Here is a 72089-nt window from a genome sequence, read left to right on the forward strand (position 1 = left end):
CCAATTCTAACCTAATTTTTGGTGGTACACGGCTATACTAATTCAATTGCATACCATCTCAGCCTGTGAATATTTTTACATAATAAATAGATACCGCAAGAAGTCAAAGTAATCCCCATAGAATATACATGCTTATGCCACGAAACACCATAGAATAAATATTTATACATACACGGCAGAAAGCAATTGTTCACATCTACCGTCGCAGAATTTGGAAAAGTTTTGAAACATGCATTCATAATTTATTTCAAAAATTCGTTTGATTTATCGAGATAAGATACATAACGTGCAAGTGGTTTATTTTCGTATATTTTTTATGTATTCAATAATATATGCATGAATTATCAGTGAACCTTCGAGTTTGACCAAATGAAATGTGAATTCTTTTGGATTCTTCATAACGATATGTAAAATTTATTCAGAATTTAGAATGACTAATGATGAATGTCTTGCTTGATCATCGATATACTCCATAATAGAAGAATCTACTGTTAACAATGAATAGTGACCGTTTTTAAATGCGTGTGCATAAAATGATAAAAAAAAATGATTATCATTAAGGACCGCAACCAGGGAGTTATGTGGGCCCTCTATTGGGGGAGAAATTATCAAACGTATAGCATTCCCTCACGGTTGGTGTCAAAAAGGTGCCTGCGGTTCCTTATCATTAATTCCATATTATAAGGAAAAGGTATCTGATTACGTATTTTTATGAGGGAATTAATTTTCAAATATATTCTGCACTTCATCTGTACATATACTAACACCCCTAGTCTTCGTACTATTGTAGTCTAGCTACTTTTTCGAATGAAATAGCTTTTACAAGAAAGAATCGGACTTCATTAATAATTCAACCTATTATGATTGTAAATTCTTGGGTTAAACAGTTTTAAATTAATTTCAAATTATTATAGTTTTAGATAGATTTTAAATGACAGTTTAGATTTAGCCCCTGTTTGATTACATTAAATTAAATTATATTACATTCCATTTTTCTCTCTCCTATTTTCAACCACACAATTTTTCATAAAATAATATTACACGTAAATAGAAAAATTTTCATTCTTTTTCAACCACTCATTTTTCTAAAAAATACTATTCCCCCCATTTTCATTTTCAGGTAATTGGGATGAAACAGGGACTTAAATTGTTATTGTTCACTACTCATGTTGTAGATTGTTTACATGTTTAGCTCTAGCTTAGGGGGTGATTTTTATTTTATTTTAAAGAACTATATAATACTAATCTGCGTCTCGTGCGTTGCAAGAATTTTGTACTTATTTTGGTTTTATTAGTGTAAAATTTATAGATTGTACAAAAAGTATTTGAAAATAAGAAATGTTTATTTGATTCTTATCTTTTGGTCGACTATATTTTTATGTCACGATAATTTATTTTTATTCTTATAAATAAGTATAATGAATGTTGTAATTGTATATATGTCAACGATAATTTATTTTTAATTATTTATTGTATTTTTTTGTTTAATGTGGATGAAAATATTTTTTTTATCTGATATTGCAAATAAGCTGTAGATTGAATTTTACAAAATGCTTTTCTTTAGCAACTTCGATTCGAGAGGCTATACTTGTGGTTCAAAAATAACACATGTAGTTGTAAATTGAAAGATAATATTCACATACACAAACATTTAAATAACAAACTCGGGTTCGCACGTAAAATAACTTGAATTGGCACTTATTGAATGACCAACTCCCTTGTTTGTGTAAGAATTAGAATTCTAATAGCAGTTTTATTCTTCGGACGATACAACAGTCACTCCAAGGTTGGTAGGGCAAAAGAATTTGAAAAAAAAAATTTAAATAAATTTTATTTGAAAAAGAAAAGAATTAAAAAGAAATTTAAATAAATTGATAAAAAAACCAATTATTTATAAAGTAAATTTTTTAATTTTAATTAAATAATATTTATATATTCTTCATTTAATTTTCATAACTTTATTTTATTTTTTACTTCTAAATAATTTTAAACGAATTTTTTTACTTATATAAGTAATTTTTACATATATAGAAATATTTTTTGTTAATATGTTTATTTTTAAATTTTTTTTTACTAAAAGTGATTTTTGAAAAATTAAGTGTTATTTGGAAGAGAAAAGAATTAAAAAGAAAAAAATAATTGATTTTTTTTTAACAAGAAAACGCATTTGTTAACACATACGTTTAATTTCCGTTTAACTATTTTCGATATTTATTTAGATCATTCGATATCTCTATGATATAGTTCTCAAAATGAGTTTCGAGAGAATATAAAATATTTATCAATTCGACTACCGTGCAATCGTTAATTAATTTTTAAAGTTAGCTTGTTATCGAAAATTTCAAAATAGTAATAAAATAATTGATTTTTTTTAAGAAAAACGACTTATGCATATTTTTTAACACATACGTTTAATGTCCGTTTCACTATTTTTGATATCTATTTAGATCATTCGATATCTCTACGATATAATTCTCAAAATGAGTTTCGAGAAAATGTAAAACATTTATCGATTCGACTATAGTACAATCGTCGATGAATTTTTTAAGTTAGCTTGTTATCGAAAATTTCGAAATATAGTTTGAAAATGCCTACTTTGACGTCCCATAACATTTGCTATGATTGACCGTTTCACGCACCGTTAACGACGTGCATGCCGCGAGTACTTCAAAACGATATTAAGAATGTAATATTTCGACTTCGTTTGATATCCCGTAATGAGCCTGAAAATGAACACAAAAATATAAGTAAAAAATAAAATAAAATTTCTCTTTGTGTGGTCTCCATGCACGGACACAAAGTCCTCTTTTTTTTCTTCTTTTTAAAATAAAAGCTAATACCTCTTTATACTATATAAACTAACTAAAATGATATATATATATATATATATTATTTTTTTTTAATTTTTATATTTTTTAATTTTTTACAACCTGAAGCAAACTTTTTATTATGTAAAGAAATATACTTAAAACTTTGAGTTAATATTTAATTTTGTGGTAATAAAATATATAAAAAAAATTTACTTTAAAATATTTTATTATACTGTAAGAAACTACTGCAACACGTAATTTCCATACCTCCCACCACTCCATGCTCAACCACTCTTATATAGATATATATACTAGGGATATAAGAAAAAAAATTACTCTTATATAAAAAAAAATAAAAAAATATTTTACAAAAAATTACTTTTAAGTAAAAAATTGAAGAAAAAAGAATTAAAAAGAATTTTAATTTTTGTTGTTCACATTATAATTTTTTTTTCAATTTATAATTCTTTTCTCTTAATAATTCCAAACAGAAACTTAGATTTGAGAAAAAAAATTCTGTGCAGTTTTACGTTATAAATAATAGTTTTTTCAATTTAGAATTCTTTTCAAATTTTTTCTTCAAATTTTTTGTTATTAATCAGTATTTTTTAATAGTTTGAGATAAAATTTAATTTTCTAGTAATAATTCAATATATAAAATGATTAAAAAAATATTCACTCCAAAAAAAAATTTCCGTTATACCACATAATTTTTTTGAGCAAAATGATGCATTGAGAAAATTGTTGCAAAAAAAGAATAAATAGTAATAAAATAATTAATTTTTTTAAGAAAAAAATGATGTATAAGCATTTTTAACACATACGTTTAATTTCCGTTTAACTATTTTCGATATTTATTTAGATCATCTGATATCTTTACGATATAGTTCTCAAAATGAGTTTAGAGAGTGTAAAACAATTATCAATTCGACTATCGTACAATCGTCGACGAATTTTTAAAGTTAGCTTGTTATCGAAAATTTCGAAATAGTAATAAAATAATTGATTTTTTTAAGAAAAAACGACTTATGCGTATTTTTTAACACATACATTTAATGTCTGTTTAACTATTTTCGATATCTATTTAGATCATTCGATATCTCTATGATATAGTTCTCAAAATGAGTTTTGAGAGAATGTAAAACATTTATCGATTCGACTATCGTACAATCGTCGATGAATTTTTGAAGTTGGCTTGTTATCGAAAATTTCGAAATATAGTTTGAAAATGCCTACTTTGACGTCCCATAACGTTTGCTACGATTGACCGTTTCACGCACCGTTAACGACGTGCAATACCATGCCGCGAGTACTTCAAAACGACATTAAGAATGTAATATTTCGATTTCGTTTGATATCCCGCAATGAGCCTGAGAATGAACACAAAAACATAAGTAAAAAATAATAAAAATAAAATAAAATAAAATTTCATTTCTCTCTGTGTGGTCTCGGTGCACGGAGACCTTGGTCTCCTCCGTGCACGGAGACTTCATGTCTCCGTGCATGGAGTCCTCTTTTTTTTTTCTTTTTTAAATAAAGAAATATACTTAAAATTTTGAGTTAATATTTAATTTTATAGTAATAAAATATAAAAAAATTTAATTTAAAATATTTTAATATACTGTAAGAAACTGTTACAACACGTAATTTTCATACCTCCACCACTCTATGCTCAACCACTCTTATATAGATATATATAGTAGGGATATAAGAAAAAAAATTACTTTTATATAAAAAAAGAAAAAAATATTTTACAAAAAGTTACTTTTAAGTAAAAAATTTGAAGAAAAAAATTAAAAAGAGTTTTAATTTTTGTTGTTCACATTATAATTTTTTTTTCAATTTATAATTCTTTTCTCTTAATAATTCCAAAAAGAAACTTAGATTTGAAATTTTTTTCTGTGTAGTTTTACTTTATAAATGATAGTTTTTTCAATTTAGAATTTTTTTTAAAAATTTTTTCTTCAATTTTTTTTTATTAATCAGTATTTTTTAATAGTTTGAGATAAAATTTAATTTTCTAGTAATAATTCAATATATAAAATGATGAAAAAAAATTCACTCCGTGCATGGAGAAAAATTTTTCGTCATACCACATAATTTTTGTGAGCAAAATGATGCACTGAGAAAATTGTTGCAAAAAAAGAATAAATAGTAATAAAATAATTAATTTTTTAAAGAAAAATGACGTATATGCATTTTTAACACATATGTTTAATCTCCGTTTAACTATTTTCGATATTTATTTAGATCATCTGATATCTCTACGATATAGTTCTCAAAATGAGTTTCGAGAGAATGTAAAACATTTATCAATTCGACTATCGTACAATCGTCGAAGAATTTTTAAAGTTAGCTTGTTATCGAAAATTTTGAAATAGTAATAAAATAATTGATTTTTTTAAGAAAAATGACTTATGCGTATTTTTTAACATATACGTTTAATGTCTGTTTCACTATTTTCGATATCTATTTAGATCATTCGATATCTCTACGATATAGTTCTCAAAATGAGTTTCAAGAGAATGTAAAACATTCATCGATTTGACTATCGTACAATCGTCGATGAATTTTTAAAGTTAGCTTGTTATCGAAAATTTCGAAATATAGTTTGAAAGTGCCTACTTTGACGTCCTCTAACATTTGCTACGATTGACCATTTCACGCACCGTTAACGACATGCAATACTATGCCGCGAGTATTTCAAAACGATATTAAGAATGTAATATTTCGATTTCGTTTGATATCCCGTAAGGAGCTTGAAAATGAACACAAAAACATCAGTAAAAAAAAAAAAAACTTATTTCAGATCATGGCTCTCCGTGCACGGAGTCTTCCTAATTTTAATTTTTTTTTCGTTCGTGCACGGAGACACGTGGAGACCAATGTCTCCGTGCACGGAGGCTTTTGCTTCGTGCACGAAGAGATTACTTTTTTTTTTTGCTGTGTAGTTTTATGTTATAATTTTTTTTTCAATTTAAAATTCTATTTAATTCTTTTTTCTTCAAATTTTTTACCTACAAGTAATATGTTGTAAAAAAATTTCTGTCGCATATTATCTCTATCTTTTTTTTTTTTTTATATATACAAAAGTGATTTTTTTCTTATATCCCTACTATATATATCTATATCGGAGTGGTGGAGGAATGGAAATTGCGTGTTGTAGTAAATTTGGAGGTAGTGTATAATAAAATAATATATATATCAAGCAAACGGAGTCGTTTTTGGCCCCCAATTGAAACAAAACAAAACAAAAATGCTACAGTAAAGATGGATCAAGACACTGTTGCTTTCTACGATACCCTCACATTCCCCTTTTTTATATAGTAGGGAAATAAAGGACATTGTAAACTTTTGCAAAGTTTTAGGAAAATTGTAGCAGCGGTTCCTGACATTTTTAATTTTTGCAGACCTTACCCAACATTCAATTTTTGCCAACAAACGTCCCTAATCTTTCAAAAATATGCAGTTGGTGTCCAAAGTGATGGAAATCATCCATTTGACCGTTAGTTAACCAAAAAAACTAATTTTGTCCAAATTTGATAAAGGTAAAATGATAACTCCATAAATTTAACATAAAATAATTAAAAAAGAAAAAAGAAACCCATCCACCTGCTTCGGTCCACCCCCATGAAAAACCTAGAAGCCGGTTCATCTACCTTCCACTTCTTCCCCACTCCCACTCACAGTGGCGGATCCAGGTACTTGCGAGCTAGGGCGTGTGGATGGCGGATCAACTGCCCTAGCTGGGTCCGTCGGAATGTTCATTATTGCAGTCATTAGTAGGCTTGTCCGTCGGTCCACCAGGAAGAAACTCAGAAAGCAGAGCTGCAGAGGCTAAAGAAAGCGAATATGAAGAAGACGATGCTGGGAAATTGGGCCTACTTTCCCCCCTCTCAATTTTGGGCCTCTTTTTAAAAAAATAAGGCCCAAATCCAATGGCCCAATACCTTGAAATTAATGGACGGCTGGAGTGGATATATTTCCATTGCATTCACCAATTTGAAGAGTCCAAACCCCAAAATTGAAACCAATTAACCAAGGGCTGAACGGAACTGCTGAAGGCGAAGGGCGATTGCGAAGATAGTGGACTGGTGCCTGGCAGAGTGGTGCGAGTTGAGTGGATGGTGAGTCGGTGACCGGTGAGCCATGAGCGGCAAGGAGGTGGACGATGGTGTGGTGCGATCGTACGAGTTGAGTGGACGCCGATGGCTACGAGTGCGACTTCTTGCCTTGGTAAGCTATTCTGGCTTTTCTTTTAATTTTTTTCTTTTTGATTTTGATGATTTAATTCGATTGTTATGTTAAATGTGATGATTATGATTTATGAAAATTGAGGAATTTGTAAATTTTGTAAATACGTGAATTGGGAATTTTATGATTTATGAGAGATGTTCAATTTGTGTTGGAAATTAGAAATTGGAAATTGATGATAGCTTAAGTCTTTAAGATTAAGTTTAATTTATTTTTAATTTTCATACAGATTATGTTAACTGGTAAAATTACTGTCGATCTTGATTCTTGAGGTTAATCGACACTTTTGTCTTTATTTTAATTTTTTTGGGCTTTGAGGTGAGGTCCCTGTATGATGAATAAATGAGAATTGTGATTTGTGATAAATAATTTATGTTGTATGAGTTATGAGTTATAATTTATTATCCATGATATTCGATTTGTGATTTAGGAAATTATGAGATCCCGTAGAATGTTGTTGTCTAAGTTTATAGTATTGTACATTTTTTTTTAGTACTTTGGGTTGTATTGAATTATATTTTCATATGAATTGAATTATATTTACTATCGTTGATTGTCAACGGTCACGGGTCAGCGGTCAATCCTTCCACCCAAGCTGAACTACAATATTGGATTCGCCTCTGCCCATCCACATATTTTTTCGGGGTTTTGAGCATAGGTTTGTCTTTGTTACTGTTATCTTATCTCTTTTACACTTCAATATTGCTTATTTTCTGTGTTTCTTGCTTGGAATTTAATATATTTCTTTGGGTTCTTTTTTCTTCGTTTTCATAACAAAAAACTTTGTGGGTTTTCATTACCTATTTTTTGTTTTGCTTCTTGCAAAATTTTGACATTTCTTGGCCTCTATATGCTCGAGGAAACAAAGAGGCTGAGAAACGAGGATAAAGTTGGAGTCTTTTTGTGCAGTATTTTAAAATATTAAATGAGCAAAAACAGTGCTGAACTTAACCCATAGTCCTAGAGTTTTGTTTTCTATTTCTCTCTGTGAAATGTGAGAATTTAGTTAGAGAAAAGATGGGAAAATTTGTGTCTTTATGGCCTTCTTTTCCTTCCAAGTTTTAAGCTACAATGTCGTCACATTTGTTACTATCCGACATCGATTTCCAAGACGAATTAGAATTTGAAGTACCTAACGGTTACCTAGCTATCCCTTTTCCTTTCAATTGTCTCTCTACCTTCATGACCACATGCAACATATCTTCTAACTCCACATAGTGGTGTAATTCCACTACATTAGCAATTTCCCTATTTAACCCATTCAAGAACCATGTCATAGTGGCTTCCCGATCCTCCACCACATTCGCCCTAATCATGATTATCTCCATTTCCTCGTGGTAATCCTCTACGCTCTTCGAGCCTTGATATAAGCTTTACAAATTTTGATGGATCTCCATATAATAGTGACTAGGAACAAATCGTTTTCTCATTAATGTCTTCAACTCATCCCAAGTACTAATTGGTCTTCCCCTACACCTACATTGTGATGTAACCACCCGATCCCACCATGTTATTGCATAGTCAATGAATTCTAGAACCCCAAAGTTCATCTTCTTCACCTCCGAGTAGTTATAACATTCGAAAATCAATTCAACATTTCTTTCCTACTCTAAATACGCCTCTGGGTCACTTCTTCCCTTAAATTATGGAGTGGTCATTTTGATATTACCCTTGTTTCCATCCATCTCATCTCCGTGATTATTCGTACCCTGTCTGTCGAATCTATTACCTCTATTCCTCATCCGTCTCATTTCGTCACCATTAAATTCATCTTCATCCACATCACTACCGTAGTCAGATTCCTCTTGTCTTTCCCTCCTAGGCTCCCATCTACCCAGTCCCCTAGCATTAGATACCTCAACTCGTTGCCCCTACTAAGATTAGTCACCGATGTATTTAATCTTGTCATTCAAGTCTTCTATCTTACCCTACAAGCTTCCTGTTTATCCAACCTATCTCTCACATCCCAAAACGCACTTTTAAACTGCTATATCAATTCATCTAACGCACTGTTATGATTGCCCTGTCGGCTTGAATTGGAATCTTCTCGTTCAGACATCCTAAAATTATAAATTTTATCTGCCTCACCGGTATTCACTCGGAAAATCACACAATATGACTTTTTTCCTCTATTAATCTCATCACTTTACCTTTTACCACTCGATGCTTTTTTCTAAGCGCTTCAAAGAACAAAGTTAACCAATGAATATTAACACATGGAATTTTTAACCGAATGTGAATCAAAGATTATGAAACAAAAGGACTCAAAGATTTTTTTTTAATAAAATTGACCTGACTTTGATTGAATGAAGAAACCAATGTGACTCGACAACAATTTAGAAAAGAAAGATTGTTGGTAGAAAATTGAACAATAAAATAACAGCAATAATAATTTTGTTTGAACAGTACCGTGAACAGTAACTCCTTTTTTTATACTCTTTGAACAATATGTGAACAATAATTGCTTTTTTTGAATAAAAACAACAAATTAAACTACCAGCAAATTAAATAATGTGGTTTTGGATGCTATAATAGCCCAAAACAACTTTGACAAATTTTGACGATAATTTGACGGATTAAAAAACTCGAACAACGAAGAAATGAAGAACACCAGAAAAAGGGAATAACAAAACGCGGAGAAACAAAAAACAAAGACTCAATGAAGAAAAAACAAGGATATAACCTGTTAATTTGGAGCCTGTGCTTTAGTACCAATTGATGTGAACCCCGTAAAAATGTTGACTACGAAACCCACAACTAGATTGTTAGAACCTCAAAAAAAGCTAATTAAAAGGTTTGAGAGTTTTAAGCCAAATCAATGAACCAAAAAACCAAAAAAGATCAAAGCTTAAAAGGCCCCTTGGTTACACGATTAAGACCCGCACTCGGATTGTAGAACACCACAAGATTGTAATTTTTGATAAGTTCCAATTATTCAATGAATAACGATATGAAGAAAGCAAACTACCTCTCTATTAGAAATTCTCAAAATAATGTAAGGTAATGTTTTACAATGAAAATAAACCTATTTATATGTAGAAAATCTAGAAACTAGTTTTGATAGGAAGAAAGTACTAATCCTAGCTCGCTTAAAAATGGAATTACAGATTACAAGAATATTGTCTATAATTAAATTTTAATGAAATAAGGAAAGTTCGCGTAAAAGAAAAATTCTCGCCACCGAAATACACTATGCGGCCACATAAAGTAATTCAATGTGGTCACATAGAAGAAACTTGAATTGCCTCTGAAATCTGTGCAAGGTTTGATGCGATGCATGCTGTGTAGAACTATGTGGTCGCATAGTTCTTCTTCTCAATCTCAACTTCATCCACTCGTATCACGTTGATCCAAATCACTTCGGCTCTCGACATAAACATGAAAGTTTGCCTCGTTTTGCATTCCGAATATCGTCCCATCAATGGTTGATTGAGCAAGTATCCCATCGTTTGTTTCACTCGCTTTGCCCTCGATTGTGTCATCGGTCCGCCTTCAATTATCAACGGCTCTTTCAAACTAACCATCTTTGCGCTTGACTCTGGAATCACATCACCGAATCTATTTTGTTCAGATCCTATTGAATCGATCCTGAAAAAATGCCCAATTCTACGAACTGTCAAGGGCCTCAAATTGAAATGACAAAACATGGCCAAATTCTTAACTTGAATGAATAATGCTGCTCAACCCGAGATTGTATCTTGAGTTTTGAGCCTTGGCCTCCCAATGTGAATCGCGTGAGCCCCACGTGATTGAAGATTAAGGGCCTTGGATTGAAACTCGGGATTTAATCCCGGGTTCTGAAGCACTACTGAACCTAAATTAATCATGACACCTCGCCCTTTGATTGAAACCCAAGATTTAATCACAGGTACTGAAGCACTATTGAACTTGAATTAATCAGATCTTTTATGAGTTGCACAACTTTTCAATCATACATTTCAAAAATGATTATCAAAATTTACTAAAAATCTAATTTTAATCAATCCCGAGTTCTAAAGCACTGCTCAACCTGAATTAATAAGATCTTTTATGAACTGCACAACTTTTCAATATAAATTTCAAAAATGCTATTCAAAATTTTCAAAAAATCTAATTTTAACAACCCACGCCACCCTCCCCCTCTCCGAGGAACTCCCTTGTAACTTTCCAATTTTTCAGTCGTGGACTTCCTACTCTTCCCCTCCGACTCCGACTCCGAAGACGACGACGACGTCTTTATTACCTTCGATCACTCATCCTCCCCCTCCAGCAACCTTCTTTGTCCAACTTCACCGACCCTCTCTTTTTAGTCCATTTCATGTAAAGTGCTCTGTGTTCTGTAAACGACGCCATTTTAACTCCTCTTACACCCGAGAAATTAATTTGAGGGTGGGTGTCGTTTTGATAACCTTTTTGACTTTTTCGTTTGTATAGGTGGTGCAAGGAGGCGAGAGAGTTCGTTTGCAGTGGTGGTGCGGGGGAGTACGTGGCGGCGGCGTTTTGTATAATGGGACAGCACGGTTGACTGATGCTTGTGAGGATGAGAAAGAGGAGGCTATGGCGGTGGGGCGAAGCCATTCCGAAATTCTGATGAGTATGTGGAAAGAGGAAGGTATATTAGTGAAGACGAAAGAGTTTCAAGCGAGGGGGGTTTCTCATTGGTGTCGGAGTGGATGTTCTTGACAGCTCTCAAATGGTGAGCGCTAGTTATCTTTCAAGTTTGTTGATTTCGAACTTCGTTTGCTTGTGTAGTTTTGTAGGAATAGTTACTTCTTGTGCAATTATTTTTTGTTAGTTTGATAGTTGGAAAAAAAGTGATAGATTAGTTTATCAAGTTATAAACTTTATTTTTAACATTTTATTGTAGATGGTTAACCCTGTTGGTCATAGCATCTTCTCTTGTATGCAATTGACAGAAGAGTTGAAACAATCCAATCTGGTTAAATGATAAAGTCTGAAAGTGTTTTTAATTGTCAAGTTGTTTGTGGCTCTAACAACAAGAACCAAGTTGTGGTAATTTTTACCATGCCTGAACAACCAATACTCGACTTCACAACTTGACTAGAACTTATTTACAATCCTATTGCTATAGTAGTTAGAAAACTGAAAAAAATTGTATTAGCAAGAGGTTATTAGGAAAGATATGTTTTGTGAATCTGTGGGAAATGAAGTTCAAACTGGAAGTATTACTTTCATAGCTGTGATTATCATCAAAGTCGACTCTATTCCTGTATATATTATTGCCTACACAGACTTGCTTAACCTGCCATTGTTCAACTACATTACACAAATCACTGAAAAGTGATGATTGCTTCCTTAGTTCCATTCCACCTTTGGTAATGTTCCCTATACCATTTTTCTAAATTATGATTACATCCAATAGAGTCCTTGCCATTCCCTGAGTCAGTCATTAGACAATTGAACAAGGTTCCTTTGCAGTTGTGGATGCTGCATTTATGGAACCCATGATCTGATATTTGATTTATTCTTCCTTGTAGGCATAATTACATGACGGGTGTGGAAAGATTTTTTACCTGAAGAAGATAGCACGCACGACTTGTTCTCTTTACATATCAGACTTCTGTGTGTGTTGGAAACAAATTCATTTGATATGAAGATTAGCCAAAAGGTTCATTACGAATTGCTGCCCTTTTTGTTTTAATTATCCTAAGCATTAGCTATAGTTTGGATCTTTTGATTTATTGATCATGGGTGCTTTTATTCAGAGTTGGTAAAAGTAAATCTTCTATAAAGCAACTAATACTTGACTTCTATTGTGTGAGCATTAGATTTTTGAAATGCTGGATTTCAAACTACAATCTTTGCAAAATTCAGAAGATAGCCCAATAGGGAAGAGAAGTTTCTAAATTTTGAATACATGCACATATAATACAATTAGATATCCAATGATTTCCATTCTGTTAAAGGAAGTAGATATGGCTTGAAGAGTAAAACATGAATGTATATCTTTGGTTGTTCAGGGGCATATAAAAGGTGAAAAGTTGGTAGGGCTGGCCTTGTCCTTTGTTAAATATTATAAAGATAGACTTTGTTAGTGACGGTTGTTGACTTGCTGCTATGTATGTAACTTACACAGATTGCTTGTGGTACCTCCTTTACTGGAAAAAAGCTGTTTACTTCAATTGTTTATGTGCTTGTTAAAAATGTTATATTTGCAACTTCTGCCTTGCATTGATAGTATTATTTTTCTTAGTCATCAAGTCAGGATACAACAGCTCTCTTTTGGTTGAATTCACAATCGACTGAAAAGGTAAATGCAAAATTCAGTGCTCAAGAAGTTGGCAGTGATGTGGTGTAAAGGAAAGCAAAGGAAAAAAAAAATTCATTCAGCCTAATCTTCAGCTTTTACTTTCATTTTGTTGATTTGAGCACTGCTGGATAAGACTACTGTTACAAAAACTCATAAAATTGACTGGTTATTATGGAAAGAAAAACAATGGTTTTACAATTTTTTCAGCAGAATGCCACTTGTTCATATAACGGCTAGGTATAAGCTACCTGGTAGAGTGTCTATAAGGATAAATGGTTGGTATGAGATAATTGTTGGCTTTTTAAGAGTTTATTTTATCAATGATCTGACGCTTTGTTTGCATTCCGAAGAATAATCAGTTTGGAGCTTTCAACACAGCCTACAATATATTTTTTACTGAGTCTCTCTTGGTGAGCTAAGTAATTCATTACTAATGTTTTACCATCGATTCTTTTTCTTGAAGGTTGTGATAGAGCCCCAATCAATTACACCTATTCTAGAAGGTTCAAGAAGGCTGTGGGAAGTAACAAATTATGTTGACTAAAGATGACATGGCTAGAGTTAGTTACAAATAGGGTTTATAAATAGAATAGAGGAATGGAGTCGGGGGATAGGAAAAAAAGATTGTGAGTGAAGTTATATTAGGAGAGTAAGGCCCTCTCGAGTGGCCACTGTTCGTTTCTATTTTTGAGTTTTAATACCCGTTCCATCAATATAAAAGAACTTTTTCCTGCATTTTCTCCTGTTCGTTCTTGTTGCTACAGGTTGGAACCTATCAATTGGTATCAGAGCACACCAATCATCCACCACAGCCGTGACTCTTACTAATCGAGTTGCAGAGTTAGAACAAAAAGTGGAGAGCCATTACCATGACATACAGACGGGGATTGAAGCACTATGTTCGGAATTTCAATTGATGCACTCAGGGATGATGGACAAGTTCGAATTGCTGTTGCGAACTTGGAAAAATCAAGAAAAGGGGAGAAAGGAAAAGGGCCCTGCTATTGGAGAATCACTGGTGATCTCTACTGATTCTGGGTTAACTGAAATCCGACCAAGTCCTAACCAAAACAGTGGAGGAGGTTTATGGGCTGAAGGGAGGATAGAATCTCGAATCAGACGGCTAGAGATGCCGGTGTTCGAAGGGACTGATCCAGATGGTTGGATTTTTTGGGTGGAGCGATATTTCCTCATTAATAGGCTGGTTGAGGAAGAGAAAGTGAAAGTAGCTACTGTTTGTTTCAATGGCAAGGCACTAGCTTGGTACAAATGGGAAGAAAAACGGCGGCCAATGAGAAACTGGGAGGAGTTGAAAGTACAGTTGCTGCGACGGTTTCGGCCATCACAAGAAGGGTCTCTTTATGCCCAGTTTTTGTCCCTCAGGAAGAGCTCTATCGTTTGAAAATATTGCTGGCGGCTTGAAACCTTGGCTTCGCCATTAACAGAGGTCTCTGAGGAGATTTTGGAGTGCAATTTTTTGAATGGGTTAAACCCAACAATATGGGCTGAAGTTAACTTATTCTGACCCGTGGGCCTAGAGCAAATAATGGAAGTAGCCCAAATGATTGAAACTCGGAATCTAATAACCCAAAAGGGCCCATGGCAGGATGACCCAATTAAACCCAAAAGTATCCCCTTTCACAACCCAAATCCACCCCCCTTCACTCAACTCAAATCTAACCCAGCTTCCCAGCCCTGTTAACAAGCAATCAGTACCCTTAAACCTTATCCCGACTCGTCCAAACCACTACAAACAACTCACAGACGCAGAAATTCAGACAAAGAGAGAACAAGGCTTATGCTATCGTTGTGATAAGAAATATACAACTGCACACAAGTTTAAAAATAAGGAGTTGCAAGTTCTTGTAATTAGAGAGCTGGAAGAGGTGATGGACAGCAAAGTCATGACCAACGGTAGTGAGAGGGAGGAACTTGTTTCGGGCAAGCAAGAGCTGAACGGGTTAGGATGCTGGGCCAGCAACAATCAAGTATGCTTTCCACCTTGAGGACAAGGTGACTGAAATGGGAGGGGTATTGATAGAGCTCCAATCAATTACACCTATTCTAGAAGGTTCAAGAAGGCTATGGGCAGTAACAAATTATGTTGAGTAAAGATGACATGGCTAGAGTTAGTTACGAATAGGATTTATAAATAGAATAGAGGAATGGAGTCGGGGGATAGGAAAAAAAGATTGTGAGTGAAGTTATATTAGGAGAGTAAGGCCCTCTCGAATGGCCACCGTTCGTTTCTATTTTTGAGTTTTATACCCGTTCCATCAATATAAAAGAACTTTTTCCTGCATTTTCTCCTGTTCTTTCTTGTTGCAACAGGTTGGAACCTATCAGGTTGATCAGTCTTAATGTTTGACAGCGAATCTGGGACTTCTCAGAGCAGACAAAACAGTTATTCATGAAAAATAGATAGTTATTTAGGGAGTCAGGCCACTCAGATGAAGAGGTACTTAAATATGTTACTGTTGTTGAATGTTTATGTTTGCTATGATCAGAGGCTGTTGAGATATGTGCGGAAGTTTGCAAACCTGTGATAAACATAATGCTTACCTAGCCCATGTTTGGCCTCCATTCTTATCTCATTCTCATTCTTTTTTCTCTCTCTTATTTTCAACGACACAATCTTCCATAAAATAATATTACACACAAATAAAAAAAATTTCATTCTTTTTCGACCACACATTTTTCAAAAAAACACTATTCCATCCATTAAAATTAGCTAAGAATGGGGGCCAAACACCCGCCTAGTCTCTATGGGAAAACAGATGTGACATGAAGTTTATCTTATTTGATTAAAATAAATGTTTCATTTAAGTCAAGGGCAAAGTAGAATTTGTAACAAAAAATATTCACAATAGAAGGAAAATGCATTTGTTTTACAACTGTGAATTATGTGTATTACTGTCGTGCATTTGCAATAGAGCAGAAATGATGTCTGGGATGTATGTATCAAAAGCACATGTACTGGTAGGCATCTGTTAGCTGCTCAAAAATTATGCTTGCTAAGTACTAGCTATTTTCTATTTTTCTTAGTTACTGCATTTGTAGATGGATGTATCAGTTTCTAAAAATTGATTTGTTTTATTGCTTCATTTCTTCTCTTTTACTGAGTAATTTCATGCACGAGTACACTGCGTGTTATTGCCTATGCAATTGACCTGTGCTTTTCTGTATGTGATGTTGTATTATAATCAGCATTTGGACTTGTGCTTTTAGCATAAAGCGTTCATGGTTTTGGCCTGGGAATTCTGACTCTTGATGAACTTCTGGTTTCTGTCTTTCTGAAAATGAATTATCATTGATGTTCTGGTTTTTGTCTTGCTCAGTCTTCTAATTTTGGTTGGAATACTTTTAGGATGGATATCTATAATCAATATTCTCATTTTGATTATAAAACATCATCTGGGTCATGATGCCCTCGAACTTTTATGCTTTGGATTTGGATATATTTCCTTATCTTGTTTGATATCTAATTGCTCTCTATGTTCTTGTTTGGCATTTTTGTAAGTATATTGTTTTGGAGTTGCAAGTCTATGGGTTTCCCTTATTCTAAGGCTAGAGAAAAGGGAAAAGAGGATATGATGGTGGAACAGCCCAGGATTGATGTTCCCAAGCCAAATTTTGAGACCAGGGGGTAAGGATCATTGTTTTACTATCAAAAGAGAAAAAATAATAATAATAATAAATAAATAAAGCTAGTTTGTATTCTAGAAATGAGCACAATCCACCACTTGGTAGGGTCTTTTACTCTTAGGACAGCTATTAACGAGGGAAATGCTTTTCTTAATATGAAATTTAGCCTAAACTGTCTCCGGAGCCAATAAAGTACATAACCAGGCGCACGATAACATGAAGTTTGAAGTGGCACATAAGATATATAATTGTCTATCTTTATGCTTTAGTTTCTATTTAAGAAAGTTGGCTAAGTTTTTTCTTTTAGACTTTCATTAATCAGGTGTCACGTCACGCGTCCCCCTCTAAAAGTTTGTATTTTGTTTTTGTTTTTAGCATCAATAAAACTCTACCTTTATGGATATATACTTGGATGTACGATGAAGCGAAATACAAAGTTGGTACATGAGATACCGTACGATGAAGTCAAGTAGTTCCCTTCCCCTCCCTTAAACGTAAAGAATCCACGTTTGATTTTATTTACAAATTCTGAGTGTCCAATGTATTTATAAAGTTTAATTACTAGAACTTGCTAATGAAATGCTATTATTGGTAACATAATTGTAAGGAACTTTCTGTACTTATAAATAAATGTCAAATACTTGTGTGGTTGGATAATCTGCTACACTGGACATTGAACAAATCCTAAGTAATAACAAGCAAATAATCAGTGCAATAATTTATAAATTATAATCATTGTGGGGTGTGAAATCTAAGCTTATTGGATCTGTCAACCTAATTTATACTTGAATTTGGCCTTTATCTTTTGTAATCAATAATTTGTCAAACTCTCATGACAAAGTTGGGTCCATTCCCAGTAATTAACGTAATATAATTGCATTCAGAAAAAAAATTCCTCTACGTATTTCCTACTATTACGAGTTAGTCTTCAAGCTCTCCTAAAATAAGAAAGAGCAAATGACCTCTCGACTTTTTATTTAAGTTGCACTTTCGACAGTTTTTGATAACGAAAAAATTTATACATCTGTTAAATTGTCATGTGACCCTGCTTAAAGGTTTGTTGCCAATTAGGCCAAATTTTATTGTGCTATTGACATGTGCCCTGACGGCTGTTGAATAATAATAATAATAATAATCATTAATTAAGTCATATAATTACTCAAATGAGCCGGCTGCATCTTGCTAAAAATGGCATTGCCAATTTTTCTCTCTCCAACATATATTGTTTTATGCTCTCTCTAGCAATTTTGGTTACTAACTACTATTATTTGTAGTCTTATAATCCCAATTATAATTAGGTACATTGTAACATTCACTTTGATTGATCGGGAAAAAATTGACGTGACAACACATGATTGTACCTAGGATGCTGAGTTATAGAAGGAATTGAAAGCTATCACGGTGCGAATTTGGACCTATATGAGTGTCTGAGTTTATGTCCTTATTTAGCCAGCCGCTATGTATTATTGAGCTACAAGGTCTCAATTTGAGCACAAAGGTCCCCAACATGGACCAAGCAATGCATTGAAGTACCAAATATTGAATATGAGAAAAGCCCACAATACATCAAGGATATGCTCAATGCAACAAAGGCATTTGGTTTTTAGTCCCCATTGGATTTATAACCCAGTCTATGTAGCGTTAATGTGATATTAAATAATAGGTTAAATAAAAGGGGAAATTAAATGACTTATTTCATTTAATCTATCATTAGCGTTACATTGATTGTGATAATAATTTCAGTGAGCTAAATATCATTTTCAATTTCAAATTCAAGTAAGGTAGAATAAGAGTAAGGACCAGGTTAGCATGACTTTTGAGAAGCTAGAAAGAGTTTTTGAGTCCAAAATCTTCTTGTGAACCCGTTTGACAAATTTTATAGAAGCGCTTTTACCATTTAGAAAAGATTTTAGAGAAAGCATGTTCAATATAACTTCTTATAAAAGCATTTTCAAAATATGAAGGTCTTTTATAAATTAGTTCCCAAACATAATTACTTTCTTAGACAATTTTACAAGAAGCAAAAGTCACGTTAAACAGACTCTAAGTCAATCGTTCAACTTTCTACTAAAATTGCAATGGTATTCTTACATAGCTACAATACAACATAAATATTAGAGTAGAATAAATAATTTCATTTTCATAGTCGAGCTATTCATCGCATCTTGCTTTGTAGAGATTTCCGGGTTCATATTAGATTCAAATAGCAAAACTCACAACCTACTTGGCACAAAAATACCACACACCACAAGTGTTGGACCCACATGGTACAAAGTACGTTTCACATATAATTAGGGCATGGACCATCTAGAATACTTGAGACATACCATCCCTCCTTATTTAGAAGCACCTACAAATCCTCGTGTCTAAGTATAACTATATAAGGTAGAGAGGGACGTCTCTCTATTAACCTTGTACAACGTACATATGATTTGAAATATGAATAGGTCCCAATTGAAGTATTCTATTAAAATCACGTCAATATCCATCCACAACTACAATAGAAATCTAAATACATACAAAAGTAAATTTAGCCAACTCTATTGGCTAGACTCTCACTTCATCTTAGTTTGTTTATTGAATAATATAGGCTCACGGTCTTAGCCAAAATTATGGAACAACATTAAATATGTTTGGTTTTGTGTGAACATGTTATCAGCTCTATTGCAATTTGCTTGCATAGGATTCTCTTACTATGGAGAAGAAGACAAGAATGCATAGCATGTGCTTCCACTTATATATGTCCAGTGAATTAATTAATTCATACTGGAGAAAAAAATTTATAACCAAATTTGATCCCTTTTTAGTACTTTACTGTCTACCTTATCAAATATGTAGATAAATTGCATTTAAAAGAAGAGTTACCCAAATTTTTAGTTATTGAATACTGAAATAATTATGTTTCATCAATAATTATATATTTTTATAATGCATGCTTTGAATACTCTACAATCATTTTATTCTAGCTAACATAATTATTGAATTAAGGTAGTTAAGTGAAGCGAATTTATAGCATGATCATTTCTAAATAAAGCTAATTTGAACATATAAAGAAACCTTCTCAAGGAAAAAAACACACTGAGGGAAGCCATCATTTTTCACCTTCGCCAACTATCTAGAAACTTTAAACAGATAATACGTATCGTTATCTTTTAGGTTTTCATATATTAATTTTGTTGTCTAAAATTGTTTGCAATGAATTTAAGGGTGACAATGGAATGAGCCGATCATTCAAGCTCATTGGGCCCATTGATGAGCCATCTGAATTGTGAGCTTGTGGACATTCTAAACAAAACAAAAAAAAAAGCGCCGGTTTTGATTTCACTAAAAATAAGATTTTTAGTAAATTTTAATAAAAATTGATGAAAAATATTGTTAATATAAAATTTGTGGATATTGTAAAAAATATAATTAAAATTAATTGTTGACTTTAATCCAAAATTTTGTCAAATTTTTAACTATAAATCAAACATGGGCCAAATAGAAATAAATGACAGAAAATTTAATGTAATTAATTAAGAAATTACAAATCGATCCATGGGTCGTCTCAACTCATAGAATGGTCGTAGAGTGAGTCGAGCTAGCCCGTCAAGCTGTCGAACGATTCGAGTTTATTGCCATCCTTGGAATAATTTTTTTGAAAAAATAAAAAAAATGCGCATACTTCGGTGAAGCCAGCCTAGAATACAACGTAGCGCCTACAAAATCCTACACTCTGGAAGAGGAAAATGATTTGAGTTGTCCAGATTTCTCGTCCCCATAAATCATAGCCGTAGATCAGCTTCTGTACCAGCACGTTCTGACAACTCACGTTAACGGTTGGTGATTACACATCTAAAGTGGGACCAATCACGTTGCTCTCTCGTGCCACATCGTCTTACGCACGACAGTCCCCCAGCCGTTATCCACGTTCTCCTACAGTTCTACTCCCTGTTAGTTCTTTGCAATCAATCATGGATTTCTTCTTTTGACCAATTAGCCCTTGCTAAATTCATCATCATGCACTTTAACCGAAAATTACCGAAGTCGGCCATGGACGAGGGGATAATTTTTAATTTTTTACCACACATTTTTTTGTTAATTCCATCATACTTTAGTTAAAATAATTAATTTCAACTTTTGTTAATTATTGCATTTATATCTTCAAATGTCATTAGTCCGATCATTTGTAAGAACTGCTCGTAATAACGAATTTACAAAATGAATCTGTTTATCATAAAAAATTTCGTCGTTCTTGACCTATTGCAATCATCAATCTTCTATTAATTAGTATATATTCGTACAAGAAGGATAATTATGTTCACGCTAAAGTTTTTATTTGTTGCACACACTTTAATTGCAGTAAGGTCCTTGACGTCTACTCATTGTAGAACTTATGTCCTTAATTTTTTTTTATCGATTATTATATCCAACATTTCATTAATCCATACATCCCCTTCTTGAGGATTTCAGTCGGAATATTCTATTTATATTCTTTGAAATAAGGTTGAAATTTTTTATCAAGTTTTTATATTATTGTTCTTTTAAAATATGATGGGCAAATATGTCATTTTATGACCTTCAATGAAGTTTTTAGACATTAATAATAAAGATGACATGAGCTAATTAATAGAATGTTGATGATAAGAATATAAAGAAAAAGTTGATAATAAAATTATACGATTAGATAGATTGTGGACTTTAAGTTCAAAATATATTACAACAAATAAAAAATACGATATTCAAAGCACGGTAATAAAATATCTGCATAGAAATCATCTTTGGGAGACCAAAAAAAATAATAATAATAAAAATAAAAATAAAAATTCTAGATGCACAAGTACAAAAATTGAGGATTTTTATTGCAATTAAAATGTGGTGTTGTAAATTAAATATGTGACGTGAATATAATTAGTTTTTTTTTTTTTAATGGATAGTGAGTAAATATTTACTTTAAAAATATTAACAATATTTTACTGAAATTAAACAATCAAATGAGATAATCTAAGACCCTAAAGCAAAATGATCATTGAGAGCATGATTTGATGGGTGAATGATCATTCGACTATGACATGGAAACATTTTGTGGTCCAAGATTTTATTTTTTGTATTTATTTTAATGGAACATTGATGAAAAATAATCCATTGCAAATGACAATTCAACTTTTGTTTTTTCTATTTTTAGTTCTTAAATACAAAAGGTCACACATCTTATTGTCACTTCCAATTTCAAATAGGTCCACTATACGAGATAGCTTGATAAAAATGGACGAATCATCTAACTCAATAACCTTCTAAATTTAGTTTAATTCATTTTTAAATAAATGAATAGAAGTATACAAAAAAATACAATATATAACATGATCAATATCGTCTCACGAACTAATCTAACCCATCTCTACTCTGTCATCCTCCACCATAGGTCCAAAATTTAAAAACATTAGAAAAGTTGAATTTATCAAATCAATTGTCAATTCTATAAAATAATTCTACGACGGCATATATGATATATTAGTATAATTCTTGCATTTTCTGAATCTTTATTTTATTTATACATAGTCCGTATTTGAAGGACATTAAAATAAATTTTTTAGCAAATTTTGGTAAGATTTGATGATTTTGTGATTGAAAAGTTGGGAATCGTACTAAATTTGTGATCAAATTAATTATTGACTTTTTTAACTTAAATTCTATATTTTAATTTTCACTAAATACGGATGTCATCATCCGAGTGGTAGTTTGGTCATTTTATAAATCTATCCATTTCTTTTTTAAAATTCATTTCCTTTTCAACATTCTCCACGAAAGAGAAATCTCTCTCCCCCTCCGTCCGTCTGTCGAACCACACAGCTAGACAGTACCAACTTTTGAAGAAGCAGCTTTCGAATTTCAAGCACATAATTCTCTTTTTACTCCAAAAATCGACAAACATCGTATAAGGTACTGGTTTACTTAGGCTGTCCGAGTTTTAGCGGGTTTTATAACTTCGTCATGATCACTTTGTGCTTGGTTTTGACTTAATTTTACTTACTGAATTTGTGGGATGTTTGTTTTATTTCGATCTTTTTTGGTTTGATTATATGTGTGAAGTTATTGATTGTATATTCTTATGCTCTGTTCGGTTTCTGGGAAAATATGATGTTGAAGAACAGTGTCATTACTGATCTTGAACAATTCTCTTCATTTGGAATTCAAAACTGAAGAATGTCTTGTGGGATTTGTCCAATTTCCAGTAATTGAGATAAACATGGGGTAATATTTCTGAAATTACCGTGTTAACTAAAATTCTTTGGGTGATTTTTATATTGTTTAAGGTGCTTTCGGAAATGGAGTCTGAAAATGGGGTTAAAGATGAAAAACGAGATGTCACTGAGAAAACTAATGGGGAAGATTCAACTCTGGATGGGATCAAAGAAAGAGAGAAAATCAGTAAAAGCGAAGAATTTTCTGTCGGAAATGAAGTGTGTCAAAATGTATCAAAGGAAAAACATGTTGATTCATCTGGGGCCGAGGTTGAATTGTCCCAAACTGTCTCAAAGCGTAAAGATTCTAATGATGGTGGCCTAAAGAACAATAAATTGGCCAATAATCAATCCAATTCACGAGTCTCGAATGTGCTCGCGCGTAAGGCAAAGCCAAGCTTGACTCAAAGTGTTTCATTCCCAGCCCGAGGCCGTCACTCCGATGTTATGAGAAAGAGCACTGATGTGTACCCAGCTAAAGCAGATGCTCATAAAAATGGTGCAAAAGTTGAGTCCCAAGTTTCTAACGGTGTAGTCACTTCAGGTTCACGCTCCAATGTAGCCAGTAAGGGTGTGGCAAATGGAGGAAAGGCGGCCAACCGACGAACGACTATAGCATCTGCACCAAGCATTGGCCAATCACTGGTTACTTTTCTCTTTCTCTTGGTTGTTGTTATTTTTATTTTTTCTTTATATACCAGTTTCGGAATGACATTTGAATGTGTTGATTTCAGTCTGTGAAACATCGTTCTTCAAATGGAACTGCAACGAATACTATATCTGATGCGTAAGTATTATTACTGTTACTCGATCTATGTATGTTCTGACTACTTACATGTTCCACTATGTTATGACAAATAAAATTGCTAATTGACAATTTAAGTGTTGGAATTACAGATTGGTTGAACGGAATTCAAAATCCGCCAACTCTAAATTGCCTGTTAAGGAAGAAGATGATTCTCGTTCTACTACTTCATCGTATTTTCACTTCTTAGACTCCAGATTTGTGATTTTTTTTCCCTCTTTGCATTTTCGTGCATCTTCTTTGGGTTTTCTATTGAATTTACATGCTTATGACAAGTTTGCACTTCAATCAGAAATGCAACTTCTCGGACCAAGCGTGCATTCTCCTTCAGGTTGGAGCAACGTGCTGAGAAGCGGAAAGAGGTAGACATTATTGCAGATGCACCATTATTATAGCATTCAATCCTTTCCAATCTTACCTACCAAAAATGCACTTAATTTCTACTTTCTTATGTCTCTGATTTATTGTGCATCGTATAACTTATATCCACTTTTATTATCAGTTCTTTTCAAAGATAGAGGAGAAAATACAAGCAAAGGAAATGGAAAAGACTAACTTGCAAGAAAAATCGAAGGTGTTGGAAATCTCTCTCTCACAAAGAAGAATATGATATCTGGTTGATCGTCAACTTAGAAGACTTTCTGACCTAGTTCTGCTTATTGACTCTGTTTTTATCTTCTCGGATTTATTGTAGGAAAACCAAGAGGCAGAAATAAAGCAGCTTAGGAAGAGCTTGACATTTAAAGCTACTCCTATGCCAAGTTTCTACAAAGCACCCCCTCCAAAAGTTGAACTGAAGAAGGTATAATTTGTGTATCTTTCTTAATTGCTCTATGTATGCTTGACCACTTAACGATGCCTAATCTCAGTGTATTTGTTTCCACATCACCAGAAACATAAGATCATGTGTGGTCTCTATAAGCTTATATTTTCTTTTATCTTGTAGTTCTAATTGATATAGTGAGATCTTTATTTATTTGCATATCTGATCATTGAAATGGTCATATTTTATTTTGAACTTAAAAGAGAGCATTTAAATCTCAATTTCCATGTAGCAAAGCCATTTTCTCTGTAGAAGCTTGTTGAAATGGTATCTTGTTTGGCAGTGTGGAATTTTGAAAAAATTTGAAAATTGAACTCAATCTTTTTATAATCACAACATAGATTTGTATTGCATTTGCAATAACTGCAATATAAAACAATGAGTGAAATCCTTGATTTTTTTTTTAGGGTAACTGAAATTCTATTTGGTGATTGCGTTACCGTATTTTTATTATATTTAACTGGGGATTAATTGAACAGGTCATTCAGTTTAGGATGTTTACGTTGTCTATGTTTATTTTCTGCTTTCGGTATATGCAAGAAGTCATATTAAGTACATTCTTATCACCCAGAAACAAAAATTACGTGAAAATGTGTTGTATCACTGCAAATGGAGTATCTCCATGTTAATATACTTGACTTGATAAGCTAGAAAAAATTTTATTTTCATATATGCCACTCTCTAAAGTTAATTGTTACTCTTCTAAGTTTTCCACTCTAGAATGCAAGTGCCCAAGTTTGAACCCTACATCAAAACTTGAGAGTTCTGAATTTCAACATTTTGAATCATGGGTCTATTAGACAAAATTTTATTATACATATTAGATATGATGATCGGACTGATGCGACCTTGGAAATTCAATTTTCTCTGAGTAGGTAGGTTATGTTTACAGAATATTTTAATCCACCTGGAGTGCGAAGAAGCTTGAGCATGTTAGGTTTTCTTGCACAATAAATTAAATAATATACTTACCTTATTTATCACATTCTCAATCGAGGACACTTTATGCTATAAAAATCACTTGAAATGTGATAAGTTAAAGATTAGTGGCATTTCAGTAGTGAGGATTGATGGCATTCAACAACATTAAGGAAGAAAAAGAACCAAAAATCTTGTTTGGTTTTTTATTGTGTCTAGCGTTGCAAACCAAACATGATCTAGTTCAAGAACTTTTTGCTCTTCTTAACCTCTAGTTTTGCACATTAACAAGATATTTTGTTGTCATTATTTGTATAGATACCGACTACACGTCCAAAATCTCCTAAACTCGGAAGGAACAAAGGCACTGCCCCTAAAGTTAGCAACTCCCTCGAAAATGGAGGATCGTGTCTTAGTCCTCGAGTCACTACTGGCAACTCACCAATGTCGACTCCCAAGGCAGATGGTGTCAAGGGTAATGCTGCTCTCAAGAAGTCCGTCAAAAACTCCCAACCCAAGTCTCATTCCCAGGAATCTATTACTAAAAAAACTCGAGAAAAGCCAAGTAAAGTGAAAGCCAAAAATGCAGAAACCGAGGCTCAAGATGAGAAAACTTGTGCACAGAACTCAGAAGAAATCCCAAGTCAACCTGTTTGTCACCCTGAACTCGAAGATGAGATAGAGAAGAATCCCGAAATGAATTCTTCTAACAAGAAATCATCTCTGGCTTCATCAATGCCAGAGACATTGGCTGCTGAAGTCACTATTGAAGGTTAAAGGACGTAAATCATCTGTAATTTCTGTTCCTCACAGGCTTCAAATATTAAAGCTCTACGATTGTGAATAATGTGGTTGTATGTTCATGTCCAGTTATATATAGATTGTCTACAGTCTTATACAGTCGTTTGTTTTATTTATTAAACTTCAAGGAGTATTCATATAAACTGTATGGCTTTTGGTGTATTGCATTTGCTGCATATATTGTATTAAACAATTCCTTTTTTTTTTTTTCTTTTTTTTTTTTTTTTTAATGGATAATTCACATTAAGAAATTGTCTACTGCGATTTATTATTATTATTATTATTTTTTGTACAATGGATTCATATGTTTACTTTCCAAGTTCATTACTTACCGTATCTTTCTACTGCTTTAGCGTGGGATTTTTTCTCCGTAACTAAACTAGTCTTCTTATTATAAAATATTGATAATACTTCTCCATTCATCCAACTTATGCCTACATCTTCTTCAATTCCTCGTTATTTATTAAAAATCGAACTCCTATATTTAAAGTAGTCACTTTTGGAACTTAAGAGACTTAAATTCATATGAGTAACACTGAAAGAATATTTCAAAATAACGGATAGACCAAAATTTAAAATCATGTTATAATTGTTAAAGATCGAATTAATTTAGGTTGTAGATCTCGAATGAAAAAAGAGGTTGTGGAAAGGAATCATGCTTTTCATAGTTGGCAACTACAATAGCAATCTTATATGACAGCTTGTTATTTGAAACATTAGTTTCCTATGATTCTATTGCCTCAAATAGCTAGGAGCGAACCTAGGAAGTTTTATCCAAGGCGAACGATATTAGCAGATGTATAATAATAATAATAATAATAATAATAATAATAATAATAATAATAATAATGAAATACCTTAACATAAAGTGAAACCCAAAATCTTCGAGAAAAATTGAATCCATATTTCATCAACTTTTAAAAAAAATCTCCTAAAAATTTAATTTTTAGTTAAACCAAATACAGAGTAAATTGTCTTTGAAGCGTGATGTATTATTTTTCTAGATATGATCCCAATTGTCCCTTTTCATAATACTAGTCTATCGCTCGTGTAAGGCACGGGCAATATTATTTTGAACGTCATATTAACGTTTTTAATGTTCATATCAGTTCAGTGTTTAAAAAATAAGCGAATCAGTTAGTTATAAAAATAATCATTTCAGGTAAGTTATTTGTGATATTAATTTTGAAATTGAATATAGTAATGACAAAAATGATTAGTTCAGTTTTGTGCAAAGAAAATAGTATTTTCCACTAGTTAAAAAATTGAAATAATTTTAAATCAAATAAATTTATATTAAAAAAGTTTTGAATAGAAAAAAATTTCTCCTTTGAAGGAGAGAAAAACAGTAATTGAAAAAATTAAATTCAATCATAAAGAAAAAAGAATTTAAAAAAATTAAAATGGAAAAAAAATTCTCTATAATATGAACAAAAAAAATTTTAAAATTAAATTAATCAGTAAAAAAATTGAAATAATTTTACATTGAAAAAATTTATAATGAAAAAATTTTAAATGGAAAAAAAAATATGCTCTTTGAAGGAGAAAGAATTTGAATAGTAAAGAAAATGTATCTATAATATAAAAAAAATTAAAAATAAATAAATAAATAAATAAATAAAATTTTCATCATAGAGAACTCTCCCTTTCACGAAGAGAACTCTCCCTTTCAAAAGGAGAAAAACTCTCCTTTTAAAAGGAGAGACAATCTCTCCATGGACGGAGATAATCTTTCCGTCCACGGAGATTATTTTTTTCTTATTTTTTATTTAAATTTGTTTTGTTCATATTATATTTTGGATTTAAATTTTTTTTAATTCTTTTCTATTTATGATAAAATTTATTTTTTCAATTTTAATTAAATAATATTAATATATTCTTTGTTTCATTTTTGTAACTTTAAGTTGTTTAATTTTTTTTGTTTAATTACATAATATTATTTTAAGTTTGTTTTGTTCATATTATAAATTTCTTTCTCTTTTTAATTCTTTTCTCTTTATAGGTTGAACACATTTTCTCTCTTTAAAGGAATTACAAATGGATTATACATGCGTATTTGAACTACGTAACAACTCAATAATCATTTTTACAAATATAAACAATAACACAACTATAAACACTACTAATTGGATCAAAAAACCCTAACTAACTTTTACACACTCAAAAAAAAAAAAAACCATATATTAGATTAAATAAAGTCGAAGAAAATAAGAAGTGAATCTACAAGAAATCAAACATCCAACAAAAATATAAATTTCATGGCCTTATCCAAGAAAAAAATAAAACTCCAGTTAAATTTTCACTTATATACAAAGACAAGAACATATCTCACATCTAGATAGAGGAAGATGAGCCAATTTAAATTTTCATCTATACACAAAAATAAAAACTATATACCTTAGATAAATCTTAAAAAACTAAAATACAAAAAAAATAAAAATAAAAATAAAATTGCAAGAACATACCCAAAGATAATCGTCACAAATTCTAAGATTTTCTTTCTTACAATTGAAATGAGGACCACGCGATGTTTTTTTCCCACGAAAAGAAAAGAATTTGGAGAGGCTTTTTTTTTTTTTTTTTTTGTACATGAAAGGTGGACTTTTGTACAGAAATCGATTAAATTGAAGAAGGGAGAATGAGTAACTTGAAAGAGTGATAGATGGTAGATTATTTTATATATTTTTTATAATATAATAAAAAAGTCAAATCACTTTAACCAAACCCATTTCAAACCAGCTGAATATGAAAATGCATGTGACAAAAATAAACAGTGTGTGCAAAAAAGACAGTAATTTCCACTTTCACCAATAGAAAAAAGTTGAAAAAAAATTTAAATATAAAAAAATTAATATTGAAAAAATTTTAAATAGAAATTTTTTTCTCCTTTCAGAAAGGAAAAAATATAATTAAAAAAATTAAGTTCAATCATAAACAAAGAAAAAAGAATTCATGTGAGGTTTACTGTCATTTTTATCACATTAGTTTTCACATTGAATTGGTTTGAAACTGGTTTGATTCTTTGAATCTGATACACAACACTTTTTATCCATTTTCTCACGCTATCAACTATCAACCATATTCTATAATTTTATTAGTAGTAATATTTTTTTAAATAATATTTTGTCACACTATAGCTTCTTTTTTTTTTTTTTTAATTGGTAGAGTAGAAGCTACGTCGTTTTCTATTTTACTTGCAGCTTACATGCTTTGAATCTGACAAACAATACTCTTTCTCTATTTTCTCATGTTATCAACTATCAACCATATCCTATAATTTTATTAGTAATAATATTTTTTACGTAAAAGTTATTCTTTATTTCTAAAATGTAAAAAGTTATTTATAGCTAAAAAGATCATTTCAAGTTATTTAAAAGTAAAACGAACTTATAATTGTAAAAGCTACTTATGAGTAAAAAAAATATTAACTTAAAATTTTTTAAATATAAATATTTAGATATATTTAGTTTTTTAAATTAAATATTAAGAAAAAGTTACACTATTTAGAGCTTAAAAAAAGTTACTTATAAGCAAAAATTCACATCAAGTTATTTAAAAGTAATAAAAAACTTATAATTGTAAAAGCTACTTATAGATAAAAAAAAAATTAGTTTCAACATTTTTAAGTAAATATTTAGATATATTTAATTTTTTAAAATTAACTATTAATAAAAATTACTATAATATAAAAAGGAAAAAAGAAAAAGAAAAAGAAGGTAAACACTCCGTGCACGGTCATGCAAGTTTTCTTTTTCCTTTTTTTTTTTTTATAGTAATTTTTTATTAATAGTTAATTTAAAAAAATTAAATATATTTAAATATTTACTTAAAAATGTTGAAGCTAATATTTTTTTCTATCTATAAGTAGCTTTTACACTTATAAATTTTTTTATTACTTTTAAATAATTTGATGTGATTTTTTACTAATAAGTAACTTTTTACATTCTAGATAATGTGACTTTTTATTAATATTTAATTTAAAAAACTAAATATATCTAAATATTTATACTTAAAAAAAATTAGGTTAATATTCATTACTTATAAGTATCTTTTGCAACTATAAGAGGAGGAGGGATTAATATTTTTTGAAAAAATTAAGTTCAATCATAAATAAAGAAAAAAGAATTCATAAAAATTTTAAATAGAAAAAATTATCTATATATTTAGCTTTTTAAATTAAATATTACACTATCTCGAACGTAAAAAGATATTATAATTAAAAAATCACCTCAAGTTATTTAAAAGTAATAAAAAAACTTATAAGTGTAAAATCTATTTATAGATAAAAAAAATATTAATTTCAACATTTTTCAGTAAATATTTAGATATATTTAATTTTTTAAATTAACTATTAATAAAAAAATACTATAATTTAAAAAGGGGGGGGAAAAAAGTAACTCCGTGAAAGGAGAATTTTCTTTCTATTTAGAATTTTTTTCAATATTCATTTTTTCCCTCCTTACCTTGAAAGAGATAATATGAGATTTACTGTTCATTTTTATCACATTTGGTTTTCACATTGAACTTGTTGGAAATGGTTTGGTCTTTTGAATCTGACACACAATATTTTTTCTCCATTTTCTCACGCTATCAACTATCAATCATATCCTATAATTTTATAATTTTATTAGTAGTAATATTTTTTTAATAATATTTTTGTCACACTGTAGCTTTTTTTTCAATTGGTGGAACAGAAACGACGTCGTTTTCTATTTTACTTGCAACTTACATACTTTGAATCTGACACACAATATTTTTTCTCTATTTTCTCACGTTATTAACTATCCATAATATCCTATAATTTTATTAGTAATAATATTTTTAAAATAATTTTTTACGTAAAAGTTATTCTTTGTTTCTAAAATGTAAAAAGTTATATATAATTAAAAAGATCACTTTAAATTATTTAAAAGTAAAACAAACTTATAATTGTAAAAGCTACTTATGAGTAAAAAAAGATTAACTTAAAATTTTTTAAGTATAAATATTTAGTTATATTTAGTTTTTTAAATTAAATATTAATAAAAAGATTACACTGTGTAGATTGTAAAAAATTATTTATAAGTAAAAAAAAGTACTTCAAGTTATTTAAAAATAATAGAAAAAACTTATAATTGCAAAAACTACATATAGGTAAAAAAAATATATATATTAACTTCAGCATTTTTAAGTAAATATTTAGATAAATTTATTTTTTAAATTAACTATTAATAAAAAATTACTATAATTTAAAAAAAAAAGAAAAAAGAAAAAAAAGAAAGTAACTACGTGCACGGAGCGGTTACCACTCCGTACATGGTGAAATGCCCGTGCACGGAGTGATCATTAGATGTGGGCGTGGGTCGGTTCGGTTCGGTTCGGTTCTAAAGAGAACCGAATCGAACCAAAATTTTCGGGTATCTAGTAAATGGAACCGTCGGGTCCAAATATAATAATGGAATCGTTCGTTTTGATTCGATTCCGTACTATAATTAATTTTTTTAAAATTTATAACAACATTATATACATACAACTAATGACACATTCAATGGTTTTGGAATGTTAGAGACTAGTAGATTACCTTACTCAAATGATCGCTACGGTCAAACCTTTGGTCGGCGGAGGTTACAGCTTCAATCGGAGGTCACAGCTTTGACCGGCGATTGTATAGGTTTTGAAATGTTAAGGAGGCTGCGAGAGTGAGTACGAGAGTCGAGACAACGTTATACATTTTAGTGTAAGTATTTAGGGTTATTTAGTAGGTTGGATCTTGTTGGGCTAAAAAATGAAACAATAAAATGGGTAATTGGGTAAAAAATTAAAAAATTAGAAATGAAACAAATTATTGGGCCAAAAATTTGGATTTAGAAATTGTTAATTTGTTTAGAAAAAATTAAAATTAAAATAATTTGATTTATTCAATATAAAAAAAATTTAGAAAGATTCGGTTCTTCGGTTCTTAGTCTAGAACCGAGAACCGAACTGTACCCGTCGATTCTTAATTCAGATACCCATTCGAGTATTTAATTTGACAAGAACCGTCGGGTTCAGTTCGATTTCAGGAGATTTGCCCAACCCTAGTGGTCATTGAGTGATAACATTCCATGCAACTTGCATGGAGTGTTATCACTTCGTGCAAGTTTTCATATGTTTTTTGTTTTATTTTTTATAGTAAGGTTTTATTAATATTTAATTTGAAAATTTTTAATATATCTAAATATTTTCTTAAAAATGTTGAAGTTAATTTTTTTTATTTATAAATAGCTTTTATAATTATAATTTTTTATTACTTTTAAATGACTCGAAGTGATTTTTTTACTTATAACTAATTTTTTACATTGAATTAAATATTAATAACAAGATATTTGTAAGTGATTAAATATTAAATAATAAAATCATTTAAAGTTATTTAAAAGTAATAAAAAAAACTTATATTTGTAAAAGCTACTTATTTATAGATAAAAAAAATATTAACTTCAAGATATTTAGATATATTTATTTTTTCAGGTACATCAATTAGTAGGTATGAGAGGCTTTCAAGGACAAATGATTTTTTAAATTAAATATTTATTAATAAAAAATTACTATAATAAAAAAAAAGAAAAATTATCACTACTCCGTACATAGAGTGATTCCACCCCATGCAGATCACCCCGTGCACGGAGTTAAAAGGAGAGTTCCCTCCGTGGATGGAGAGATTATCTCCGTTCACAGAGAGATTTTTTGATTTTTTTAAATTTAATTTATTCAGTTTAACTAATTAAATAATATTTATATGTATTATTTATTTATTTTTTATAACATTCTTTTATTTTATTTTTTAATTTAGTTTAATAAAATAATCTTTATACAATATTTATGATAGAACGACATACGTTAAATTTGAATTAAATAATATTTATTTTTCTTTAAATCATTCTGATTTAATTTAAAAACTTTATTAAAATTTTCTATTTTAACTGTAATATTTTTTTAATAATCTTTATATATAATTTCTTTTTTTTATTATATAATACATATATAGTATTGTCTTTAATCAAGTGAAATAGCGTGTGAAAATGAAGAAATATTGTAGTGGAGGTGACATTACAGTGAAATGGCGTGTGAGAATGGTGATAAAATGGCATGTGAAAAGAATGCTATAGCGTCATTAAATAGAATAATTTACTCGTGTAAAAATTTGTGTGATCAAAATGAACAGTAAACTTCACATTCTCTTTTTTAAAATAAGGAGGGATAATGATTATGAACCCCAATGGTCTCTACTAGGTAAACAAAAGTTTGGTCCAAACTTGATAAATGGCAACAGTATTGTAAATACAAATTCAAGGCCAATTTAACTTGGGCTGTGGCCCAGTGGAGGTGGCCCAAATTTCAGTGCAAGCATCTGAGCCTACATAGGGTCCGCCCCTTCAAATTAGCCAGTGAGAAGCCAAAACGATGGGGCTTCTGCTCACAGCTCTCGAGCGTCTAGCTAGCGAAATTGCGGCGAATTTTTCTCTCAGTCTATATTTATGATCTCTTCAAAAACACTCCAATTGTGACTCCTATGCCCACAAAAATTGGGTCAAACCACAACAAATCTCCACCTTGAACTAAATTCCAAGATAAGGAATTCCAAAATACATATCTCCAAGTAAACACCACTCCACCTCTTCCAAACAAGTCCCCAATGGACTAAATCAATGACAAACACCAATTAAGTTCAAGCAATGCTTAAACTTAGCAACGAGAAGTGATTTTGTCATCATATTAGTAGGATTCTCCTTGGTATCAACATTGCTCACTACAATATCACCGCGAGCAATCACTTTACTCACAAAATGGTACTTCACATCAATGTGCTTATTCCTCCCATGGAACATTTGATCTTTAATCAGACAAATAACACCCTGACTCTCACAATACAATGTAGATATCTGCAAGTCTTCACTAATCTCACCAATTAATCCTCTTAACCACATAACCTCCTTACATGCCTCGGTAATGGCCATGTACTCGACCTCTGTTGTAGACGAAGCTATTGTATTTAAGGAGTTGAATATTGAAGTATGTAACTTATTAAACACAATCATTATATACTAAGAATAAAGAGTGAGTTTAATTATTCAAAATCATACATTAATTAATTTTTGTCTAGCAAAGTTAATGGAAAAATCCACGTGGCAAATAGAGTTCCTCCATAGAAATGGAGTGATTTACACTTGACGTTACCACACTACGTCATTTAGATATATTTTGGGAATCTAAATTGTGTTTAACTTAAAAGAACACGACGCGTTTTGAAGAAATTTTTGAGAATTAAAAACACTATATTTCCACAAAAGGGAAATATATTCACAAAAAGAAAATAGACACAAGAACACACAATATTTATAGAAGTTCATCTCAATGTGAAATTACATCTTCTTTCACCACTGTAGTATTTCATTATAATGAAGAAATTTACAAAAAATAAAAAATAAAAAAAATCACACACCTTATCTTTTCTAATCTGTCTCTCTTTTATGGCAGTAATTCAAATCCCTAATAGGCTCCATGAAATTCCTAAATTTACAAAAAATAATAATAAAAAAAAAAATCACACACCTTATCTTTTCTAACATGTGTCTCTTTTATGGTAGTAATTCAAATCCCTAATAGGCTTCATGTCATCTCAAGTGTAAAATTCCTAAACTATCCTCAATAAAAGGAGTGAGTTTTTATTCAATCGAAACATTTAGAAAGCACTTGTTTTACTTTTTGAATCCAACGACTTATATTTTATTTAGCATTTTAAATTTATTTTACAAATAATGAAATACGAAAAAAAAAATGAAAAAAAAATGTTTTATATTTGCATGAACGATATAAAATTATATTTAAGTTGAAATGTTGAACGATTAACATCACAAAATATTGTATAAATTTTACAACAATAGCGTTCATATGTTAATAAGCTTTGAGAAGGAATGATTTTATGTTACTGCACTCCCGTTTGACTCTTGCAATTTGGGAACAAACTGATATAAAATGTTATTAAATAGAACAGACGATGTCGATTACTAAATAACGTGACAATTATAGATCAATTTAAGAAAAATTTAACAGAGTAGTACTGGTTGCTGGAATTATAGCAAGGAAAAACTCGTGTTTTTGCTGGAAAATAGTTAGCATTGCTCTCTTCACATATTACAAAATTGGATTCTACACTTGTTAAGCTACGTTGTCTGATCTGATAATTTGTGTCACTGTCCTAATTTGGAGAGTTTTATCGGTTGGATAGTTCGTTGATGACGAAGAATGATGACATCTAGATCATAGTCTGTAGCCTAGGCTATCATCGTTTTAAAAGGTTAAACCCTAACCTTAAGGGTCCCCCACCACCCCTGGTGGTGGTGCTAACGTAAGGGAAGAAAATTTCTCGCTTTTGATTAGTTGTGAGGTTGTTGCTAACCTCATAAGGTGGTATTCTTTTATCTTTGTCATTATGATGTCTCTCCATGACAGCTCCTATTGGTTGACCTATGTTGTCGATTTTATCCCGCAAGTGGACGAATCTTAATAAGTAATAAAGTGGATATTTTGAATTCGAATTATCGTTCTCACGAGGACTATACTTTAGTACTCAATTTATTATTCATAACTTCTATTTAATGAAAATAAATAAATAAAAAATGATTAAATGTTATTTTTAAATCTAATTATTAGAAATTTCGTGGATGCAACAGAAAACTAGTGAGAATTCAATTAATAAATAGAGATTAGGGTAGAACAACTTCACATATTGGTCACCTTTATTTCTAATATCAAGATTCATAAAACTAAAGTAGTATTCGGTCGAATTCTTTTATTGTATTCCACTTACCATTCTCGAGTTCTCGTTGAGCCTATTTAATTAGTTTAATTTTATATCTCTATGCAAATTAAATTTAATTAAACGAAATAACAGTTCTAAGAATTTCTATAGGACCGCAACAATTAATATAGGTATTTCTATACGTTATATTAATTTACCGAATTTTAATATGTGATCTAAACAAGAATCCGTATCTCTACGTAATTATTGTTCACAAAATTATTGAATAATTGGTTAGAAAAATTCAAAGTATTAAAAACATAATTAAAATCCATACATAAAATATATAAGAACAAAAATTTTAATTAAAAGAAATAAAGGTCCCAAATAGATTATATTGTTCCCGCAAAAATTAAATTTAACTACGCATATTAATAAAAGAAAAACAACAATTATGGAATTCATCACCTGCTTAATTGACGGAATGTAAATGATTTTAATGTTTTGTGTGTGTTGCTTCAATTTGATGTCCTTTTTCTCCACTTTTCTGTCCCGTTTATTTAATAGCAACAGAAATTTTTTTTCCTCCCTCTCTCCTGCTTGTACGTGTATCTAGGGGTGACAATGGACCGAGTCGGCTCGGCTCGTTAACCCACGAGCTCGGCTCAGGCTCGTGGCGAGCCTAGCTCTTGGCTGGTTTTTCACGAGTCGAGCTCGGGCTTGGCTCGTTCCTTTTGGGCGAGCTCGTGTACTCAAATTTTATTATTATTATTATTATTTTTTTTTTTTGCAAATTTTTCAAATTTTATTTATAAAATTTTAATTTTTTCCACTTTTTTGGACAAGCCGGCTCGGGTCGTTGGACGCGACCCCTCGCTCGGTTCGAGCTCGGGCTCGTCAGCCCACAAGCCGAGCTTTGACGAGCCGAGCCGGCTCGGCCCAATTGACATCTCTACGTGTATCTCTCCAAATAAAAATTCAGCAACCAACAAATTTGACCAAAGAAAAGTGACTCCAACTGCTCTGAAATCCGTGCGTCTCTGAATATTTTAGCCTCAATTCTGTAGGAAAATTATATATAATTGGCTGCCTCTCTCCTTTGCTGCGTGTCTCTAATAAGAATTGCAGCCTCCAAATTTTGCATGAAATATATCAAATTGGCTCCTCTCTCCTCTCCGTTTTCTATGCATATATATATTAGCCCGTTTGGTACACATTAATATAAAAATTAAAATGAAAATTATAGTCGTTATGAGCTCTACACAAGAGATAGAAATTCAAATTTGGTGCCTTGATGTGATGGATAACGGTCATATTTTTCATTTTAATGAAAAAAATGAAAAACAAACGGGGCTATATATATATAGCAACCACAAGTTTAATTCTAAAAGGGACTCTAATTTTTTTCCAAAAAACTCCCAACCTCCTGCGTGAATTATAATACAACTCTATAGCCGCCATCTTTGACTTCAATTCAAAGTCTTAAATACAATATTATCCCTCAAGTCCTCAATTTTTCATTATAATAAATTTTAGTCCTTAAGCTCTTTTATTCTTGCAACTCGTGTATTCTTTGGTTCAATTCAAGTCTTTCACTTTCTAAAATATGAAATTTGATCTCCAAATTCTTCAATTTTTGATTCATGGTCCAGATCAACTATTGAATTGTTACAACTTGATTCCCAAATTTTACATTTCGTCATTTTTTTGCTTCATTCCTTCAATTCATTTTCCTTCATAAAATTTCACCTATTAAACATAAAAGACAAAAATTTATAGTATAATTTATCAAAAGAACCATCAAATATTGCTAGAGATACCGAATAAGTGTATAAAATACACTTATCAAATACCCCCAAATTTAAACATTTGTTTGTCCTCAAACAAAACAATAAACTAAATAGTAATAGACATACAATCATACAAAAATATTTGGTTGGACAGTTTAGCTTTTTACGTCATGATTCAAGATATTAGTGTTTACTCTATAAACATGCTTCAAAGTCACAGTACCAAATTAATATCCACTCTTCCAATACAAAAATTAACGTGTGTGTGTGAAGAATCGAGTAATCAACCATGACTGCACAAGTTGTTTCAATTCCCAACCCTTAATGGTCATATATGTATTTTCATCACTCTTAAGATTCACACACCCCTAAACTTATTCTTTTTCACTCTTTTCCAGTGTGTAATCTAAAGCTGAATATTTCATTATTATTCTCACTCTCTCGAGTTTAGGTGGACGTTACTAGTTGCAAGTCAACACTTTAGTGAACAAGAATTCTTCAATTATTTGATTGTTTCGACCTCCAAAACTCAATTAGTTAATTATGTTGTATCAAAAGTCAAATTCCCTCAAATAAGTGTTAGGACCTAACCAATGTTTTTAATGCTTTTGCTCTTTTCATACACTTGTTTTTTCTGTTTTTCACAAGTATTATTATTATATTTTTTATATATTCTCTCCATTAAGCTTTCTAAATGACCCCTGTAACAAGCTTTAGGTCGGTGGTTTCCAAACCAAATGATTTTAGGACACCATATTTTTAAATACTCTTACAGGCTTACTGACCCAGTCAAAAAGTTTTCGAAGAGAACAAATTTTTTTTTCAAGTGCAATTTCATGCCTGATTGCTTTCTAAATGAACCTTGTAACGAGTTTTAGACCGATGGCTTCCAAGTCAGATGACTTTAGGGCACCAAATTTTAAGATACTCTTACAAACTTAATCATTTGAGTCATAAACGCTTCATAGAGAAGTTTAAAATTTTCAAATATATATGCCTTGATTAGTGCAATGCCCCTTATCACACACTTATTCAAACAAACGGACCTCTAACTTAAGACTTTCGCAGAGTTTTATCATGTCACTCTAAGATAATCCACACATAAGTTTTCACACATGGAATCCACATTCACATCCGCATCTTCCTACAACTATAAAGTCATCCCCAAACTGTGCTAAATTTGGTCGAAGGATAAATAATTCAATATGGCTCAGGTAAAGCATCTATATCCCACTAGATCAACCTATCAAAAGCAAGAAACAACTCATTTAGTCACAATGTCAAACTCAATTCTAGTGCGCTTGTAATATCAAATTTTGCAAGGTTGAGCTTCAATTAGTCTAACATACATCCTATCCAACATAAATCAACACAAAATCTCACATTAAATCATCATTGTCCACACTGTCTAACCCACACAAGTACAAAACTGAACCAAAAAGATTTTTTTTTTAAAAACAAACGCACAAAAACATACAAAAAAACAAAAACTAAAAGTTTTTTCCATCCTCAAACTTAAAATTGACATTGTTCTCAATGTCATAAAACATAAATAAGTACATAAAGGGGGTAGGGAAGAAAAAGATGAAGGTACTTCCCAAATTTTTCTGTTGAATATGTGAGGCACCATGTGAGACGGCTGGATAATATTCTTCATCATGCTTTCCCTTGGATCTATGTTTGTTTGAGTGTTCCACGACGTCATGTTCCTAAAAAATCAATTTTGACAAATTAAATATAGGGAATAAGGGTTACTTAACTTAAACAATCAAAATAACCAACAATAAATTCAAGGGCCTGAGGGTGGAAGGGATATGAGTGATGACTCCTAAAAATTGAAACGTGCCTAAATCTAATGCAACCTAGTAAACAAAACAAAATTATATGCTATGTGATACAAAAAGTAAAATAAAAGTTTTGAAAATTCGGTTGCCTCCCAAAAAGCACTTCTTTTAAGTCATTAGCTGGACTTTGTGCTACTATTATTCACTTTGAAGTTTAATTTTGTTGGATGGTGTAATTTAATTATGCCATAGGGAAACACCTGAGAGACCGTAAAAGGGCCGGACCATCTAGATTCAACTTTCCTAGAAACAGTTTAAGTCTAAAATTGTATAAAAGCACTTGATCTCCCACTCTAAAAATTCTTTGCCTGATGTTCTTGTCATGCAACTGCTTCGTCCTTTCCTTGTAGATGGCTGCATTCTCATATGCTTCTCTTTTGAATTCTTCTATTTTATGTAGCTATAGTACTCTTGTTTCTCCAGTCTTTTCCAGGTCAATGTTTAACTGCTTCAATGCCCAGTATGCTCTATGTTCAAACTCCACTGGTATGTGGCATGCTTTTTCAAAGACTAGTCGATATGGAGACATTCCAATAGGTGTCTTATAAGCAGTGGATATGCCCATAACGCATCACCTAATTTCTTTGACCAATCCTTGAGAGATGCATTCACAGTGAGCTCGAGAATATTTTTCAATTGTTTGTTCGAGGTTTCCACCTGTCCACTTGTCTGAGGGTGGTAAAGAATGACAATTCGATGTTGTACCCCGTACTTATGCAGCACTGCCTGGAATAATCGATTGCAGAAGTGAGTTCCACCATCACTTATTATGGCCCTAGGTGATCCATAGCAGTTAAAGATGTGTTTCTTTATGAAGTCCACCACCACCTTAGCGTCATTTGTAGGCAATGCTTTAGCTTCTACCCATTTAGAACATAGTCCACTACCACTAGGATGTACCGATTGTTGTAAGATGATGGAAAGAGATCTATAAAATTAACCCCCCAGACATCAAATATTTCCACCTCCAAAATGTGGTTAAGTGGCATCTCGTGACGTGTTGATATGTTACCTGTTCTCTGACACTTATCACATGACCTATAGAAATTGTGGCAGTCCTTGAATAGTGTAGGCCAAAAGAAATCATATTGAAGCACCTTTGCTGCTGTTTTAGTGGGGGCCAAAGTGTCCTCCATAAGCCGAAGCATGAACCCGTGAAAGGATAGGTTTCATTTCATCCTCTGGCACACATCTCCTAATGATGTGGTCTGCCCCTCTCCTATATAAATTTGGATCATCCCAATAATAGAATTTCGCTTCATGAAGCAGCTTCTTCTTCTGCAGATAGGAGAGATCAGGATCCATATAGCCACTAGCTAAGTAATTAACAATGTCGACATACCACGGAGCCTTTTCTATCTGCAATAATTGCTCATCTGGGAAGACCTCATTAATATCCACGTCATCTAAATCACACAGTTGCTCCAGCCTTGATAAATGATCTGCTACCTGATTTTCTGTACTCTTTTTGTCGCGAATTTCAATGTCAAACTCTTGCAATAATAGAACCCATCGAATCAGCCTAGGTTTAGTATCCTAATTCTCAAACAGATATTTCAATGCTGCATGGTCAGTGTAGACTATCACCTTTGAACCAATCAGATAGGAACGAAATTTGTCTAAGGCAAAGACCACTGCTAGCATCTCTTTTTCTGTTGTTGCATAGTTGATCTGAGATTCTGTCAAGGTGTTGCTTGTATAGTAGATTACATATAACACTTTTCCTTTACGTTGGCCAAGCACAGCTCCCACTGCAAACTCACTAGCATCATACATAAGTTTGAAAGGTAGATCCCAATTAGGTGCTACTATTACAGGTGCAGAAGTTAACTTGTCTTTCAAAGTATTAAAGATATTTAAGCATTCATCATAAAAGTGAAATGGCACATCCTTCTCCAGTAGATTACACAGAGATTTTGAAATTTTTTAAAAATCTTGAATGAACCTTCTATAAGACCCTGCATGTCTTAAAAAGCTTCTGATCCCCTTAACTGAATTAGGAGGCTGCAATTTTTCAATCACTTGTATTTTGGCTTTGTTAACTTCAATGCCCTTTGAGGAAATCCTGTGGCCTAGCACTATCCCCTCCTTTACTATAAAGTGACACTTTTCCCAATTGAGCACCAAATTCTTCTCTTCACATCGTTGTAATACAAGCGATAGTCGTTCCAAGCAATCATCAAAAGAATCCCCAAACACTGAGAAATCATCCATGAATAACTTGATGTATTTTTCCACCATGTTAGAGAATATGACCATCATGTACCGTTGAAAGGTTGCAGGTGCGTTGCATAGATCGAAAGGCATCATTCTAAACACAAAAGTTCCATAAGGGCATGTGAATGTTGTTTTCTCTTGGTCTTCTGAAACAATAACTATCTGATTGTACCCTGAATATTCGTCTAGAAAGCAGTAATGAAAATGACCTGCTAACCTCTTTAACATCTGATTAATGAATGACAATGAAAAATGGTCCTTTCTAGTGGCATTGTTTAACTTTCTGTAATCTATACATACTCTCCACCCTGTCACTAACCGTGTTGGTATCAGCTCGTTGTTCTCATTCTTCTCTACAGTAATTCCATCTTTTTTAGGTGCCATATGTATTGGACTCACCCAAGAACTATCAGAGATGGGATAGATAATACCTATATCCAACAATTTCAGCACTTTTTTTGCACCACTTCTTTCAAGGTTGGATTTAATCTGTGTTGTCCTTTCACTGATGGCCTTGACCCGCCCTCCATTAAAATCTCGTGCATACAAAGAGTTGGACTAATTTCTCTAATGTCAGCTATTGTCCATCCAATTTTCGTTTTGTGCTGCTTGAGTACCTCCAACAATTTATTCTCTTCCTCCCTTGTCATATCATTCGCGATGATTACTGGAAGTATTGTGGAGTCTCCCAATTATGCATAACGAAGATGTGAAGGCAAGGGTTTTAGTTCAAGAGTGGGTGCCTTTTCTACTGAAGGTAATGGGGGTGAAGGGTTGTCACCAAGAGATTCATACTACTAATGTCTTCTTCTTATTTGTTGCTTAGCCAGGTTGACAACACATTTAGTTTTTTTTGCACTTGTTGCTCCTGATTGTGCAATTTCTGCTTTACAAAGAACTGTTTGATGCTCTGTCTCAAATGTATCTACCACCAACTCTTCAAGAACATCTACTTGACAACAGGTGTCTGAAGTTAGTGGATGTTTCATCGTCTTGAGCATGTTGAATATGACTTGCTCATTGTCTACCTGAAGAATTATCTTTTCATCGTAAACATCAATCAGCGCTCTTTCGGTAGCTAAAAAGGGTCTTCCCAAGATTAGAGGGATTTTTTAATCCTCCTCCATGTCCAAAATGATGAAATCAGCCGAAAAAATGAATTTATCAACTTTGACTAGTACATCTTCAATAATCCCCTTAGGTCGTTTGATCGATCTGTCAGCTAGTTGCAAAGAGATGGTTGTAAACTTTGCTTCTCCTAATCCAAGAGACCTATAAACAAAGAGAGGCAAAAGGTTAACATTGGCACCCAAATCACATAAAGAATGTTTAAAATAATTAGAACCAAATGTGCAAGGTATCGTGAAACTCCCTGGGTCTTTTAGTTTAGGAGGTAGCTTTTTCAATAGAATTGCATTGCACTCCTCGTTCAGGCAGACTGTCTCATGTTCTTCCAGCTTCCTTTTGTTAGACAGGATCTCCTTCAAGAATTTAGCATAGCTAGGCATCTGGACAATTGCATCTACAAACGGAATATTGATGTGTAGTTTCTTGAAAATCTCCACAAATTTGGCAAACTGCTTGTCCAACTTCTTTCTCTATAACTTTTGAGGGAAGGGAATTGGTGGCACATAAGCTTTCACAGGGCTAGGTGTTCTCACTAGGGGTGTTTCTTCCCTTTTATCCTCCTCGTTAGTTGGTTGTTCAGACTCCGCTTCTGTCCCAGCCTTTTCACCCATTACTTCTTTGTCTTTTCTATCTGGTCTCTTCACATGTATCTCTGGAAGTTGCACCCCACTTCTAGTTGTAATATCTTATACTTTCTCTTTTGGTTTGACCATTGTGTTGCCTGGCAATGTCCCTTGTGGACGTTATGCAAGCTGTTAAGCTATCTATCCAATTTGAGTTTCCAGTTTCTTGATGGATGCTTGCTGATTCTGAAAGTTAGTGTTAGTCTGATGGAACACCTTGTCTGTCTTTTGTATGTATTGGTTGTACATCTCCCTCAAACTTGGTTTTTCTCTGGCTAATTATTGTTTGAACTGTTCCCTTGCTAATTATCCGACCATCTGATGTTTGGGTATTGCCTCCATCCTGGGTTATATGTTTATGAAAGGGGATTAAAATTTCGAGAGCCATTTTGAATGAAGTTGACTTGTTCTTCCGGAAACCCCATAGAGGTGCAATTTTCTGTTAAGTGATTTGCTCTGCAGTTTTCGCAAGATGGTCCAGTTATCACTATATGTGCTCCTTTTGTTTGTGACTTCACCAATAACTCTACCTATTTTGTCAATGCTGCTATTTGGGCGTTGGTAGATGCTGTGCTGTCTAATTCATAAATTCTCGTTGCTTTTGGAGTCACCACTCTTTCTGATGAAAACATGGAGTGAATAGTAGCAATCAACTCAAACAGATTCATACATTGTTGCATTGATTTTCCTATGATTGATCCACCTGTAGAGGAATCCACTTGAGATTTGAATAGTAGTGAAAGTCATGTGTAGAAATACTACACTTTATTTCCAATAGTGATCCCATGATTTGGACACTTCCTCATCAACTCCTTAAATCTGTTCTAGGTCTCGTGATAGCTTTCCCCATCTTTTTGTTGAAATGTTTGAATTTTCATTCTGATTTTTGCTACTTTAACTAGTGGAAAGAACTTATTGCTGAATTTCCTGGTCAGTTCCTCCCATGTGGTAATACTTCGATCCGGTTCGGCATCCAGCCATTCTAATGCTGCATCTTTCAGTGTATATGAGAATAATCGCAACTTGATTGCGTCCTCATTAACCCCAAAAGCATGACAATTCTGGTAATTCCTAAGAAACCTTGAGATATATTTGTTTGGATTCTCATGAGGTAACCCGTAGAATTATAGAGAGTTGCTCATCAAATTAATCTAATCAGCCCGTATCTGAAAGTTGTTTACCATAAAATCTGGATATACTATGCTGGATCGCGCGAGAGCTGCTATAAGCGTCAAAAACATAGAAACTGGCAAGTCCCCTTCATTTACTTCCATTTGCTCTTGCTGTTGAGCTCTCGCAGCCATTTGTCCAATTGCCTGTATAAGGATATGATTGTTTAGATTGTCAACCATTTGATGCTGCTGTTTTTGTTTGTGTTCTCTGCATCTTCGTCTGAAGGTACGTTCCATTTTCGAATCAAATAGTTCAAAATCGTTGCCTTGGGCACGGAACATACAATGAATACAATGTTCTGTATATAAAAGAAAATAAGCAAATCAAATAACAATTAAAAATAAGATAAAAATAATAAAATAAATAAATAAATTAAGACTAAAAATAATAGTCCCCAACAATGACATCAAAAACTTATTTTCGATTTTATCTCGCAAGTGGACGGATCGCAACAAGTAGTAAAGTGGATCTTTTGAATTTGGATTATAGTTCCCACGAGAACTATACTTTAGTACTCAATTTATTATTCCTAACTTCTATTTAATGAAAATAAATAAATAAAAAATGATTAAACGTGATTTTTAAATCTAATAACTAGAAATTTCGTGAATGCAACAGAAAATTAGTGAGAATTCAATTAATAAATAGAGATTAGGCCGTAACAACTTCACATATTGGTCACCTTTATTTCTAATATCGAAATTCATAAAACTAAAGTAGTGTTCGGTCGAATTCTTTTATTGTATTCAACTTACCCCTCTCGAGTTCTCATTGAACGTATTTAATTAGTTCAATTCCATATCTCAGTGCAAATTAAATTTAATTAAACGAAATAACAGTTCTAAGAATTTCCATAGGACCAAAGCAATTAATATAGGTATCTCTACACGTTATATTAATTTACCAAATTTTAATATGTGGTCTAAATAAGAATCCGCATCTCTTCGTAATTATTGTTCACAAAATTATTGAATAATTGGTCAGAAAAATTCAAAGCATTAAAGATACAATTAGAATCCATACATAAAATATATAAGAACAAAAATCTCAATTAAAAGAAATAAATGTCTCAAATAGATTACATTGTTCGTCCAAAAATTAAATTTAGCTACGTGTATTAATAAAAGAAAAACAAGAAATTATGAATTCATCACCCCTATTAATTGACGGAACGTGAATGATTTTAATGTTTCGTGTGTGCTGCCTCAATTTGATGCCCTTTTCTCCATTTTCTGTCCCTTTTATTTAACAGCAGCAGAAATTTTTTTCCTCCTTTCCTGTTTGTACGTGTATCTCTCCAAATAAAAATTCAGCAGCCACCGAATTTGAACAAAGAAAAGTGACTCCAGCTGCTTTGAAATATGTGCGCGTCTCTGAATATCTTAAGACTCAATTCTGTAAGAAAATTATATATAATTGGTTGCCTCTCTCCTCTGCTGCGTGCCTCTGAAAGAATTGCAGCCACCAAATTTTGTATGAAATATATCAAATTTGCTCCTCTCTCCATATATATATATATAACCAAGCAACCACAAATTTCTATTTTCTAACTACATATAAAAGAGGCAGTAGAAAGGTTACTATTCACAAGCCATTTGGGTCGGCTCACAAGCCAAATGTTAGGTCAGCTCAGTTAGTGGGGAGTCGTTGGAACTTGGAAATGAATCAGAGTCTGTCTGTTACCTTGTTTTTATCTTCTTTCTAGACTAAAATCTGAAAATGTCTTTCTTCAAAGTTCGGTTTTCATTTTCATCCTCATCTTCACTCGACAGAAGGAAACCCTAGCCCCATTTCGTCTGTTCTTTTAGCAACAACCATACTGCCGTGGCCTTCAACGATATGTTCCGACAAACCATTCACCATTCGCCTGAATCTGTGAAGAAGTAAGTTTTCTGCTGGTCTTTGTTATTTTCTTCAGCTTTATTTAAGGTATGTTGTTGTCGTTTCTGTCTATACATGAAAATTTAGCTGGGTTCCTCTTCGTTTACCTTCATCTAGCTTAGAAGTTTAAAATTTTGTTCGATCTTCGCTTTTAATGCTTTCACGAGGATTAGAGGAGGTTGCTGTCGGTATATCGGATATTTTTTGGCTGATTTGGGAGATAGGGAAGGGCTTGAATCAAGGAGAGATGAGAGACATGAAAGATCTTCAGGCAATTTAGAAAAAGCCACCGGAGAAAGGTTTTAACAGTTGATGAGTCATCATTTGCAAATTGCAAGTAGCTTCTATCGAAGCTGTTCATATATCTGATGGTTGTATACTTGTACTCTTTTAGTTTGTGTTTTAATTGCAATAATTGCTTTTATACATGTTGTTTGATAATTAATTTTGTTATCCCCACGCTTTATTGAAAACAATTTACTCATTGCTTAGATCACATTATGAAAGCTCTATTTATTTATTTATTTACTTTTATCTAGGATAGTCTCTTTGAACTTGTACTTGATTTTTTCTAATCATTTCATGTTGTCTTGATACAGTTTCATGAGCAGAAAGATCAAGTGGCTGTGGAGTTGATACTTTCAAGTAGCATTTCCAGGTGTAGAACACCCTAGATTATATGGGAAAATGGTATCAATTTGTTTTCCTTTATCCTGCTTTAGTAAATATTGTTAAATCTCTCTATAAATTGTTATTTATACTGTTATGGGAATAAAATCCTGATTGTTTTTAATGTTTTATAGTGTGAAGTCCTTCTCTTTAAGTTAATACATAAGAATACTAAGTAGCTACCCTGTTTCAGGCTAGGAATTGCATGTGCAGAACTTGCAAATACATATTATAGAGATGAAGTGCGAAGAGTTGAAGCGTATCTTGAAAGAAAAAACATTGGCTCAATAGAGTTACATATTCGTTACTGTTTCAAAGTAAGGGCTATCTTCCATCGGGATGTAGTTCTTCATATTGCTTGCCTTCAGGTTGCATTTATGAGTTAACTAAGACAATTTGATATGAAATTTTTGTTGAATGAATCTTTTTTTTATAATGATAAATTCACTGGTTTGATCTTTTCAAAATTAGTAGATCGGTGTTCTGCGATATACACTTTGGCATGCTTCTTTACAATTTATTATGTCCAAGTGAAAACTGTAGTTTAACAATTAAACTAAACTGACAATCCTTTTGTATGAAGTAGTTGCATCATTACTTGTCAATTGATTTCTCCTAGGAGATATGTAAAATCAATTGCTACGTTCAAGTTTCAGAAGTTTGATTTTGAGATTGTAATTTTTTTATTTTTTTGAGAAATAAATAAATAATAAAATTGTTGAATCAAATCATGTAAGAGAATATAGTTCCACATATAGAGCCATGGATGCCAATTCCTAGCTTAGAGGATTCAACTAAAGTAAAAGAGCAAAGAGTATATGTGAATATGATCCATACTAAATGCGCATCACATAATTGAAATAGTAGCAAGTAAAGTATATATCCCCCATTCCAACAATATGAAAAAAAAATCATCATCAAAGGGATTGAGTTATATTTTGTTCACTAACCAATTGAGGTTGTAAAAATCACAATTTTTTTTATATAATGACATAACACACATTTCAAAAAGATTCTTCTATCCTTTTCCCATAACTTCGTTATAACAAAAAAAAAAAGAAAAAAAAGAAATGGCCATCTTTTTATTTGGCTTCATTTGTCAATTTTTATTTTACTGATGCAGAAAGGGAATTGTTTCTTGATTACTGAGTCTGTGAATCCATCATTCTAATTTTTTTGGTTTATTTCTTGACGTGTTCGTTTTTTAGATTTTTTTTTTTTTTTGTGCATGGAGATTAGTAAAAGCGATGATATGAGGCATATTTTCATGAATGAATGATGATGTTTGGAAGATTTAATTTTTTGGTTTATTTCTTGATGTGTTCATTTTTGGGATTTTTTGGAGCATACCAGTGCAGTTTGTCAACTTGAGGATTTTAGAGCAGATTTTAGCAATGCCAAACATTATCATCATCAGATGTGGAAATGCTTACGTTATGATGCCAAATCAAATCAAGGTCCTTCCAGTAAGTGTTTTCCCTCGTTGTTTGTTAATTAATTGATATATGGAAGTAAATACTTTTATGAACATGTTCAATGAGGAAATGATAGAAACTCTATTTGGCTAAGCTTCTGCTAAGAAAAACAAGAACGTATTCAACCAATATATCCAAATAATTTATTCAAAGAAATCTTAGAATTTATCAATTCTTCTCAAAGCATTAAACGTGACTACAGAAGAAGATTGTGACACACTTCAAGAAGGTAACATTTTTGTTTTTTATTAAAACTTTTTGAGAGACAATTTATTTGAAGAGAATAACTTGATTATCTGTAAAAATACTTGAAAACAAGTTTTGAGGACCAAATCAGATAAAGGAGAGATTTTATTTAATTCATAGATGGATCATATGATCTAATTTATGCATAACTCAGCCACAACATGTGGCATTGAAAGGGAGGGAAGACTAATATGGTATTGGCAGATAAAATTTATTTGAAAGTCAATAAATGTCATAAGGGATTTTTGACAAAAGAAAACACGTGTTTTCGTATTTTATCATTCTTTATGATAGGTTTGATCTGAGTTAAAGGTGCTAGCACTCTAATTTACCTGTATGAATGTTAGTTGATGTATATGTTAATCAACAATAATCTTCCTTGACATCCATTAGTTATATGTTATAATTTTACACGCTACTATATCTAAGCAGTTAAGTGATGTAAATGAGCAACAATCCTATCACACTTAGTGAGATAAAAAAATCTAACATGGTTGAGAATCCTTCTCTGCGTGAGAATCCAAATGATTCATCTCCTGTAATCACTATTCATGAAAAGAAATGGACTGATGGATGTATTCCACTGGATACACTCTCTTCAGGCCCACATTGCTTGGGAAGGTGTATTTTGTTTTGAACTTAATTAACTCTATAACAAGAAGTTGTTGTGTTCACTGCTTACTTCAATTGCTGTATTTAACTCCCTTAAATCCTTCACAGTTATGTTCAACAAGCTAATCTAAAACTTTAAGTTGTTACTCGTAAGACGGGAAAACGTTTATGTATTTAAATTTGGTCTTCAACACACATCACGGGCAATGTGAATCTATATTTCATCAACATATACGTGCAAAATTTTCATAAGCGGACGAGGGTGAAACTTAAAGTCTTGCCTGCTTTATACTATGTTCAATAAACTCATAAAAGCGAAAATTGTTAGATGGAAAATACATTTATTTAAATCTAATCCATAGCAATTGGAATATGATTAGTTATATTTTCATGTTACAGGAAGCAATGCAAATGAGATTAGTTGCTTCCAAAGCTGCAGCAAAAACTTTAGAAGAGGCCACTGCCACAGCGTTGATTGTAAGGAGCCTAAGGTGATTATTCATTTCTTTAATTCAATATACACTGAGTAATAAAATTCAGCTGCAACCAAAATGATAGTAATTGTGCCTTAAAGTTATCTAAATTTCAACATGACACAAAAGAAAGTTGCCTTTATTATTTATTTATTTATTTATTTATTTTAAAGAAATGCTCCTTTAAATTCATATATTATGAATATGTTTTAATCCACAATGGACAATATTCTTGACTTCACCCCTGTTGAGCTTTCACTCTTTCGACTCATTTATACATGAATTTCTCGTACAAATTTAAATTCTTTATGTCTTTATTGTTGTGTACGGAATTGAAAATTATTTTAGACAGCTCCGAGAACAAGGATACTTGTTTGTTCTCTTTCCCCCTCATTATATATTTTTTGGGCAAATTTTCGTTTTTAGTGTAAGAATCTCTATTTAGGATCTGAGACTCCTAGAACAAATTGTGCCTTGCCTTGATTATGCTCTACAATTTTATGTATTTTATTTTTGATAATTACACGTGCATCTTTCGTTCAGCTTAATGTATTCATTTTTCTTATGTTGTTAGGGTTCACGATCAATGAGATTGATGGTAAATTAATATACTTTAATCCATCCAGTAAATATATGATACAAATCAACCTTTTCAGTTTTTAAGCCACCGAATTTGACATTTCGTTTATGTAACCATGTTCATATTTCTAGCTCTCTCTTATCGTAATTTAGTCATATTCTTCATTTGAGACTTAATGCCTCGAGTAATGTCGAGGACATCTAACAAAGTGGCCAATTATATTAAGTTCTACCTTGCCAATAGATATGGCATTTTGTGTTTCTTTTTGTAAACAATACATTAGTGCTGACATTTATTTGTTTCTTTTTGTTTTCCGCTGTACTTACAAGGTCTGCATTTCTGGATGGAAATTTTACGTAAGCGAAGTTTGAGTCATTTTTTATTTTTATTGTTGCTTGATCAATCTATGATCTATTTCATTTGTGATTCTTAACTTCAGCTAGATGGATGCATATAACATGTTTTATTGAAATAAATATCTCAATCACGTGTACTTGTACAGAAACTCGAAGGCACTAATATTGGATTGACTGTTGCTACTCTATTGACCATGGTATTTTTTATGCACATATTTGTTCATCTGTGATATTTTATTTGTTAGATTTCAGATACACATTCCTCTAATAATATTTCCTTACCAATTAATGAATTTAGACATGAATATTTCCAGTTCTCTTTTTTTTTTTTTTTTGGTTATATTCTCTAACTCATTTTTACCATTTCGTTGTTTTTGTTTTGAGGAAATTGAGCATCTCTTTAAAGTACATGTATACTATAAACGTGTCGCGTTTGGTGGTTTTTGGAGCTTCAAGTTTGTTTGGTTACTTGTGGTTGTTTTAGTTATGAGGATGTAGCTGGTACGTACAAAAGTTGTTTGCTCGACAAAGAACAAGAAAAACCTCTTTTGATAAACCAAGGTTAGTACAACTTTATCCTCATTTTCAAGATTCTTTTGCTATTTGTCCTACTATATTCTCTATTCACAAACTATAATCTTGTTCAAAGAAATAGTTATTTATTTGTATGATATGTATAAAAAAAAAAATGATGACTCCGCTTATATATATTATGGAACAGCTACTTTATCAGTTCTTTGTCAATGACATTTGCATTTTCCTCTTGTTGCTTTTTTATTCAAGATTCATAATTGAAGAGATTTCACAAGCATTAAAATAAGTTGTCTTAGCATATTAGTTACTTCTAAAAAAGATCTTTCATCATGTCGGAGATATCATTTGTGGGATCTCATTTCAGCTCTGTCATTGCTGCTCAACCTATATATGTGGGACTCCCTTAGGTATTTCTTACTGTATAAAGCATAAACACATTTATATAATTATATTTTATTTGGGGGTGGGGGGTCGGATGCATTTTCGCTTGATTATTGCCACCAATGCAGTTAATATTGAAGTATACGTTTCTGATTATAGCAAACATTCGTCTAAGCCTCCTTCAAGTGGTGCTTGCAATCCTCATTTATAGCTGAGAGGTTACTATACAGAAGGCTATGTTTTATCATGGAGTGAATTCAAGCAAGGTGATCTGTTGAGTGGTTCAAATGACTCCCAAATATACTTGTGGGACATCAATGCAACTTGAAGGAATAAGACTCTTAATGAAATGCAGAATTTTAAGGTATGTACTAATAAAAACGTATTATAATTTCTTTTGACAATGTTAATGTTACTGTAATCTTTCAGTATACAAAAAATTGTCTCTCGATGTTATCCTTCCATCTTAAAACTCTCAGACATACAATTCTTGGTCATTTCGAAACCTCCAAATATGTGATTTGCAATCATGGGTGAAATCTCAAGAATAGTTACTAATTACGGTTTCTTCATTGTGTTAATCACATTTATTCTAAGCACTAAACTATGTGGTGATGGAAGCTTTTTTGTAGAACAGATGAATGATGAAGGACATGTCATTTTGAATTTTAAATTTACTTGAACAAATTTTAATATATGGCATTGAGGATATGTTTTACAGATACTTTCTTAAACTCTGTTCAGAACTAATGAGTATATATTATTAACGCAGTCAACTTTGGCTGCATGCCCAAATATAGGTAGCCATTTAATGTATTAAGAATCTATTTAGTTTTTCCTTTAAACATAAATTCTCTTCGCTACCTTTATTATGGATTGCCCCAAGTTGAATAGAATTAGTATTCACAATTAAGTCTTAACAACCTGATTAAGAATTCTTGTACTTAGTACTAATTAGTTAAAAGTGACCAAAAAGTTTCAGCATATGTGATACGAGGTTGGGGGCAAGAACGAACATTGCCTTATATACGTCTTTATTTCGAATTGGTTTTCATTAGTTGAACCTTTTCTTTCATTCTTCCTCCATTCTGTAGCTTTTCGTCCTTCATTTGGCAGAACCAAGAAAGGGAAATGAAGGAAAAGTGTACATCTGAGGCTGCATAAACTGGAGATATCTACTTGCGTACTACATTTTGTTCATTGTACATATTAAAATGGCTTATAACTGCTAAATATTATCACCCTCAATGTAAGTACATGTAAACAAATATTTAATATAATTCAATATAATCATCATTCAAAGCAAGTTCCATTCATCATTCAAATACTGCGTGATTAACCAAATTATGACACTATTACTTACCCTACATCTCCCACTACACGTGCAACGCACGTGCCTTCACTAGTAATTCTAAAAGGGACTCTAATTTTTTTCCAAAAAACTCACAGCCTCCTACGTGAATTATAATAAAATTCTATAGCCACCGTCTTTGACTTCAATCAACGTCGTAAATGCAATATTACCCCTCTCAAGTCCTCAATTTTTCATTATAATAAATTTTAGTCCTTAAACCCTTTTATTTTTGTAACTCATGTATTCTTTGGTTCAATTCAAGTTTTTCACTTTCCAAAATGTGAAATTTGATCTCTAAATTCTTCAATTTTCGATTCATGGTCCGGATCAACTATTAAATTGTTACAACTTGGTCCCCAAACTTTTGCATTTCGTCCTTTTTTTTGCTTCATTCCTTCAATTCATTTTCCTTCATAAAATTTCACCTATTAAACATAAAAGACAAAAGTTTATGATATAATTTATCAAAAGAACCATCAAATATCGTTATTTAAGGTACCGAATAAGTGTATAAAATATACTTATCAACCTATTAAGTTAAGGCACCATTGCTCGACCTCAAGCATTGACCTCTTTGACCTTTTTGACAGATTAACTCATTTAACTAATTTGAAGTGGGCCCTCATGTGATCTGAGGTGGCCTCCTCAAATTGGACACCAACAGAAGAAAACATTCCATCAATCTCTTTGAAACACACTTTCTTCTTTTGAAATTAAATGCGATTTATATTCCCTGAAAAAATGCAATTTAAATGACGTAATTGGTAATGTCAAGTGTATGCCTCTCCATTTCCATGTAAGCAATTCGTTTGTCACGTGGAATATTTCATTAATTTTGATAGAAGTTAATTCATGTATAGATAAAATACAAATTATTAATTCATATTATTTTGATATAAAGTTGAGTTCATTTATGATTTTGATACATGGTTAAAGTTTATGTCTGATTTTGCTATCTGTCACGTGAATATTCAATTAGTTTTTATTGACAAATGTGAAATTATGTATAGATAGGATCCAAATTTGTGAATTTATGTATATTTTTTTATACAAAATTGAGATAATGCATCAATGCAAATTTAATCCTTATGCAAAGATTCAGAACATGGGACGCCAATGCCCTTGCAATTTTCTGATAACTCCATAATAAATGTGGGGACTTTAAGATTTGTCATCTGTTGAAGAGTCATACTAATAGTTATTTGTTGTGTGTTTGGTTCATGATTTTGGAATTTATAAATTAGGAAATTGAAAAATTTTAGAGTGAATAGATGAAATGTTGAAGATTGTAACTTTTGTATGCAAAAGATCTCTCAAGTTTAAATTTTGCCTAGCCGTTAAGATATATACGCTTTCATTTTCATACATATTAAAAAAATGTAATCAATATATTTAAAAATAAAATTTATTTACATTTTTCTAATATACTCTTACATTAATAATGATTTAAATAAGGGTTGTTCATATTTATTGATAACAAACAGGGGCGGAGCCAGAAAATTCGTTCAGTGCTGACATAATGTAACCCACATCGAACATTGAATTTTGGTCATGAATTTAATAATGATAAAACTATAAAACAAAATTGTCATAATACTAAAAATGACATGATTTATAATTAAACGCGTTCCTTGCAAGTTTTCATACTTTGATATCGTTGTACAATAACATTATTATTAAGTAATTAAAAGCAAAAACAAGTAACTAGAAGTAAAAGTAAAGCCCAAATCAATTTATGCTTAAAATTAAGCAGAATCATGGACCATTGCTAATATTTGAAAAAAGAAAAAAAAATTATTGGATTGGGCCTAAAAATGCCCGCATTCAACATAATAAGGCTCCACCGCTCATAACAAAACACATTAAATATAGTCATATTAAAAAAATAAGATATCAACGGTACTGTTAACTAGGAAAGTGTCCTAAAATTTAGGACAAAAAAGAAAAAAATTCTATCTTCATGAAACAAAGAGAGTATCTAGAATTTGTTTTTAATTTGTTCTAACTGTGATTAGCAAATCATGTTCAGTTGTTTGTTAATTTTTAATTTAAAAATAATATTTAATAGTAATAAGTATTTTTTCTTTCTTACTGAAAGAGAAAGCTAAAAAATTTTGACAAAAATCCTTGAAATTTTCATTTGAATCTTTGATTGATTTGAAGAAATAAATAATTTTGGGGATTTTTTTATTTTTATTTTTTTAGTGAATACATTTCTTGTAAATACACCAAACACGGTTTGGATAAATATAATAATGATAATTGTTGTAGATTCTGTCGGCGCCAAATTTGGTTCGAGCCACATTGCATTTAATAGCGAAATATGGGATCCAATATGCCAAATTAATTAAAATAAATCCTCGGCTACTTTGAATTGTTACATGTATCTTCCAGATGCAATATTAAAAAGAATGAACACGAAATGTACCAGGTTTTTTTTTTCTCTAAAAATATATGTATTTCTATCAATGTTATTATATTGTTCAATTCTCATTATTGAGCGTAACTAAAAGAAATAAGATTTTAATTTCTTTATAGGCACTTTTTGATGAGGGATAAAGAATTGCTCGTGATATTGGGAATAGAGCACAAAGGATGATGTCAACTTTGGTATGCAAATCTGCAAAGAATTTAAAATATAAGTGATGATACATGTACAGGTACGGGTTCACAGAACTCGTACTGATCACTCACATATACGGGGAGGGGGTGGGATTTTTTTATTTTTATTTTTTTAGTACAAATGAGTCCCGTGTGGGACCCATTATTTGTGAGTGTTGGTAAGGGTTCTGTGAAATACACCCAACATGTATGTTAAAACAATGGTGAATAAGTATGCCACTTTTCATACTTAATAATATATCATGCATTTAAATTTAACATACAAAACATACCCTAGTACCAACATTCTCGATTTGCCAGTATTAGTAACAATTTGCATTTATATTTGTTAATCAGTTTGAGAACATGTTTGAAAAGCGTTAATAAAAGTTTAAAATATAAATATATGAAAATGAATGATTGGTAAGTAAATAATATTTATTGGTTACTTGAAATGTTAACAAGAGTCAAATATAGGCCAAATCTATCCGTCTTTATTGGGTTCAATAACCAAATCAAGATAATTACACCTACCCCTACTTTTTAGCTTATTATTTCAAATATTAGATTTTAGCTTTATTCTTTCAAAAATCAGGTATACTCTATTTATCCAACCGACCCCATGCATCAACCTTACCTTTCTTTACTTCTTATCGCTACAGCCCACCACCAAATTTTCATTCAAAAAATGGAGTCTCAGTTAGAATTAGACCCTCTACCGTTGGTAAGCTACAGTTCCACAATTTAAAAGAATTGCATTGTGCTCACCACTGCACGAAGCAACCCCATGTTTGTCCTCGCTATACAGGAGGCTCATCCTCCTCTAATCTACCTAATCGCTGTTTAACTAGAGTTTTTGGGTATATGCGTTGGTGGTTTGCACATGGTGGTTTGGTTTTTGTTGTTGGTGGTTAGTGATTCGCAAATGATGGTGATTGTTTGCAGTTTGTAAAATGGTGGTGTGATGTTTGGGAGGTGCCAGTGGGGTGGGATGAAGCGTTTGTGATCAATTATTTGGATAATTGTGAGTAATAAAATGGGTAATTTGTGATCAATAAATAATACGTGGTTTGATAAAATGGGTAATACGCGAATCATGAATAATGCGACCTAAAAAATGTGTAATTGCGACAAAATTTATAATTTTGACTCACAGTTTCTACCTTTATAACTATGGACTTGTGTGCTTTGTGATTGTGATCATAAGTGTGTAGTAGTGATACATTGACCTGTTATCAAGTGGTCACCTAATTTTTGAAACTTTTTCATAAGTTTCTCATTTTTGACAGTGTAGTTTGAAACATTTGTAATTATACAATTTTTTCCATTAAAAAAAACTTAAAAAAAGAAGGCTGAAATATGATGATTAACTACTCAGCACAAAAAAAAAGGACTGGTAGGCGGACCAAACCAGTTTGAAGATATGGGCTTTATTTAAAGGTTGCTGGATCTTCAAGGCCCAAATTAATATTTGATTAGTCATTTCTCATTTACTCAAACCTCTTTTTCCACGAGAAGAGCTGTATCAGAGTCATTCCATGCACTTGATTCCTACAAAAATACAAAATGCAAGAACCACATACGGAGCTGTGAAAATCTGGTTTAGATAAAAACGAAGAACTCGTTTGGTTTAGTTAAATATTAAATTTTTAGTAGATTGCGATAAAAATTTATAAAATTTGTTGTTAGAAATTATTGAACGAGGGACGGATCCAAAATTGGATTTAAGACCGGGCTACAAAATTTTAAGCCGGGCTGCTACGTAGGAAAATTTTTTTTTACACATAAAAAATTGATTTTTTTTTTTTAAAATGAAAAATACTTTTGGACCTGAGTTTGGGGGGGGGGGGGGGGGGGATTTAACCCCCCCCCCCCCCGCCCACCCCCCCCCAAATCATATATATATATATACAGGAGGCATCTTAGAAAAAAACTTGTGTGATTGTGTGTTAGGAAAATTTTTTTTTACACATAAAAAATTGATTTTTTTTTTTTAAAATGAAAAATACTTTTGGACCTGAGTTTGGGGGGGGGGGGAGGGGGGACTATAGCCCTGCCTAGCCCAGCCCAACCCCCCTAAATCCATCTCTGTATTGAACTCATAAGATGTATTGTTAAAAATAACTTTGAGGAAAAAATGAGTTGAGAATGAGGACCATATAGGGGCCTAATTAGTTATGGCTAAATATTTGGTAAATGGGGAATTATATTACCGATTTAAGATACAATGTGAAAATAATAATAAGGGAAAATTGCATCCGAGGTACCAAACCTTTCGTTTATTAGCAGACTTTACCCAAACCTTTAGTTTGTGCCACCGGAGATACCAAACCTTTAAAAAATGTGTGGGGCCAGTTCAAAATGACGGTTTCCATATGTTTGACCGCCAAAACCGTCAGTTGACCCCTTTAACGATAATTTCAAGAATTTTTCCCAAATAAGTGAAGGGCAACATGGTTATTACACACATTTTCCTCATCAACATCAAACACGTCAGTTGCAACTTCCTTCCACTCACCATCCACTATGGAGCCTGCGAAAACCCACGAAGAAGACGAAACGGACTTCGAAGAAGACGAACATCCAGTGGACATTGCAGCCCACATTCGAGGCTCTCTTCCCCAACCCGTGTATGGTAAGTATCTTCCCCTATTTTCGGTTTACGGTGTGAAGTTGTATGATTATGAAGTTCCCCTGTTCGATTGTGTTTACGTACTGGGGAATTCAAAAATTTTAAGTGATTTGGTGTATTAGAGCGTAATGCTTGTATACTATCTTTTCTACACATGTTCGTTGCTTGAACTGAAAAGGGCTAGGGCTTAACTTCCTTTTTTTCGGTGTTTTTCAGGAGAAAATTCAAAGTATTTCAGCATACGGCTTTATCATGGTGGAATTTTATTACAGAAGATGAGAAATTTTGTGTATGAGCATGGGAAAATAAGTTATATAGACTATATCGACCCTGATTTCTTCAATAGATTTTTTTTGGACAATGCCGTGAAGATGTTAGGATATTCTGATAGAATTAAATATCTGTACAAGATGGAGAAGAAAAGAATGAGTGAAGGTTCATTTTGGTTGGTTAAAGACTCAGATTTCATGAATTTAGTGAAGTGGCTTGGTGATAATAGGACAGCTGAACTGTATTACTTGCCTGTAGTTGAGGTTTTGGAGTTGCCTTCGGATGAAACAGAACAGAAGTATGTTCGAGTGTTTGATTGTGAGACTGGTGAAGAGTTGGTGAAGGTTCAAAAGTCTGGTGAAGTATTGAATGAGCAGCAACCATGCTATGCAATTGAGATTTTTGATGAATCAATAGAAGGTGATGACGTGTATGTAGTTGATGACATGGAAGCAGATGAAGAGGAAGTTTATACAGTGCATGGAACAGAGCATGAGTATACAGAGGTTGATTTTATAGGGGCTGACGTAGACTCACATGAATCAGAAGTGCATGCTGCTGAACCAGAGAAACCACATGATGTTGAACCACAGTTGAGGTTTGAACATGAGTTGCATGATGCTGAACCACAGCAGCAGGCTCAGCAGGAGCTGCATGCTGCTGAACAAGAGGCGCGGGCTGTTGAACATGATGCCGAAGCAGAGGTGCAGCCTACTGAAATTGATGTGCATGCTTCTGGACCACAGCAGCAGGCTCAGCAGGAGCTGCATGCTGCTGAACAAGAGGCGCAGGCTGCTGAACATGACGCCGAAGCAGAGGTACAACCTGCTGAAATTGATGTGCATGTTTCTGGACCATAGCAGCAAGCTGCTGAACATGAGTTGCATGATGCCGAACCAGAGGTACAGGCTTCTGAAACTGATGTGGAGTTTGGTGAAGGTCCTGAGCTGGATGATGAATATGAGGAGGGTATTTTGGGAGAGGAATTCACCGATTCGGAGTACGAGCAGGAAGAAAATATTGCTGTGGAGGATAATGATGAAAACATATATTTCAGGTTGAGTGAAGGTTTTGACATTGGTGCAAGTGGTGAGCAGGAAGGTGTAACGGATGTACAGGAAGGGGAGGCAGTTGCTGGGAAAGAATCTGGAGCAGAATACGAAGACTCCAGTGAGCTTAGAAGCTTACCCAGTGATACCGAGGCCAAGGGATCATCTGCCAGATGGAAGAATGTGTGCTGGTTTAACCCTGCAACTGATATGGAAGATTCACAGTTCAAGCTAGGTAATGTCCAGTGTTTTGTGTAATTAATTTCTGGTTTAATTCATTTCTGCCAAGGATGAAATTCGACAACATCAAGATTCTAAGGAATGCAGTAGTTCAATAATCAGTCAAAAATTCCAAGCAACTGAGATACGTGAAAAATATGAGGACATAGTTAAGAGTTCGGTGTCAAGATAATTGTCCTTGGGTTTTGTATGCGTACCAACAACCCAACAAGAGTCTTAGAATTAACACATTTGCAGATGAGCACACATGTACCATGGTGTGGCAAAATAGAAGGGTTAATTCAGGTTTTCTGGCAAAGAAGTACGTGAGAAAATTTAAGTCTGATCCAAACATTCCAATGAGTAGTTTTATGGAGACCGTGAGAGCGGACTGCGTGTATGAGATTTCAAAGCATCAGTTCTACAGGACAAGATCGAAATGTGCAGAATTTATTAATGGGATTGTAGCTGAGCAGTACAAAATTTTATAGGATTACGGTGAGGAATTGAAGAGAACAAATCCAGGCAGTACAGTCCAAATCGAATGTTCGGGACATACTTTTAAGAGATTGTACATCTGCATAGGGGCTTGTAAGGAAGGGTTTAAGGCCGGGTGCAGGTAAATATAAATATTCAAAATATAAATATATGAAAATGAATGATTGGTAAGTAAATAATATTTATTGGTTACTTAAAATGTTAACAAGAGTCAAATATAGACTAAATCTATCCGTCTTTATTGGGTTCAATAACCAAATCGAGATAATTACACCTACCCCTACTTTTTAGCTTATTATTTCAAAAATTAGATTTTAGCTTTATTCTTTCAAAAATCAGGTATACTCTATTTAGAGGAAATACGCGAAAATGGCTCTTCCACTGTAGCAAAATTTGACACTGGCCTTTGACCCATTAAATGAATTAAAAAAAAAACAAATTAAGTTAAAAAAAAAAACTTCACAATAAAAGACGATTTTACCCTTCAGACTGTTTGAAAAATTCTGTCTAACCGACCGATCGACCGACGAACAGTCGCCAGAAATTTGACCGATCAACCACCGGCAACTACACCAACGTCCCAGTCAACGACCATCATCTACACCGAAAATAAAATAACCGGTTAGTTCTCATGATGACTTTTTGTTTCAGTAGAAAATTTATTGAATAAGTAAAATTAGCATTTTCCTTACATTATTCGGTTTAATTAGATCCATGGGCATGAGTGTTAGATTGTGGGCATGCTGAGAGTGTGAAAAATGTGGATTTTTTGAAATTTTTGGAGCTCTGTCGTCGGTAATGGCGATTTCCGGCAGCCGACTGTTAATAGTCGCCCCAAATTGTTATATATTTAATTTTTATTTGTTTTTTATAATTTTTGTAATTAATTAAATTTTTATTTGATTAAATAGTAATTATGTTATTTATTTATTTAATTTTTATCATTGTCAATATAATATAATAATTGAAATATTGTAAAATTAACAATGTTGATCCTTTTTTTTTTATGAAATTATCTTTAATTTATTTTTTCAAATTTATTTAAATAATATGAATAGTCTTTACATTTTAAAAAAAGGTAAAGTAATTATTTATTTAGTTTTTATATTTGTCTTTTATATAATTTAATAATTGAAATATTCTAAAATTAACAATTTTGTGTTATTCCTTTTTTTTTTATGAAATAATCTTTAATTTATTTTCTCAAATTTATTTAAATAATATAAATAGTCTTTACATTTTTTGAAAATGTAAAGTATTTATTTATTTAATTTTTATATTTGTCTTTTATATAATTTAATAATTGAAATATTCTAAAATTAACAATTTTGTGTTCTTTCCTTTTTTTTTATGAAATAATCTTTAATTTATTTTTTTCAAATTTATTTAAATAATATAAATAGTCTTTACATTTTTTGAAAATGTAAAGTAATTATTTATTTAATTTTTATATTTGTCTTTTATATAATTTAATAATTGAAATATTTTAAAATTAACAATTTTGTGTTGTTCCCTTTTTTTTTTTTATGAAATAATCTTTAATTTATTTTTTTCAAATTTATTTAAATAATATAAATAGTCTTTACATTTTTTGAAAATGTAAAGTAATTATTTATTTAATTTTTATATTTGTCTTTTATATAATTTAATAATTGAAATATTCTAAAATTAACAATTTTGTGTTGTTCCTTTTTTTTAATGAAATAATCTTTAATTTATTTTTTAAATTTATTTAAATAATATAAATAGTCTTTACATTTTTTGACAATGTAAAGTAATTATTTATTTAATTTTTATATTTGTCTTTTATATAATTTAATAATTGAAATATTCTAAAATTAACAATTTTGTGTTGTTCCTTTTTTTTAATGAAATAATCTTTAATTTATTTTTTCAAATTTATTTAAATAATATAAATAGTCTTTACATTTTTCGAAAATGTATTTAATTTGAAATTTTTTATTTGTAAATATATTTTCTAAATAATAATTATTTTATTTAATTGCTTAATTTTTATAATTTCCTTTTTTTGTATAATTTAGTAATTGAATACATAATATTGTTCAAAATTAACAATTTGTTTTGTTCCTTTTATTGTTCTTTCATGAAAATCTTTGATTTTTTTCAATTTATTTAAATAATATTTATATTCTTTAATTTTTTTGACAATACATTTAATTTGATTTGTTGTTTTTTGTAAATATATTTTTCAAATGTAATATTTGTGATTGTATGGTAGTTAGAGTTCGGTTCTCTTGATTTTGTGAGATTATGCTTTCTTTTGTTATCTCTTGTTCAATGCTATAACATTTGAATTTTTGCAGGATGGAGTATCATTTAGATGCAGAGTTGAGACGGATGCCGGGGAAAGCTACTTGGAACAGTAGCTTTGAGAGTTTTACTGCTGTGTTGGAGCTGCTCGATGATCAGTACGGAGATATGCTACAACAGTCCTTCTTGTGGCCACTGTACCAGTTGTGAGAGGTGTAGTACTCAAGACAGATCATTGATGCACTTCTATGTCGGCTTCTGAGGCCAGTCGACGGCGATTCCCTCCAGTTCGACCTAGGGGGCAAGGTCGTCAGTTTCTCGATGTTTGAATTTACATTGATCACTGGACTGAAGATTACGGGCGACGATGCAGCCGTGGAGAAGAGCAATAGGCTATACGAGACGTACTTCCAGGGACATGGGTCGGTTCTTCTACCCGACTTAATGGTCGCAATCGGGGGGTACGACTGTATGGTAGATAGATTGAAGTTTGGGGCTGGTCTACATCCTCGAGAGTGTGATGAGGTGTCATCACAACAAGACTGCCATCGACATTTTTCATTTACAAGTTGTTGACGACATCGATGCGTTCAACAACTATCCATGGGGCCGAAGATGCTACGAAGACACCGTACATGTGTTCACCAGATCGCACTCGAGGCCCAGGGGGTCGATGCGTAAATACGATACATATGGATTGCCCTTAGCGGTGCAGGTAAATGTTTAATATAATCAAAGTTAAAGATTTAGTGTATTACATTGATGTTTAATAAGTGTATGTGTTACAGATTTGGGTGTATGAGACAGTTCCTGTATTGGGGGCTCGCTTTCCGCAGTGAGGGGAGACACGCTGCTCTCGGATGCATCATTGGAGATCATCGTGAGAGGAGGAATGTCCCACTGGGAAGCAGTTATCGGCCCTCCTCGACGATCCTCAAGTAAGTATTATGCATTTGTGATTTATATTATACGTAGTTTAAAATTTTTTTTACATGATCGTTAAGTAGTTGAAATGTCAATATGTTAGCTTGAAGTCATACTTGAGTTGACGCCATCGATGGAAGATGAGGCTGGGGGTCTTGTGCGAGATTTAGGCGTTCCGCACACTCTAGACGAGGAGATGTCTGATCCGAGCTTGGACCGAGATTGGGTATGTGAATGAAATATAATTTATTGAATATCGTCGACGTATAAATTTATTGAATAATTTATTGAATAATTTTTCATTTTATTTATGTAGGAGGGTGGTCCAGCTGATCGATGACCACCTCTGTCGAGGGCATTGTCACCACCATTGGCATCACCTCCGCCGAGAGTATCGTCCCCGCCATTGGCATCACCTCCGTCGAGGGCATCACCGTCACTAGTGGCATCACCTCCGTCGGGGCCATCGCCGCCGTCATTAGCATCACCTCCGTCCAGACACCTCCCCCGTGTCTTCGGGGCACAGTGATGATTTGTATGCTCGTTTGACTGGATTTATAGCGGAGGAGGTCGGCGAGCTACGACGAGATTTGATGGAGAGGGTCGATGATCTGGGACGAGAGTTGACAGGGAGGGTCGACGATTTGGAAGGGAAGGTCGACTATCTGACAGGGAGGGTCGACGATATGGAACGAGAGTTGACAGGGAGGGTTGACGATCTATCCCTTGATGTTGGAATACTACAGTCTTCCGTTGTCGACCTTCAGGATACAGTAGCGGCGCTTAGAGGAGATTTAGCCGGCAGATGATGGGGGGACAGAGGGGATGGCGAAGATCATGATCGAGAGGGTGGCAGAGATGGTGATGGAGAGAGGGGTCACCCACATTTTTGGCGTGATGAGACATTGGAGTCATTGTGGTTGTCTATGGAGAGGGTGGCCTCGATGGGGATGAGAGAGGGGACTACGGAGGGGGTGGCCTCGACGGGAGGGGCGGAGGAGGTGGCGACAAAGGGGGAGGCCCTGATGGGAGGGACGGAGGGGGAGGCCCTGATGGGAGGGGCGGAGGAAGTGGCCCCGGAGGTCGAGAGGACGCCCGGCGTGATTAAGGGTAAGAGACATGCTGTTGACGAGACGGAGCAGATGGTCGGCAAGGGGTTGAGAGTGCCGTCACAGTATGTTGTTTCCCCCTTCACGGCTGAGGCCAAGAAGAGGACGTTCATCGATGGGACGTACCCGAACTTATTCAGAGAGGTGGACAATGTCAAGTGGAAAGCGTTCGAGACAGAGTGGAGGAGAATTATCCCCGAGTAAGTATTGTATGATTTTAATAAAGCACTGTACGCTAACTCGTCTACGCTTATTTTAACATTTTCCTATTTATTACAGAGTTAGCCGCACGATAGGTCAAAAGACGGTCTCGGACCCTTACAAGTGGTTCCACGATATCACCACTGCGGGAGCTTGGCTCACTGACGATGTAAGTGAACTATTCATTTCGTGTTTTTTATGTATATGTGACCTTGTGTTTATTAAATGAATAACTCATACTTTTTTGGTGTTTCCTGCTGCAACACATCGACCTGGCCATAGACTTGCTGCGAGATTGAGCTCAAAGACATCCAAAATCATTTGATGTCCATGGTCGAGTCATATTAAACACCGAGTTCCTACGTGCCGTTACCATAGAGTATCAGTCACTCAAACTTATGGGTAACGAGTACACAGTGCGAGAATATATGCTCGAGTGGGTGATAGGACTGTCATCGAGTGTCGGGGAAAAATCATGGGAGGGTTGTACACATATGTACATTCCAGCGTGCATCAAAAAATACTATGTTACGCTGGAGATCTTTTTTGCTGACTCGATTATATATGTGTACGACTCAGATCATTCATATTTGACACAAAGCCAGTTGGAGCAAAACTTGGAGTCCGTGGCTGTAATTGTTCCTATGATGGCCAGACGAGAGGGGATAAATGTACAGGACATATTGCGGATCGTTCGGAACACGACGACAGCGCGACAGTCCGTAAGGTAAGTATTTGAATTTTGTTGTTTTCATTTTTCAGATTTAGTTTTTATTTACAGAGTACTGAACTGATTCATTCTTCTTTAATTGCAGCGGCGACTGCGAAATATTTGCCATTAAGTACGTTGAATTTTTAAGTATAGGACATAAGGTTGATGGAATCAACCAGTCGTGGATACAAAACTGGAGAAAGAAGCTAGCATGTAATTTGTTTGAATTTAAATCTGACCCGTAAATTTCATTTATATATATGTAACATTTCAATTATAAATTTAATTATTTTGTAATTATGAAATAATTGTAAATTTGTGTTCAATGTATATAACATTCAAATTGGAAATTTAATTATTTTTTGTTATTTTACACGTATGCCGAGTATGAAACTATTTTTTTCATATGAATCATTATAAATACCATTTATCAAGAATAAATATTGAATATGGAAGATTTATAAAGAACAAATATTGAACAGTGTAAAGTAAAAGGAAATATTATTCATTTCACGTACCTGTCTAGTAGTCATTTAGGGGAATTTGACTGGTACAAAATTGTCGAGTATGCGCTACGGCTCTGCACCGGCCACGTCTACACGGTCGAGGAAACTCTCCGGTAGATGATATTCTAGATGTACTTGGACGTCCAGGACCACACGGTTCAACTGCTGGTGGTAACAAATTATGAAATGGGAGAATGTGCTCGGGAACTTCCCACTCGACTTCATTCGGCAGAGGAAATATAGTCTCGGCATATGCTGTTCTACAAGACTCAGTCGTATAATACAAAGAGCATAACGTTCTCGCAGCAAAGCCTCGATACATGACCACCGCAACTGCATGCTCACATGAAAAACTCTCTAACTGAAATCTCGTACAAGTGCATGTGTTATCAGTCAAGTCCACCATATATGCCGTATTACGTGCACATTGCACGGAGAAGGGAAACTCATCTAGTGCTTCCACATTCAACTTCTTCGCAACCTCTACCGCCTTGAACAGTTTCTCCTATTGAGCTGGGGCCAACACGCTAGTGCAACTCTGTGATGCCGCACGTCGGTCATGAAACCACTGTTTTAGCTTGTTACGAATGTTCTCAATCATTGCGAGAATTGGTAACTCTCAATCCTTCTTAAACAATGCATTGAGAGACTCCGCGTTATTCGACGTCATCATGTTGTATCGACGTCCTGGAAAGTATGACCGCGCCCAATGTTCGATCCCCATCTTCGTCAGATACTCCAACGCCGGTAATGATTTACTTCCTATCTCGAGCATGAAGTTATTACACTCTTTAGTACTGTAAGCTTCGGCTGCTCTCCTGAACAATGAAATGATGTTTGTGCCCCGATACCTAGTCTTCAAATTACCTTGTATATGGTACATGCAATACCCGTGATGTGCCCCGGGAAAAACTTCAGCGATATTGTTTGTTATAGACTGTCCCCGATCGGTTACAAAGGCAAGGTCTTTGACTTCCCCGATCACTTCCCTCAGTTTAGAAAAGAACCAACGCATGGACAAATCATTCTCGCTGTTGACTATGTCGAATGCAATAGGGTAAATTTGAATGTTGGCATCTTGACATGTAGCAATAATTAATTTGTCTTGATATTTAGCTTTCAGAGTTGTACCATCAACTAGAATTACGGGTCGCATTGCATTTCGAAAACCCTGAATACATTGTCCGAGAGCCATGAAGAAATACTTAAAACAATTATCGCCCCCGTCTCAATAAAAAATGCCGTGCCAGAATTAGTTGTCCCCATGTTATGGCAATACCTAGCCAATTTAGCATAGCTCTCTTCAGTCGATCCTATTAAATCCTCTAACGCACATTCTTTGGCCTTTCACGTTTTCTGGTAGCTCATGACCACTCCGTACTCTCGACGGACGTCGTTAATGATGTCCGAAGGCCTGTAGATCGTCCGTGGATCCTGATACTTGTGCATTATCTGTCGACCAATTAACCATGCTCGAGCTTGCCTGTGATCGTTTCGAAGAATTCCCACTTCGCAAGTATGTTCCCGTGAATACTTTCGAATTACGAAGCACTCATTCGTGTCCATCTTAGTTGCTCTCAAGCGCCAATTGCAACTGTCTTCGACTCAATCAACTGTCAACAATGACTTGTTTGATTTCTTTACCTTGAACTCAAAGTTATATTTTAATGCCAGCCAGTGCACAGCTTCCTGCAAATCTTTCTTGGTTTCAAACAGTTGCTCGACCTGCAAGTCCTCATCATCGGGAGCCACACGGGAAGAATTGGAGGACGGTCCACTTGTTCCAACCTGTGAGCTCCCACCCGGCTCGTGTCTCTATCGGGATAAAACAATCAAATTCTCATTTGTAAACTTGTTTATATTCTCATTGTCTTCAACTGCCGACGGAATTCTGCGAGTAGCAGCAATATCATGATCAGAAGCAACTGTCTCAGGAATACCCACATCATCCGCAGGAACTATCTCCACTGTCTCCCAAAAAGCTCGATCATTGTTATCCGCCCTATCTGAATCTTCGCGTTCACATTCGATAACATCCTTCGTAATTAAAGTAATACCAAGAACAGTCGGAGTCCGATGCATTTTATTCAATTCTAATAGATAATTCAATTCAGCATCATTAGTAATGAATATCGGTGGCATCGGAATGGATGAATCCGTATAACCGTTGAATAGATATCTCAATTGCATATCGTATTGAGATTGATTGACATTCAGCTTATTTTGCAAATCGTGGTACATTTCTAAATATGGTGTACTCTCTGTTATGGGAATTGCAATACAACCACGTATGTCACTCGTCCATCTCCATTCCCACCGATTATTTTCATTCAATTCGAAATCACCGAAATAATACATGGGGATTATCATATCTGCATGAGGAAATGGTTTTAATCAACTTCATTTATTAATTATAAGAAAAAGGCCAACAAAAATTAGTGCAGAGTCGGTTAATTGGCTGTTTAACAGCTGAACAGTCGGCTGTTAACAGCCAAGCAGTCGGACTGTTTTCGACTGTTTGGCTGTTAACAGCCAAAATAGCCAGTTTGGCTGTTTTTTGCGCAGGAGAATACGGTTCTAAAGTTATACATCTGTTCAATTTTTTTTGATAGGTAAGATCTGTTAAAAAAAATGTATGCTAACTACTATGTCGACATAAAATTTCTCTATTTAAACGTATATTAATTTACTGAAAACGAAATTAAACATGCGTAAATGTACTTACCGATTTGAAGTAATTGATATGAAAAAAATTTCGGCTTCAACGTTTCACAGTTTTTCTAGATTTTGAGATTCAAGCAGATGAAAAGATGAGATTTTTTCCTGTGTTGGAAGCTCGTTTTGAAGTTTTATAAGTGGGGAAGTGTTTGATTTTCAATTATTAACTAAAAAGGTAGTATAGTCCTTTCAACAATATATTGTTTTGTAATTGTACAAAACATTTAAGGGTATCTTTGTCTTTTACCATACAAGATGCCAATGTCATAATATTCATAATTTTGGAAGTCAAAGTGGAATTTAGGTCCTTTGACTGTGTCAAGCTTAAACGTACCCCCTCTATTTATCCAACCCACCCCATGCATCAACCTTACCTTTCTTTCTTATCAGTACAGCCCACCACCAAATTTTCATCCCAAAAATGGAGTCTCGGTTAGAATTAGACCCTCTATCATTGGTAAAGCTACAGTTCCACAATTTAAAAGAATTGCATTGTGCTCACCATTGCACGAAGCAACCCCATGTTTGTCCTCGCTATATAGGAGGCTCATCCTTCTCTGATCTACCTATTCGCTGTTTAACTAGAGTTTTTGGGTACATGTGTTGGTGGTTTGCAAATGGTGGTTTGGTTTTTGTTGGTGGTTAGTTATTTGCAAATGATGGTGATTGTTTGCAGTTTGTAAAATGGTGGTGTGATGTTTCGGAGGTGCTAATGGTGGTGGGGCGGTGGTGGAGTGGGGTGGGCTGGGATGAAATATCTGTGATCAATTATTGGGATGATTGGGAGTAATAAAATGGGTAATTTGTGATCAATAAATAATATGTGATTGATAAAATGGGTAATACGCGATTCATGAATAATATGACCTAAAAATGTGTAATTGCTACAAAATTTATAATTTTGACTCACAATTTCTACCTTAATGACTATGGACTTGTGTGCTTTGTGATTGTGATCATAATTGTGTAGTAGTGATACATTGACTTGTTATCAAGTTGTCACCTAATTTTTGAAACTTTTTCGTAGGTTTCTCATTTTTGAAAGTGTAGTTTGAAACATTTGTAATAATACAATTTTTCCCATTAAAAAAAGACGGCTGAAATATGATGATTAACTGCTCGGCACAAAATCCCCCTGAAAAGACCGGTAAACGGACCAAACCAGTTTGAAGAGATGGTCTTTATTTAAAGCTTGCTGGATCTTCAAGGCCCAAATTACTATTTGATTACTTATTTCTCATTTACTCAATCCTCTTTTCCCACGACAAGAGCTGTATCAGAGTCATTCCATGCACTTGATTCCTACAAAAATACAAAATGCAAGAACCACATGCGGAGCTGTGTAAATCTGGTTTAGATAAAAACGCAAGAACTTGTTTGGTTAAGTTAAATATTAAATTTTTAGTAGATTATGATAAAAATTTATAAAATATGTTGTTATAAATTATTGAACTCATAAAATGTATTGTTGAAAATAGCTTTGAGCAAAAAATGAGTTGAGAATGAGGACCATATAGAGGCTTAATCAGTTATGGCTAAATATTTGGTAAATGGGGAAATATATTACCGTTTTAAGATAAAATGTGAAAATAATAATAATAATAATAATAATAATAATAATAATAATAATAATAATAATAATAATAATAATAATAAAAATAAATAGAGAGTCAAATTTAAAATGTCAAAACTCTTGTGGATTTTCTTGAGAACTAATTTATCATATTTATAGGATATAATTAGGATAAAGGGATACAATAGTTATTCATAAACGGTATTTGTGATTTATCATTTTAGATTAGGGTAATTACTATGAATTTTGTTAGGTGCATCACAATTCTAAGTATTTTTCTCATTTACATAAATAGTCTTGGGTAAAATTACATAAATAAGATTTTAAAATATTTTTTTACATAAAACAATGTATTATACCTAAATAAACCTTCCTTTTTTTTCCCATTCTTCAAAATAAAAATAATACTTTTCTTGCACTCTGGAACGCTGAGCCACGATCGCCTTTCTTCCTCTATTGCATTTCTGTAACTCATAACAAGTCAATTTCCAAACTTCAAAAAAGTTATATTCAAGAAGTTTCTCAATAAAGCAATGAGTAAGGAAATAATTTAACAGAATTTATACCAATAATGACGTGGCAAAAAGCAAGTGGATTGTTTTTTTCTTTTTTTTCCCCTTTTTCCAATAATGTTGCGCTATGTGTTATCTGTAAAATTTTTATGTCAAAAAATTCTGTACTTGTAGCATGATTCGTCACTGGAAATATGAATTCATAACACCAATTGAAAAAAAGTTTCAATATAGCTAAGGAAAAAACTTTTAAATCTAAAGCACAGCCTACGAAAATGAAGTAGGATTTCCAATTATTCAAATCTAAAAATGAATAAATTGAACAGTATAAAGACCCATGCATACTGCGAAGTTAGACATATATTTTGCACTATTTTCTGAAAAACATGAATGCTTTGTTGGGGGAGAAAACGCATGGGTCGAGTTTGACTGACAAATAGTGGAATTTAGAAAACACAACTAAAAATTGACACAAGTATTTACGTGGTTCATCCAATTTAGGCTATGTTCACGGACAAATATAGGAGGATTTCACTATAGTAAGATAATACAACACACTCTCTAAATACAAAGAGATAACAACAATTAACCTCTCTTATAATTAGGAGAAACATGAGTAGGAAAATACCTAGGAGAAAACAATAAAATTTTTCTCTCTATTTTTTTCTCTACTA

The 72089-nt window shown here is 32.7% G+C and overlaps 3 protein-coding genes and 2 long non-coding RNA genes across 9 annotated transcripts; 4 read left to right on the forward strand and 1 right to left on the reverse strand.

Moving 5' to 3' along the window:
• Positions 1-6561: 6561 nt before the first annotated feature.
• LOC111366301 lies at positions 6562-12672 on the forward strand. Its single transcript, XM_022987033.1, has 3 exons — positions 6562-7046; positions 11478-11739; positions 12542-12672. The coding sequence occupies exons 1-2, from the start codon at positions 6960-6962 to the stop codon at positions 11724-11726; spliced, it is 336 nt and encodes a 111-aa protein (XP_022842801.1). The 5' UTR covers positions 6562-6959; the 3' UTR covers positions 11727-11739; positions 12542-12672.
• A 10052-nt stretch (positions 12673-22724) lies between these two features.
• LOC111366302 (protein WVD2-like 4) lies at positions 22725-26729 on the forward strand. The gene is made up of 8 exons (XM_022987034.1): positions 22725-22878; positions 23253-23825; positions 23915-23967; positions 24078-24158; positions 24278-24347; positions 24488-24559; positions 24680-24787; positions 26045-26729. The coding sequence occupies exons 2-8, from the start codon at positions 23265-23267 to the stop codon at positions 26501-26503; spliced, it is 1404 nt and encodes a 467-aa protein (XP_022842802.1). The 5' UTR covers positions 22725-22878; positions 23253-23264; the 3' UTR covers positions 26504-26729.
• A 16203-nt stretch (positions 26730-42932) lies between these two features.
• On the reverse strand, positions 42933-43643 carry LOC111365620. Its single transcript, XM_022986159.1, has 2 exons — positions 43317-43643; positions 42933-43163 (listed from the first exon to the last, which is right to left on the reverse strand). Exons 1-2 carry the CDS (start codon positions 43641-43643, stop codon positions 42933-42935), a joined length of 558 nt encoding a protein of 185 aa, XP_022841927.1.
• A 2992-nt stretch (positions 43644-46635) lies between these two features.
• Positions 46636-50407, forward strand: LOC111366303. Of its 5 annotated transcripts, none has more exons than XR_002697627.1 (5): positions 46636-47311; positions 47540-47630; positions 47803-47977; positions 48963-49075; positions 50342-50407. It is a non-coding gene; the product is annotated as an uncharacterized LOC111366303 (long non-coding RNA). The 5 variants fall into 5 exon arrangements; XR_002697629.1 differs by lacking the exon at positions 50342-50407 and having other exon boundaries at positions 46636-46988; positions 47114-47311; positions 48963-50035; XR_002697625.1 differs by lacking the exon at positions 50342-50407 and having other exon boundaries at positions 48963-50035.
• Positions 50408-51015: 608 nt separating this feature from the next.
• On the forward strand, positions 51016-52816 carry LOC111365812. Its single transcript, XR_002697493.1, has 3 exons — positions 51016-51912; positions 52426-52630; positions 52746-52816. It is a non-coding gene; the product is annotated as an uncharacterized LOC111365812 (long non-coding RNA).
• Positions 52817-72089: the final 19273 nt, after the last annotated feature.

The sequence above is a fragment of the Olea europaea genome, chromosome 17 (assembly GCF_002742605.1).
Source record: "Olea europaea var. sylvestris chromosome 17, O_europaea_v1, whole genome shotgun sequence".
NCBI classification, from domain to species: Eukaryota; Viridiplantae; Streptophyta; class Magnoliopsida; order Lamiales; family Oleaceae; genus Olea; species Olea europaea.

Bases quoted from the DNA above. Each gene is read 5' to 3' on its own strand.
- LOC111366301 (XM_022987033.1), top strand. From the start codon at position 6,960: ATGAGCGGCAAGGAGGTGGACGATGGTGTGGTGCGATCGTACGAGTTG. The intron at 7,047-11,477 runs GTAAGCTATTCT...TCGTTTGTATAG, and splicing joins GAGTGCGACTTCTTGCCTTG to GTGGTGCAAGGAGGCGAGAG.
- LOC111366302 (XM_022987034.1), top strand. From the start codon at position 23,265: ATGGAGTCTGAAAATGGGGTTAAAGATGAAAAACGAGATGTCACTGAG. The intron at 24,159-24,277 runs GTATTTTCACTT...CACTTCAATCAG, and splicing joins TCTCGTTCTACTACTTCATC to AAATGCAACTTCTCGGACCA. The intron at 24,560-24,679 runs GTGTTGGAAATC...GATTTATTGTAG, and splicing joins ACTTGCAAGAAAAATCGAAG to GAAAACCAAGAGGCAGAAAT.
- LOC111365620 (XM_022986159.1), bottom strand. From the start codon at position 43,643: ATGCCTAGCTATGCTAAATTCTTGAAGGAGATCCTGTCTAACAAAAGG. The intron at 43,164-43,316 runs GTACTAGTCAAA...ATAATTCTTCAG, and splicing joins CTAAGGGGATTATTGAAGAT to GTAGACAATGAGCAAGTCAT.